At 49.4% G+C, this 71,642-nt stretch overlaps 2 protein-coding genes and 3 pseudogenes across 2 annotated transcripts; all 5 read right to left on the bottom strand.

Moving 5' to 3' along the window:
- Positions 1-8,972: 8,972 nt before the first annotated feature.
- Positions 8,973-9,818, bottom strand: LOC136539879 (phylloplanin-like; annotated as a pseudogene).
- A 22,977-nt stretch (positions 9,819-32,795) lies between these two features.
- LOC136537167 (uncharacterized) lies at positions 32,796-33,098 on the bottom strand. Its single transcript, XM_066529223.1, has one exon. The coding sequence runs from the start codon at positions 33,096-33,098 to the stop codon at positions 32,796-32,798; it is 303 nt and encodes a 100-aa protein (XP_066385320.1).
- Positions 33,099-37,358: 4,260 nt separating this feature from the next.
- Positions 37,359-38,744, bottom strand: LOC136539878 (uncharacterized; annotated as a pseudogene).
- A 7,980-nt stretch (positions 38,745-46,724) lies between these two features.
- LOC136537166 (uncharacterized) lies at positions 46,725-47,878 on the bottom strand (annotated as a pseudogene).
- A 1,781-nt stretch (positions 47,879-49,659) lies between these two features.
- LOC136539877 (dormancy-associated protein homolog 3-like) lies at positions 49,660-52,142 on the bottom strand. The gene is made up of 3 exons (XM_066531870.1): positions 51,926-52,142; positions 51,630-51,824; positions 49,660-50,263 (listed from the first exon to the last, which is right to left on the bottom strand). The coding sequence occupies exons 1-3, from the start codon at positions 52,035-52,037 to the stop codon at positions 50,172-50,174; spliced, it is 399 nt and encodes a 132-aa protein (XP_066387967.1). The 5' UTR covers positions 52,038-52,142; the 3' UTR covers positions 49,660-50,171.
- Positions 52,143-71,642: the final 19,500 nt, after the last annotated feature.

The following is a 71,642-nucleotide window of genomic DNA, read 5'->3' as shown; positions in this document are numbered from 1 at the left end:
ATTCCACTTTTGTGTGACAACGAGAGTGCCATTAAGTTGGCAAACAACCCCGTAAATCACTCTCGAACAAAGCACATAGACATCCAGCATCATTTTTTTGAGAGACCACGAAGCCAAAGGAGATATCGCCATTCACCATGTGAGCACCGAAAAACAATTAGCCAATATCTTCACAAAGCCTCTAGATGAGTCAAGATTTTGTGCTTTGAGTGAACTAAATATCATTGATTCTCGTAACGTGGCTTGATCCCTTGCACACACATTTTGTTTGATCTAGTTAGGAGAAAAGGATTAAGAAAACATTGTGTGCAAATTTTAAAATCTATTTTTGCCCCACATTGTAGAGTGAGTGCAGGTTAAGGTGTTTTTCTGTTTCCCTACGTCGGAAGTCCCGACATTTGTCGGAAGTCCCGATAGCCAGAAGTCCCAGCTCATGCTAGAACTCCCAACCGTCGGAAGTCCCGACGTACGCTGAGAGTTCTGACGTAGATCTGACCACGCCGCGTCGGTTGCTCGGCTCCTTTATAACCGGCCCGATCATCTTTTTTACTATGGTTCTTTTCCTCCTGTCTCCCACGCGCCGCCTTCCGCTTCTCCTCGCGCCGCCGCCCTACCTCCTCCTCCTCGCACCGTCGCCTTTGCTTCTCCCTGCTGCCCTCCCTCCTCCCCATGCCACCGGATGCCTCTCCATTCTTCTTTATTCCACCGCCGAAGGCATTGTCGGCACTCCCGTCCTCCTCGCCCCTTCCACCGCCCGTGCCCTCATTCTTCTTCAGATCGTGGTGGCCTTGTGATTGGTGTGGTGGAGAACCCATTGGTGGTGGAGATTGTGCCCGTGGATTTGTTCATCGTCGACTGTGATTCATTTCTCTTCATCTCTTCCATTCTCATTTCAAGGTACTACCTTGGTGTTCTAACCCTAAATCCAATATACCTTATGTTTTGCCTCTATTCTTTCTTCCTCTATCTTCCTTGTTTGATTGAGTGTCGCGATTTGAAGCCCCATGAATGGGATGGTAACCGTGTGCGCCGGAAGTCCTGGTGACCGTCGGCAGTTCCGACCGTGGAAACTCCCAACGTAAGCCGGAACTCCTGGCTGTCGGAAGTCCTGACTATGGCTAGGACTACCGACCCTTTGGTGACCACTTCATTCATGTTTCTTCACTTCTCGATGTTCGTTTGCCTCTCACTACTTCATTTCTTAGTTCCACTTCATGTTCTTCGCAGTCATGGATGGTGGTAGCAGTCCCTCACGTCATAGGGAAAAGCGTTCCAAGAAGACTCAAGATCGTGCCGCTGTCCCCAAGCCACCTGGCCGCACCAAGGCGTCGTATCAGCATGGTGGTGCTGCTGGTTCCCGTGCTGCCCGTCGCCATGATGATCAAGGGTCATCGGCAGCCACTCCTCCTGCCCCTGCCCCTGTTGGGGATGCGTCGATGGTTGATGAAGAAGAGGAAGCGCTTGACCATGTCGGACGCACCATTACTACTCCACCAATTCGCACCTCGACTCACAGTCCAGCGGGTGTGTCTCAGCTTGTTCCATTCACCGGTGTGTCACCGATCATGTGGGAGCCCACCATGGCTCCCAATCCTACTGGTGGCTGGACTCCTCCTCTTCTAGTGGATTATTGTCACCGGGTTAAGGACATTAGGTACAATCGGAATAGGAACCTTTATGCTGAGGATGAGAAGGACCTACGACTTGAGTATCGTTTCTAGCATTCCTTTCATTATGACTTTTATGATTCCATTCTTTATCGGAAGTTCTTGAAGAAGAGGGAGCCACCGGTCCTGCAGATGAAGTGCATTGATGCGTACTCTCTTGGCAAGTACAAAGAACCCGAGTTGGAGCAGATGGTTTGGGATATCAACTCAATGGGGATGTCTTACCTATTAGAGTTTAGGAAGCATTGGAACAATGAGCTAATCTGTCAGTTTTATGCTTCTTATCATCATGAGAGAGACCCCACCAGTGCTGTTGACATTATTCATTAGACAACTGAAGGCAAGCATTATAAAGTGGACTTCATCACTTTCTATCGCCTTCTTGGTTTGAGTCATAGCGACCGCATTGCTACTGAGTTGACTGAGTATGAGGATCTCGATATGGAGGAGTACCAACACATGTATCTTGATGGACACAGGGCTGATGGACAGACGATGTTTCTAAAGCCCTACTATTATGTTCTGAACAACATCTTGCGACAGATCTTGTATCCGAAGGTCGGTGACTCCACCTACCTTCATGATGATTCACAGAAGGTGCTTCAGCACTTTGGCGATGAGTTTCAGAAGTTTTCCATTAGCCGCTATATTTGGAACAAGATACATGATGCTACTGAGGATCCGATAAAGCATCTTCCCTATGCATCGTACATTATGCATGTCATTGAGCAAGTATCTAGAATCCATTTTCCCTATGACACTCAGCAAAAGCTCCTCAAGATATCCAACAAAACCTCCATCATTGCTGCTAGAGAACTAAAGGAAAAAGCTGAGGTAGCCAAAGCTAGAGGGAAAGGTGCCTCGGGTTCTCGCTCTCGCCGTGGTGCTTCAACTACGGCTGCTGCTGCTCGCTCTTCTAGTGCCAAGCCCCTCTCCTCGTCCTCCTCTGGAAAGAAGCCCAACAAGTTTAAGTTCTTAATGACATACATGTTTGGACAGTGTTGTGCTAGTGCTCAACATGAGCACAATATGCAAGAGAGGCTATATCGGTTGGAGCAGCAAGCAGGCATTGTATCCTCTCCTCCACTGCCGTTTGTGCCTCCCCGTGATCCGTTGGCTTTGTATGATGAGGCTTGTGCGGCGTACGAAGATGATGCAACTTCTCGCCCTCATGGCAAAGGGAAGGCGACTGAAGAAGATGAGGAGTACATAGAGGAGGAGAATGATGATGAAGACGATGATGGTGCCGACGACGGTGAACAAGATGAGGATGATGACTACGACGATGAGTAGGTGGGTATTCACATGGCCTACCCCTTTTGGCACTTGTTGACAAAGGGGGAGTGTTAGGCTTTGATTTCTCTTTGTAATAAGTTAGTTGGTCTTTATGTTTTAGAACTTTAAAACCCCTTTAGCGTGTACGAACTATGTCGTGTGGTGGCAACCTTGTGATGGACAATTATCTATATGTGTTTGATGGATGTTTGTAGGACAAGTTATGGTCATCTATTTATCTTATTAGCTTATACTTGTCTCTACTTATGATGGTGAATGCATTTTGGATGGCCATGTGTTGCTTCAAATTCCTTTTTGAAATCTTGGCCATCATATTCTCTTTTACTTGTTGTGTGAAATAACATGTCATATTGCATTTCTTTTCATGTCTATATACTTGTTCACACACACTTGTTGCACCCCACGGATTACAAAATTTAGGGGGAGCTTGTCTTGAGGTATGCAGTTCATGTATAAGTGATTCTAGTTGATATTCAAATTCATGCATACATCAAGGGGGAGCTCTTCATAAATTTTGGGGTTCAAAAGCTTTAAATTCTTTTATTCTTATAAAAGCCTAAGGTGGTTGTCATCAATTACCAAAAAGGGGAGATTGAAAGTGCATTTGCCCCCTATGTGGGTTTTGGTGTATTGATGACATCCAAATTAGGGACTAATGTGATCTAAATGAGATATGTCGTAGATATTAGTCCTGTGAAATAATCAAAGAGTTGATAAAGATGAAATGGTATCCCTCAATTCTTAAAGTTGTAAAGGCGGAAGAACTCAAAACAATCTCCAAAGGTTTTAATTTTGATTTTGAGTTTAGGATCCGCCGCACTATAAAGAGGGATGCAAATTTAGTTGGTCTGAGGAAGATAGAGTGCTCAAGCATTAAAATAAAATCAAAAGGGAGACACTCTAGCACTTCATGAACACATAGAATATTTTTCTATGACTATCGATGTCGGAAGTCCCGATGTAAGTCGGAACTCCCGACGGTCGGAAGTCCCGACCTTTGCCGGGAGTCCCGGCACCTTTGCTTCTGGCTGGCTGTCTGTGCTCGTTGGAAGTCTCGACGATCATTGGGAGTTCCGACCGTCGGAAGTCCTGACGTTTGTCGAGAGTTCTGACACTGACTTGTCCCAGCCGGGAGTCCCGGCATCCATGGTGCTGGCTGTTTTATCAACTGTGCACGTCGGAAGTCCCGACATTTGCCGAGAGTTCCGACACTAACTTGCACCCGCGGACTTCTGACCTATTGTGAATAGTGTTTTCTATTAATGTCGGAAGTCCCGAGATCTACGTCGGGACTCCCGACGTAGATCTGAAAGGTTGGATTTTCACTTGGAGTATTTATACTCCTCTCTTCACTTCTAACCGTTACGGTCTCATTCACTGCTGACCCACTTCATGCTCAACAGCTCCCAAGCAACTAAAGCTCCCCTCTCCTTCCCCTTTGCTCCAATCTTTGATTCCCTTAGGTTTTTGAGTGAAAGGAGAGTGGATTAAGTGAGAACATCACTTTGGAAAGCTTGAGCACTTGATTTCTTCGTCAAGCCAGTTGTCTTTGCGTCTATTACTCTTGGGGCTTTGCCCCTAGCCGGCTAGGCATTGCCCAAGAGCTTCCATCTTGTGGAAGAGCCTTGGGAAGTTTGTATCACCCTTTGATTTCTTAGTGGAAAGTTCAAGTGACCTTTGTGGTCGCTTTGAGAGAGAGGCAAGGAGGTGGAAAAGACTCCGACCTTAGTGGTCACCTCAACAACGAGGACGTAGGAGCTCCTTTGTGGGGTTGCCGAACCTCGGGATAAATCCTTATGTCCCACGTGCTTGTTGTTGTTGTGATTGCTTGAGATCACTTGTATGTGTTTCTCTCCTTGTCTCCAAAATCTCCATTTTAGGGTTTGGACTCGATCTACCATTTAGAGGCATTACGGCGTCAAGGGAGTGACCCAACATCTTCACCAAACCACTAGGAAGTGAGGTTGTAAGATTATTTATCCACAAAGTTAAATTTGGCACTGCTTTTGTAGTTCACGTAGGCGTCGGAACTGCTGATGTTTGCGTCAGAACTTCTGATAACGTCAGGAGTTCCGACCCAAACATCAGGACTTCCGACAGTGGCTGATAGATTTGAACTTAGCATTTGCAGTAATTTTTTAGATACGCCTATTCACCTCCCCCCCTCTAGGCATTGTTAGATCCTTTCAGGGGGGTGAATTAGACAACTTAAAACTCTAACTCAAAACTATGGCCTCTTTTTCTATTCTTAGCAAAACCTATGCAAAAGATAAACTATCTAAATGTGCAACTACGGTTTTGCTAGTGTGTTGCTATCTCTACCGCAAAAGGAGTTATGCAAAGAATGTAAATGCGAAAGCTAAAGAGTAAGCTAGAGATATGCAAACTCCCGTTGATGACTCTGGTATTTTTACTGATGTATCGAAAAGCGCACAAGCTTCCCCCTAATCCTCGTTGGAGCCCCTTGCAAGGAATCCCTCGCCAGGGCCAAGCTCCCGGTCGGATAACTCTGTGGATAGCCCCGGGCCTTCCCCACGCGTAAGTAGGTCTCCGGTGTGCCTTCCGGCAAACTTCTCCCGGACCGCTTCCTGCTGTCTTCACTATCATGCTTCCGGCCACACCATAAACGCGGTTGGTGTGATCTCGCAAGACTACAAGCCCCTCCGATGTACAACAATGGTGTGTGCAAGCACCGAGTGATAAGAGATGTGTAAACCTCACTAAACACTAGGCCTAAACCTAAAGCAAGCGCATAAGCGATGGTCTAATCAACCTAAGCACTTCGCAAAGCATCTACGCTAATCACCTAATGAATCACTAAGCACTATGCAAGTGGAGATAACTAAAATGGTGTATCAACAGTTCAACACCCTTGATATGTTTCCTCAGCTCTTCACATCAAATGGCCGGTTGGGGGCGAAACCTAGCTTTCTGCTACTGATCGGACGCTGCTTTCGTCCTGACCGAACGTGTTCGGCCGTCACGACCGTTGGAGCGCGCTTGTTTATCGGACTTTGCGCTGAGTCCGGTCACTGTTGATTAGACGCGTCCGGTCACACTGGCGCCGCTATGGAACCTCTCTAGACTTGATCGGACTCTACAGTTTCTACGTTCGGTCGTCCAGTCCCATTGCGTCTGGTCACGCTGAAAATATTGCCGTGATGATGAACAGTGCCATCGGTGCATCCAGTCACGTGTTTTCTTCAGCGTCCGGTCGTCAGCTGACGCTTGCCGTAGTCTCAGACTGTCGATCGGACATGTTCGGTCGCTATAAGGGCCACGTCCAGTCACCTCTATCGAGCTCATTTCTTCATGATCTTATGTCCGACTTGGTTTCCATCTTCATGCTTGGACTACGCTTGATATCTTGGGTCTTCTCTTGTGCTCCTAGGGTCTTGCTTAGGGTGTTGATCATCGGATCATCATATTGCCTTTGTCCAAGTCACGTCTTGCACCCTATTGAACGACAAAATAAACACTTGCAAATTCATTAGTTCAATTTAGTTGTGTTGGTCATCAAACACCAAAATCTAAAGTAAATGGGCCTAGGGTCCATTTTCCTTACAATTAGTGTTAACTTAGTACGCTTATGACATCTTGTGATCATGCTGTTAATTTGAGCATGTCATTAGCTTATAATAAGTCATGTTGCATAATGCTTTGAAATGATTATTATATATATAGTTATAGGACTTTGATTATGTTTCTTATCACTAGATGCACATGAGGTGTTTAACATAAAAGTAGAACCTGTACTTACTTCTAATCTGCTGGTTGAGTGAAGTGTTTGTATATGTTAAACTTGATGTGCTTTGCTATCGTAACAAGGTAGGTTTGTATAATGTTTAGTTAGATATCTTGTTTCTAGTGCTTAAGTCAAATGATGTGATCTTGCCCTTGTCTTGCTTAGCTTTTGTAATATGGTAAGTATTGCTTTCTAGGTAAAGCACGTGATTGTCTTGTAATCAAATAATTAGAATTCTTTGAGAATAATAACCCTAGTTCTTAGCGAAGGAAAGTTGTACTCAAAATAATTAACTTTGTTTAAGTTCTGCTATGCACTTGTGTCTTTCATCATGCATCATGACATGTATTCCATCATGTTAAGCAAGCATCATTTATTACGTGTAGTGCACGAGAGTGAGAAGGTTCGTGTTGATCAAGTTTCGGAGAAGGTTCATCCACCAGTGGTGTTGATGCCAAGCTAATCTCACCCCTGTGATCCTCTGTGCAATCTAACCTTCTCTGCAACGCAGGCAAGCCTCCGAGCATACAACCCTTCTCTAGTATTTACAAATCCTTATTACATATTAAGTCTTGTGAGATGTGCATTAAGTATTAGGAGTTGGTCGAATACCGTTGTTGCATGATTACCTTGATACACAGGTATACTTAGTTCTACCCTATTAGAATGAATAGGTTGTTACCTCCAAAGCTTAGTAATGCTTAGACTTCGATAGAAGTCTAATGATGGTTTCATCATTCGAGAGAAACAGGTTTACCTTGCTCTTCTCAACTCTGTTATGGGTTGTGAAATACCATGGTTATGATAATATTAAATTAAGACCGGGCGGCTAGCTTGCATCGAGAATAGAGTCTCCATGTAGTGCTCCGCCTGTGTCGATTAAGGACCGATCGTTGTTGGCCCTTGGATCAAGATTTTTGCAAGTACTGGCCACATACTCTGGTAAGCCTAATACCTCGGCTATTCCATTATGAGAAAGGACAACCGCGCACTAAGAGTGGAGAGATGACGAGAGTAGCGTGTACCCACCCTACGTAAACATCAGGGATGGCGTACGGCGGTGGATTCTATGCTCTCGGGTGGTGCGAATCCGTTCTTATTTTGGAGGATCCGAGTGAGGGTTGATATATGTAAGTCTAGGACTTGCATATGTCGTGTGGTAAGGAAACCTCAGCTGACCCTAATCGATTCGAATCGTCGTTTGCTCTACGATAACAGGAGACTTGATCCTCGCATCATCATCGCAGATTAATCAAGGGAAACATGGTTACTTATGGTTATGAGATAAGATGAGATGAGATGAGTAAAGAAGTGATTGATTTAGAACAGGTGCAAACTAGATACCGATAAAGATTTAATACGAAGCTAAAATATTGAAAGTAAGGATCCACTCATAGTAAGCTTTTCTGTAAAAGTTATTCTTGCTTCAAACTTTCTTTTAAGCCTACATACCCTTGGAGTCTTTTCTTTAGTCGGGTAAGACTTGTTGAGTACCCTCAAATACTCAGGGTTTGTTAACCCATGTTGTAGGTTCTGACTCGTGTTGCTAATCGAGGTCATATCGGTGGGTTCGACATGATCTAGTTGTCTCTTCTACCTTAGATGCTTCATCTAAGTTGCTTCTGTAGACCTACTCACCTTTTGGAACTTAGATTAAGTTTTTACATGAACATGTTTTGTAAACTAATTTTATAAGTATTTCGCACTCCGATGTAAGATATTTTTGTACCAAATATTGTAATATTGTGGTAACTCCATGTTGATCCTGAATGAGTTGTAAAATGTGGATGATTCGGGGTTCCCCGAGGACACCCGACAGACTACCGGAGTTATCTGGCTCTCGTCTGCAGCAGTCAGAGGTCTTTAGGACAATGACAGGTGCACGTGAGCCATATAATTTGGGTGGTTCTGCCACAATTTATTTATGCAAATATCATTGCATTTATTTTTTTCAAAGAGCTTCAAGGCAAAAACGGGTAAACACGCGATTGAGACGCAACTAACGCGTATAACACAAGTTCATGAAGTTTGGAACCAAATCATCATCAGAATAAAACCACGGCGCTTGATGGTGAGCAGACTATTACTAATTGTTCCATTTCCATCACATAATATCCTTACCCATGCTCATTTATTTTCAGGTACACGGCACTGTATTTTGTGTAACTGCGTGGTCCGTCGCCAGAATACATGGAAGTTTTTACTCGTTCGTTACTTTTTGGTCTTTTTAGATACTGATGACTGATGCATTGCAATTGCAACGGTCAGTTCATGCGGAACGAGAAGCCGGCCGGGGCGAGGCGGAAGACGCCACCGAGTATCCCGGCGAGAGAGCCCTGCAGGTAGGAGGCCAGTGCCCCCCGCCGCTGGCAGGCTCGCGCTGCACTTGGCCAGCGGCGTGTCGACCACCAGCTGGCAGGAGCCCACGAGCGCCGCCAGCGCGTTGGTCAGGTCCGCCTCGATCGCGAACGACCCGTTGCGGCTCGTCGTCCCACCCGCACCACGTTGCCGCCGCACCGCAGCTCCACGCTGACGTCTGCAGGCATCGCAGAGGGGTTTGCAGGCACGAACATGACGTTACGTGACGTGATGTTGTAAACGTTTGAGTAGTATCGTTATTAAATATACATCAGTTGCACGTGCAGAGGTAAGGGTGTGTTTAGTTACTCCGGAATCCAAACTTGGCACTATAAAAAAGAAGATTTTCCATCACGTCAAATTTGCGGTACATGCATAGAGTACTAAATGTTGACGAAATCAAAAACTAATTACACAGTTTGGTTGTACTTTGCGAGACGAACGTTTTGAGCCTAATTAGTCAACGATTGGACAATTATTACCAAATATAAACGAAATGCTACAGTGCGCTACATGAATTTCGACGGCGCCAAGTTTGGGCAACTAAACGAGGGCTAAGTATGCCGGAGAAGTTGTCGCATGCACGCACCTAGGAATGCCGGAGAAGTGGCGGTGTCGATCAGCGTGCCGGTGTTGCACGGCACGACACCGGTGACGACGAGCTTGCCAAGCATGGTCTGCGCAGAGGCGGTCGAGCACGCCGCGGTGGCCACTGCAACGGCGAGGAGAATGGACGCTTTGTTGGTTGCCATTGGCGGAATCGGAGAGTTACGTTTGGAGTGGTGTATGTACTGCACCTCGAGGAATTTTTTTTATTTTTAACATTTTTTTGTAAACTAATTTTAAATCTAACATTTTTTTTCAAAACTAACATTTTTAGTCGTGCCTATTGTCATGGCGCGGCATGATGGCGTAGCAGAAGGATGACGTGGCGATGATCAGGGCTGCTGACCGGTGATGTGGAAGGGTCTGTCGCGCCACCGATCTTGGCGCGGCAGTACCTGGACGCAGACAGAAGATCGACTGTTGTCGGTGAGGATCGGCAGCGACGCATCCATGGACCCTGGCTTCCTCGACCCCTCATCGGTGGGCTCCGACCAGGTGCTCTAGTCCGACATGAGGTCGCGCAGCACAGTCGACTACTGCGCGTCTAACAAGGGTGCCTTCTTCGGCGATTTCGTGGCGGCGATGACCAAGCTCGGGAGGATCGGGGTCAAGACGTCGGCCACCTACGTCGAGATACACCGGGACTGTCGGTTCCCGAACTAGTTGCTACTTAATCTCGTCGTTAGTGTTGCCGCGACGCATTGAAACGAATATGAAGCAAATAAACGAAGTCCATGCGCAAGTTGACAAGCTGCCACGTAACATTTTCATTGGTTTGACATAAGTTCGACATAACATAACCAACTAAGCCTGTAAGTTTCGGACGTCAATATTCGTTCGATCTAACAAACTAAGACCCAGAAGTGTAAGGATCCCTCGAACGTGCTAACGAATCTACAGGATTAAAAATAGTGTCAGGTCACGTATGGAGTGTGGAAGCTCATTGTCGGTGTTTCGGACCGGGGGTCCTCAACCGACTAGTAAATTTGTATTGCGTGTTCCCAATCCCGGATGGTGATGCAAAGAGACACAAGGTTTATACTGGTTCAGGCAATCAGTGTCCTACGTCCAGTCTGAGAGATCGATCTTGTATTCCTTGCACCGAAGTGCTTGTAGTAGGGGGTTACAAGCTGGGTGTGAGAGAGGGAGCTAGTCCTAGGTCTCGGCGTGGAGCGGTGCGGGCTGCTTGAGACGTTGCTCATAGGTAGCGAGAGTGTGCGTGAATTGAGTGAGTGTGTTTGCTTGTGTCTAGGTCTGATCGCCCGTGTCCCCCCTCGAAACGGCCCTGGTCCCTCCCTTTTATAGTTGAAGGGGGGACGAGGGTAATACATTCGCTAGCTACACGGCGTCATGCAGACGGAGGCGGCGTGTCCGAGCCCTGTAGCCTGTTCCTGTGGTGGCGTGGCCGACGGTGTGGTCCGTCCTTGAAGTACTAGGGCGACGCGTCGGTCACATCCGATCCTGTGCATCATGGAAGCTCCAGTGCTATCTCGAAGCGCGGCAGTCGGCGTGTTGGTCATCGTGTGTTGACTACGCGGGAAGCCGAGGCTCAGTTGGTGCCGAGGCCGAGCCATCGTGGGAGGCTCGGCAGACGTGATTCCCGGAGTTGCCGAGACCCTAAAGTGGATTGCCGAGGCTTGGAGGGAGTAGTTGGTGACATACACTGATTCCGAGGCTATGGTGTCCCGGACTTGACCCCCCATGCCGTGTTGTCTCTGGGGTGGGGGTTAGGTGGCACAGTGTAGTGCAGGCGCTGATCATAGGCATAGCACTAGAGCACAGTGGCCGGTAATCCCCGTCGTGCCCGGTCCAGGACGGTATGGCGTAGACGTGACTTCCTGTCTTGTCGACTGCTCTGCAGTGTCGAGCCGTTGTTCGGCTGATATTGCGGGAGTGGTTGGCGCATTAATGGGACACGACGCGCTGTCGGGGAGACTGGCCGAGGCGGAAGCGATGGGTCGTTGCCGAGCCGGCTTCGAGCGAGATGGGGAATCAACATCTCGTCCGAGGCTCCTCGCGCGGGGCCTCGGGCGAGACGGAGAATCGGTTCCCTGTCGAGGCTCCCACGCGAGGCCTCGCGCGAGGCGGAGATTTGTCCGGCCGCCGAGGCCTCCCATACGAGGCCAGGAGCGAGGCGGAGAGCCGGTGGGTTCGGACGAGGCCGGGATTTAACAAACGGCTTATCCTTTGGCTTTGTTTTTTATGGTGTTTAAGTGATTTCTTTCATTATACGCTCGGGGTACCCCGTTCTATGGTACCCAACAGTAGCCCCAGAGCCTCAGGGAGAGTGTGAACGCTCTTCTTGAGGTTTTGACGAGGCTTGACTTGCGGTAGCTTCTGGTAGAATAGCATTTCGTACTTCGAGGTTTCGGTGGGTGCGCGCGAGCGCACCCGCCGGGTGTAGCCCCCGAGGCCCTAGGGGAGTGAGTTCATTCCTCCAGGGTCTTTTTCTCACGTTGACCGAGGGATGTTATCGTATTTGCTAAGCCCACAACTACGAGTTTGGGTCGTGGGGTCTCGGCAAGATCGTAGGAAGAACCCCCGTGCCGCTTTACAGAGCGAGAGGGCAATCAGGAGTCCTCCTGATGTTTTTGTGCGACCCTCATGCTTCCTTTTCATTCGGAAGGAGGGGTGGAATATGCCAAGCTACCCTCGATGGGCGCGAGCGGTGGCATTTCCGGTGAGCTGTTATCGGGTGAGTCCGAGTGGAGGCCCATGCCCCGTTCGCTAGGGGTCAGCTAGAGGTCTAGAGACGCACTCCAAGAGTACCTGAGGGTTTCTCTAGTGGGTGCCGAGGCCGTTCGCTGGGCCCCGGCGGCTCGGTGCCTCCCTATGGTGGGATCCCATTCGGAGACCTCCCTGCCGGTCTCGAACACGACTTAGGATGCCTCAAGCGTTTTGCTTGCTAAGGCCTTGGTCCCGTACGGGCTCGCCCATAGTCGTCCCTGACTCTGTTGCCCTAGGCCGGCTGTCGGAACCCTTAAGGGCCCAGCCTTCGAACCCCTGGACCGCAACGGGCTCAATGCCCTTTGTCGCGTTTTCTCGAATTTTCAAGTGCGGGCTTGGGTCACTTGTCTTTGTCTTGGGTGTAGGAGGAGCCCTCGAGCCTCCGCACGGAGCGAGAGGGCGGTCAGGGTTCCCCCCGACTTTTTTGTTCGACCCTCGCACATCCTTTTCATTCGGACGGAGAGGTTTTTTTGCCGAGCCCACTCGTGTGCGAGCCAGGGTCGCTTGGTCTCGGCAAAATTGCAGGGAGAGCCCCTGAGCCTCTGCACGGAGCAAGAGGGCGATCAGGAGTTCCCCTGGCTTTTTGTACGCCCCTCGCACGTGAGGGTTTGTTTGCCGAGCCCCCCTCGGGTGCGAGCCTGGGTCGCGGGGTCTCGGCATATCTGTAGGAAGAGCTCCCTAGCCTCTACACGGAGCGAGAGGGCCATCGGGAGTTCCCCTGACTTTTTGAATCGACCCTCACGCGTCCTTTTCATTCGGAAGGAGGGGTTGTTTTGCCGAGCCCCCTCGAACGCGAGCCTAGGTCGCTGGGTCTCGGCAAGGTTGCAGGAGGAGCCCCCTAGCCTCTGCACGGAGCAAGAGGGCCGTCAGGGGTTCCCCTGGCTTTTTGTACGACCCTCGCGCTTCCTTTTCGTTCGGAAGGAGGGGTGGAATATGGCAAGCTACCCTCGATGGGCGCGAGCGGTGGCATTTCCGATGAGCTGTTATCGGGTGAGTCCAAGTGGAGGTCCGTGCCCCGTTCGCTAGGGGTCAGCTAGTGGTCCAGAGACGCACTCCAAAAGTACCAGAGGGTTTCTCTAGTGGGTGCCGAGGCCGTTCGCTGGGCCTCGGTGGCTCGGTGCCTCCCTACGGTGGGATCCCATTCGGAGACCTCCCTACCGGTCTCGGAAACAACTTAGGGCGTCCCAAGCGTTTCGCTTGCTTAGGCCTCGGCCCCATGTAGGCTCGCCCGCGGTCATCCCTGACTCTATTGCCCTAGGGCGGCTGTCGAAACCCTTAGGGGCCCAGCCTCCGAACCCCTGGACCGTAATGGGCTCGGCATCCAGTTCCTTCATCTGAAAGGAATAGGGTGGGGGGAATGTCTCCCCCATCGGCTCGACAATGGCTGGCGCGCCTTTTGAGGCGATTTTCTAGGGAGACGGAACGACGCCTGCTGCTGCAGCGATCAAGCGCGACGTGGTGTCAGCGGATGGGACGTAATTGTTCCCGCGATTAATGAGGAAAAGGTGGGCACGTGGGCGGTAAAATCAGATCAGGATTAACCGCGCCGGATTTGAGGGAAACTTCCCCAATTTCGTCGCCTATCTATTTCACCTTCATCCTGCATAAATACGCAACGAGCCTCGCCCCTCCCCTCCTTACCTTGCCCGCAATAGCTTTGCCGTCTTTTAGCCGTCGCTAGAGCAGAGAGCCCCGGGAGGAAGAAGGGAGAGAGGCAAGGCGGAGAGAGAGAGAGAGAGAGACTCACCGCCGTAGTCGAACCCTCCATCGCACTCATGGCCGGCGACATTGTTGTCATCGAGGTGGATCCTTGGGGTCCATCCGACGTCATCATGGAGATGCTTCAGTCGCTCGTCGACGGCGGGCTCCTTCGCCCGGTTACCGACCCTAACAGGCCGGAGTGGATCGCTCCGTCGAGCGAGCTAGAGCCGAGGCCTCGCGACAGTTACGTCGTGAGCTTCGTGTCTTTTCACAAGCGCGGCCTCGGCCTTCCGGCGAACCAGTTCATGCGGCTGCTCCCGCACTACTACGGAGTGGAGCTCCACAACTTCAACCCCAATTCCATCGTGCAAGCGGCCATCTTCATCGTTGTCTGCGAGGGGTATCTAGGGATTGCTCCCCATTGGGAGTTGTGGCTCCACCTCTTCCGGGCGGGGCATACCACCAAGCCGACGGGTACGTCGAGCACGAGGAAGGCGGTGAGGGCTGGTGGCTGCACTCTCCAAGTGCGCCAGGACCGTCAGCACCTCTACATCTTGGCCCAGCTTTCGTCATCCAATCGCCGATGGTATACGAGCTGGTTCTATCTTCGCAACGACGATGGTGGACTTCCCCCGTACACCGGGCGGATCGTGGGTGTCGACGAAATATGGTCGGCAGTCCACCGAGGGGTAGACGGTGCGTGTAATCAGGAACCAGATGGTGACACAAGGCGCAGAGACAGCGATTTAGACAGGTTTGGGCCGTCTGATCGACGTAATACCCTACGTCCTGTGTCTTTGGTGTATTGTATTGAGATGTATACAGATTAACCTGTCCTCTAGGGGACCCTTGTCTCTCCTTATATACTCCGAAGAGACAAGGTTACAAGTAAAGTATCCAATTTGGTACTATTACAATATCTAGTACAACTTGTAATCTTGATGTGCACGCCTTGATCTTATGGGCCAGGCCACCTCGGATGGTGCGGCCCATGTACCATCTTGTGGTACCCGGGGGTATATCCCCCACAGTGGGGAGCTGCCCGGAGAGGTGGAAGTATGGCGTCCCGAGGGAGGATCAGCCCAAGCTGCAGCCGCTCCTAGAGGGGCTGGAGAGGCTACGGGGTCGTGGCCTTACTGCGGCCGTGGTCGTGGCCGCCTTGCACCGCCGGAGGGTGCTACCACTGATGGCTCGACGGTGGCGCTTGTTCGAGATGAGGCCAGATGAGCCAAACGAGGGCATCCGGATGTCTTCCTCCGCCCTTTCCAACGAGGAAATTCTTCGCCGGGTGGGGGAGACGGTGGAGGCGAAGCTGAGGGGCAGTAACCTGACCCCCTTCGTGATGCGCCCGTCGTGGGGGTTCCTCTCGCTGGTAAGTCACGTGCCACCGCAACCCCCGGGGTGTCCCCGTTTCTCATTGTTTCTTGTTCCCTTATCCGTGTTTGCCATTTCTGCAGGGGATGAGGGACGTGCAAGCCTCCCCTCCACCCATTCCTGAGGACGCAAGGCAGCGGGCAGCTAACCGGGCGCACGCCGAGGCACAGAAAAGGTGAAAGGACGCTAAGGTGGCAAAGCGCACGAAGTTCCTTTCGCGCGAGGAACTGGATAAGCGCCGTCGGCAGCAAAGGAAGGACGGTCTCCCGTTGGAGGAGTCCCCGTCGCTGTCGCTATCGACGGATGCCTCGGATGGAGATGACGAGGGCGAGATAGGGCGGGGTCCCTTGGACCATCTCCCTGACGTTGAGGAGACGGTGCCTGAGGTGTCGGTAGGCAGCCCGGCGCTCCCAGGAGGAGGAGGAGCCGCCCCGGGGTCGACAATTGCCCGCCTCGGGGCCGAGGCCAACACGCCCGAGGAGCGGGCGTTGGGCAAGCGTGCCGTTAGCCCGATGGGCTCGGCGACAGCGGTGGAGCGGGTTGTGGCGGGGGCGATGCAACTGCCCCTGCAGAGGACCGAGGAGGCGCTGGGGTCCGTCGAGGACCAACCGGCGCCAATGAACATGGAGGACATGCCTCTGCCGCCGCCACCGCCTTTGCAGGCGTATTTTTGGTGGAGCCGTAGCGCTTTTCGTTCGTTCTTTTATCTCGTGCTGACCCTGTAAATGTTTTGTCCTTAGCCGAAAGCGACCTACGGAGGTGCCTACCTTGGCGCCCCTCAAAGCGCTCAAGGTGAACCCCGGCTCCACCGTCCACTGGGTGGCGGAGGCGCAAGCCGCCCTACAACGTGGCACGGTGTCGGCGAGGGCCGACCCGAAGGAGCCAGCCACCCAAGAAGGGGCTGCCGAGGCAGCCCCGACACAGGTGGGGGAGGGAGCGCCTCCGCCCCGCGATGGCGAGGCCCGTGGGTTGGATGGGGCCGAGGTTCCCTTGGCTGTCGAGGCCACCGAGATCGAGGTCCCCGGGGTTTCACAGGCCGAGGCAACAGAGGCCGGGCGCCTAGGACCACCGAGGGCGCAGCGGTGGTGGCTGGAGCTCCCACGACCACCGAGGCCACGATAGCGGAGGCCAGAGCCCCCGGGACCATCGAGGCCACGATGGCGGAGGTCGGAGCCCCCAGGACTACCGAGGCCACGATGGCGGAGGCCAGAGCCCCCGGGACTACCGAGGCCGACGTGATTGTGGCGAGGCTGTCGGCCCAAGAAGTGGAGATGAAGGCGGTGGAGGCTTCGGTGGCACCCTTGGGCCAAGGCCCGTCGTCGTCGCAGGAGGGCGCCCGGAAGGTGGAGGTCCATTCGATCTCCTCTGATGATACCTCCCAAGCACAGGAGGTGGTTGACGCCGAGGTGGCCGGCGTCGTGGAGCAGCCAATTCCGACCCCGGGCGAGGGAAGCTCGGCCCTCGTGCGGGTACGACCCGAGTCCCGCGGGTGGGATCACCCACGTGTCCTGTGGCAGAGCCAGGATGGCCCTGAGGGGGAGCCTCTATTCCCCCTTGAGGACGTGGCCAAGGGCGGGCGCTGGGACACCTTTGAGCAATACCGCCAGTTGGCGGAGCGGTCACTATGGATGGCGCTGTCCGTGGTGGCTGATGATCTGCCCAGAGTCGCCTAGGTTCGTGCTTTCTTTTCTCATGAGGTGTTGCCTTTTTCTAAGTTTTCTTATAGTGAATGACCCCTATTCTGCTTACCCAAGAGCTCGAGACCCGGTCCCTCGGGAAGTCGGTCTTTCTCTGGTGGGAGAGGGACGTCTGGGACCAGCTCCAGCGGTAGAAGGGCCTACTTGCCTACGCCAACGAACTTCTGGTGGCGCGGAGCGCGGAGGTAGAGGACCTCCGCCTTCGCTATGCCAATGCAAAGGTCGAGGCGGCCACGGCCCAGGAGCAGGTCACCCCACTGGCGGCGCGGGTCAAGGAGTTGGAGGAGGAGCTAACCCGCGTGGCAGGTGAGCAGGACGCCTTTAGGTCCTGGGCTAGAGAGGCTACGGCCTCGGGCAATGTCCTTGCTAGGCAGCTAGGGGCAGAGCAGAGTGCGCACCAGCTAACGAAAGGCTCCTTGGATGAGGCCCTTACGGTGGCCGAGGCCTCGCGAACCGAGGTTGTGGTCTGGAGGGGAAAGGCCGAGGGTGAGTCCTATTCCCCTCATTTTATTCGCTTTTTCTTATGTTCACTCCCTAACTCCTTGGTGTAACGTAGAGCTGGGGAGAGAAGCTTCTAGGGCGGCCGAGGCTTCTCGGGTCGAGGCCCAGCGCCTGAAGGAGATGGCCGAGGCGTCTCGGGTCGAGGCCCAGCGTTGGAAGGAGAAGGCTGAGGCTTCTCAGGTTGAGGCCCGACGCTGGGGGCAGAAGGCTGAGGGTGAGTCCCATAGACTTCCACCCCTGTTCTGGCTTGTAGTCCTTTGCGCTCATCCTCATTTCGTTGCGTTTGGTGCAGAGCTAGAGAAGGAGGTTACCCAGGCAGCCGAGGCCTCCGCTGCAGTGCAGGCGGTGCTTGAAACCGAGATCGGGGAGCACGATGCGCTGAAGAGCACCGCCCGTACCGCCTGCGAGGCCCTAGAAGTCAAGGGGGTCTAGTCAGGAAGCTCTCTCGGGAGCCGCCTGATTGCGTTGAGCGGTCAAGTGGGCGAGCGACTCCGAGGGGTGCTACATATGGGCGTCAAGCGCGCGCTGGCCGTTATCGCTTCGCACTACATTGGCGTTGACCTCCAGGCCATCAGCGATGGCTATGTCCTGCCCGACGATGATGAGGAGGCCGACAAGGCGGTCGCGAAGCTAATAGAAGCGGCGAAGGGCCTCGGCACGGCGCTAGCCAAGCTATTCAAAGAGGAGGTGGTCCCTCCCCCGCCGTCTGCCGATGCTGGAGGCCCTGAGCCTTGACCTGGGCCCAAGAGGCCATGTAAATAGAATATGGATTAACTTTGTATTATAACGCTTGTGGCCGTCGAGGCCTCTTTTTAATGTACTCGTGTTTCTTAATCGTTTTTCTTGTATTTCCGAGCCCCTGCCCTCTGTTGTGTCTGATCAGATTTCTTTTGCAAAAAACCTCCTTGGAGACTAAGCCGCCCCTTGGGCGAAAGGTGGTGAGGGAGTGCCATAGCCCGGGGGCGTAGGCCATCTCACGACTCTACTGGCCTTCTGTCCTTGGAACAGACTTTTCGGTCCTTGGGTTTTTTACAACCGATTCGTCAGAGCGTGCTAGAGAGTTTGGCGTAGGAATTTTTTCAAAAAATGACTTAAAAAATGGTGCGTGGGACTTAGGGGGAGTCCTCCATCTAGCCCCCGAGGGAGGCTCGGTTCTGCAGAGGCAGAGCCAAGTCTCCCATATAGTGTTATCGTATTGCCGAGACCCGCGATGGGCTCGGGGGGGTTTCTCAAAAAATCAGAACAACTAAAGAACGCTTCTCAATTGTATTCCGAGAAACAATATATACAATGCTTGGAAATTTAAAGGTAAAAGCGACATAGATGTTCTATGTTCCAAGCGTTGGTGAAGATTTCACCCCTCTCGTTGGCTAGCTTGTAGGTCCCGGGCTTCAGCACTTGGGCGATGATGTACGGTCCTTCCCATGGTGGGGTCAGCTTGTGGTGGCCCTTGTTGCTCTGTGTTAGCCTCAACACCAGGTCGCCTACCTTCAAGTCTCGGCTTTGAATGCGTCGGGCCTGATAGCGCCGTAGGGCTTGCTGGTATTTGGCCGAGTGCAGCAGCGCGACGTCTCGGGCTTCCTCCAGTTGGTCGAGGGTGTCCTTGCGGGTGGTGCGGTTGCTTTGCTTGTTGTTGGCCTGTAGCCTCGGGGAACCATATTCCAAGTCGGTGGGGAGGATGGCCTCGGCTCCATAGACCAGGAAGAAAGGTGTGAACCCCGTGGCTCAGCTTGGAGTGTTCCTCAGGCTCCAGATGATCGATGGGAGTTCGGTGAGCCATTTCTTGCCAAACTTCTTCAACCAGTTGTAAATTCTTGGCTTGAGGCCTTGTAGGATCATGCTGTTGGCACGTTCTACTTGGCCGTTGGTCCTTGGGTGTCCTATGGCTGACCAGGCCACACGGATGTGGTGGTCGTCGCAGAACGTCAAGAATTTTTTACCGGTGAACTGTGTCCCATTGTCGGTGATGATGGTGTTAGGGACCCCGAACCTATAGATAATGTCAGTGAAGAATAGCACTGCTTGCTCGGATTTGATTTGATTGATCGGACGAGCCTCGATCCATTTAGAGAACTTATCGATTGCTACCAGTAGATGGGTGTAGCCCCCGGGGGCCCTCTGCAGAGGCCCGACCATGTCGAGCCCCCACACGGCAAACGGCCACGTAATGGGGATGGTTTGGAGGGCCAGGGCCGGGAGGTGCATCTGCCGGGCATAGTACTGGCATCCATCGTAGGAGCGTACTAACTTGGTGGCGTCGGCAACCGCCGTCGGCCAGTAGAACCCTTGGCGGAAGGCGTTTCTGATGAGCGTCCGAGGCACCGCATGGTGCCCGCAGGCCCCTACGTGCAAGTCCCAAAGTAGGGCTTGACCTGCCTCAGTGGTGATGCATCATTGGAGGACACCGGAGGGACTTCGCATGTACAATTCGCCATTGTAGAGGGCGTAAGTTTTGGCTTGCCGCGCAAGCCATCGGGCTTTGGTCCTGTCACTAGGAAGCTCTCCCTAAGCGAGCCAATCAAGGAATAGGACTCGCCAGTCCGTGTCCTGGTCGGTCTGGGGAGGCTCTGCGTCGACTTCCATGACCTCGGGCTCGGCCGAAGGAGTCTCGGCGGCAAAGGGGGCGTCGAGCCCCACCGTGGGTTCGACCGGTGGGCCCTCCTCTGCTGCCGAGGCGTAGTTAATGGAAGGTTTGTGGAGGTCCCTGGCAAAGACGTTCGGGGGGGCTGGAGCCCGTGCCGAGGCCATCTTTGCCAGTTCATCGGCGGCCTCGTTGTACTTCCACGTGATGTGGTTGAGTTCGAGACCGTCGAACTTGTCTTCTAGGCGACGTACCAACTTGCAGTATGCCTCCATTTTGGGGTCGAGGCAGTTCGACTCCTTCATGACTTGATCGACGACGAGCTGCGAGTCGCCCCGGACATCGAGACGCCGTACCCCAAGTTCGATGGCGACTTGCAAGCCATTGACGAGGGCCTCGTACTCGGCCGCGTTGTTGGAGGCGGCGAAGTGGAGCCGCACCATGTAGCACATGTGTACTTCGAGGGGCGAGATGAAGAGCAGACCCGCGCCTGCCTCGGTCTTCATCAGAGACCCGTCGAAGTACATGGTCTAGCACTTTGTCTGAATTTGAGCAGGTGGCAGTTGGGTGTCGGTCCACTCAGCCAAAAAATTGGCCAAGACCTGAGACTTAATCGCTTTCCGAGGCGCAAAAGTCAAGGCTTCCCCTATAAGCTCAACGGCCCACTTGGCTATCCTGCCCAAGGCCTCCCAGTTATGGACTATCTCTCCCAAGGGGAAAGACGATACCACGGTCATGGGTGGGACTCGAAGTAGTGACGCAGCTTGCGCCGGGCTAGGACTATGGCGTAAACCAGCTTCTGGATGTGGGGGTAGCGCGTTTTGGTCTCGGAGAGCACTTCGCTGATGAAGTAAACAGGTCGTTGGGTGGGTAGAGCGTGCCCTTCTTCCTACCTCTACTACTACGACAACGCTGACCACTTGGGTCGTTGCGGCAACGTAGAGTAAGAGGGCCTCGTCCCTGGCCGGCGGTACCAGGACGGGAGGATTGGTGAGCAGTGCTTTGAGCCTGTCGAGGGCTTCTTTGGCCTCAGGGGTCTAAGAAAAGCATTTGGATTTTCTCAAGAGGCGGTACAGAGGCAAGCCTTTTTCGTCGAGGCGCGAGATGAAGCGGCTCAGGGCCTGTGGGGGTATTAACCCCTATACCCTTACGGCTAAGCTTGGGCTGGCCCGGATCGATGGGTTCAGTCCACCCGAAAGACGACGTGCGGCCCAGTTAACCTGATCGGAGTCCCACACAAGGAATCAAGACGGATTTGGCGACCACGCAGGATCCTGGTCGGTTAGAATAGGAATCCTTATCCGGCCACATATGGCAATTGTAACTGACTAGGATTAGTTTCCAGATCTGTAACCCTGCCCCCCGGACTATATAAGGCGGGCAGGGGACCCCTCTAAAAAACATCTCTCGTTGACATACAACAATACAAATCAGACGCAGGACGTAGGTATTACGCCTTCTTGGCGGCCGAACCTAGATAAAACCTCGTGTCCATCTTGCGTCACCGTCTTGTTTGGGGCTTGCGCATCTGTCTGCTGATAATCTACTACCTTGGACATACCCCTAGGTAGACTGCCGACCATATTTCGTCGACAGTGGCGCACCAGGTAGGGGGTGTGCATACTGCTCTCCAAGCAAACAAGATGGTCATCATCTCCGGCTCCATGGCTACGCCCAACGGCCTCACGTTCACCGTCGGCCAGATCACTTGGACCACCGGCCCTGACGTCTCCATCTCCATGACCGCAGAGGAGGCGTGGATTCAACCCGCGCCGACGACTACTTCACCTACATCGGCTATGGCTCCGACCACGGTGAACACGGCTCCGACCACGGTGAACACGGCTCCGACCACGACGAACACGGCTCCGACCACGATGGATCTGGCTCCAACCACAGTACATCTGGCTCCGACCATGCCTACAGCCACACCGACAACCCATCATCCGCTTCCCTGCTACAGAGGAAAGCAGATCGACGACACCGACCTGCTCGACTCCATCGATCGGGTCGGCATCAAACTCGCTGAAACCCTAGCTCTGGTAAGTATGATTCAAAGCCAACCTAATGAGCAGGTAACAGCTCCCCACAACAGATCTATCCGACCAGCTCGGGCCAGTAGTCCTGCACGGCTTGGAACAGATCTTGTGGTCGTATCTACTCCTAAGGGGCGCTCCGCTCGTCGCCAGCCAGCCTTCGCAACGGGTCTCCGACTCTACGAGTACAAAGTCCCGACGGAGAACCACCAGGTCTAGCCCTACGGCCTGCGAAACGCTGCCTCCAGCTACGCGTACAACCTACGATGCCGCTCGGATCTATGTCCTATACACCAATCTCGGCCGAAGCCATGCAACATCATCAACATGGTCCGAATTGAAGATTATCAAGAAGGATCCGTCCACATAGTCCGAGAGGGTGACTCCAGCTCCTCATCCGGCATCGCATCCAACGCATCTGTCCACACCGAGCTTCAGCGTCACGAAGATGAAGGCGTCAAATACGATCTGGATCTACCAGACCACGCCCCGGTTTTCCCCTAATTTCCGTCTTTCCCGCCAAGACGAGGGGATTTGATCCATGTTGTCAGCAACGACGAGCCGCCATCAGTTGGCGAAACAGAACAAGAAAAGACTACACGCGAAGCACGCAATATTGACCGGTTTAATCGCTGGCAAATCGAAGCTGAAGCAGATCAGGAGGCACGACGCATAGGGCTCCGACCACGTGACCTCAACAATGCTTTCGACAGGGTAGGGGACAAACAAGTCTTCAAGACCCCAAGCGCCAACGTAGCCGTTGCCATGGCGACAATGCAGCGGTTGCCCAACACTCCCGAGACCCAAGCAGTCCGTGATGACATATAAGCTTATCTGACAGCTGCTATGGCTCAGACCGCAGAGATGAATCAAGCCCGGGCTCCATCCGTTTCTGTCGAATCAAGCCACAGCCGCCAATACTCAAGTCGCTCACAGCCACTCAACCAACGTGGCTCGCGCAATAACGACCCATCGGACAACCGTCAAGGCAGAAACGGTGGTCATGATGGTGGTCGGGACGACAACCACCGCCGGGAGGATAACCGCCACGACGTTCGAGGCGACAACCACCCAGATAACCGCGACAATCGCCGTGATAACCACGGTCGCAGGGCTAATCCAGATGGCAATCGAGATCGCCGCGATGGCAATAACGATCTCCGCCATTACCTCGTCGGACGTGATCTGCGCGCTCGCATCAACCAGAGAGCCAACGATCGTGCATCCCATGAAAGCTATCGCCGTATGGAATATGACACTGCCCATGGCCCGTCGGGTTTGAAGCAGTTCACTCCACACCTTCGCCAAGTCATATGGCCCAAGAATTTCAAACTCGAGAAACTTCAGAAGTACGACGGCAAGGAAAACCCCGAATTATGGGTCATGCTCTACGAAACTACGTGCCGCTCAGCCATGGCTGACGAGCACGTCATGTCTAACTACTTCCCAGTCGCTGTTGGTCATGCAGGTCACCAATGGCTGGTTAGCTTGCCAGCGAATTATTTTGACTCTTGGCAGGAGCTCAGGCAGGCCTTCATCGACAATTTCATCGCTACTTGTGAACAACCCGGCAACAAGTACGACCTGCAACGGATCCGAGATCAGAAGGATGAACCACTGCGCGAGTACGTTCGGCGTTTCTCGGAGATGCGCATCAAGGTCCCATCAATCTCCAACAACGAAGCAATCGAGGCTTTCGTCACTGGCCTCCGGTTCCACGACGCCCTAAGAGACAAGCTCCTCCGGAAGAGACCCGAATCAGTAACAGCGCTTTTGGCCACCGCTAAGAAATACGCGGACGCTGACGACGCTAAAAAGATAATCGTTGAAGAAGCAGCAAGGGTTCCACGCTCCGACCACCCTCCACACCGCGACGATTACCGCGGCAATCGTGGTCGGAACGACAATTTTCACCGCCGCAACCAGCGCAACGACTCCTGCGACCATCGTGATCAACGTAATCAGCGGCGCAACCGCCGTGACGATTATAGGAGCAAGCGCGCTCGGGAAGACGACGGCGAGGTCAATACCGTGAAAAAGGGCGGCGGACGTCGTAACTACGAGGACGACTACGCCAAAGCATTGAAGGGGCCTTGCCAGCTCCATCCTAAGTCGAACCACACCATGGAGAATTGCCGCGTCCTCAAGACTATCTACACGCGTCAACAGGCTCTGGATATGTCCGACAAGCCTAACGACGCGGGGGAACAGCGCAACGAGGACAACGACGACGACGATGCAGACCCTCGTCATAAATACGTCAAGCCGACTGATCGCGTGCACACCATCATCGGCGGCAAGGTGTCCATTGAGACCAAACGAGAACACAAGCTGCTCGCCCACGCTTGCTTGAACGTGGCAAACACCGACAACCTTCTCACCGATCCGCGGCTTCCTCCGTGGTCTCACCGTGAAATCTACTTCAGCAGGAAGGACCAATGGGCCGCCATACCCGAGCCAGGGCGTTTTCCCCTGGTCCTCGATCCTTGTATCAACAAGGTTCAATTCGATAGGGTACTGATAGACGGCGGCAGCTCCATTGATATACTGTTCAAGAACAGCCTGCCCGCTCTAAAAATAGCCCAGGCGGACCTGAAGCCGTACGAGGCACAGTTCTGGGGCGTTCTCCCCGGACAGAGCTCCACACCTCTCGGGCAGATCACGCTACCTGTGCAATTTGGGACTCCGGACCACTTTCGCACCGACTACGTCAACTTCGTGGTCGCTGATTTCGACGGCACCTACCATGCTATTCTTGGTCGACCATCGCTCACCAAGTTCATGGCCATACCTCATTACAGGTATCTGGTGCTCAAGATGCCTACTGAGAAAGGAGTTTTAACCCTCAGGGGCAACGTATACGCAGCTTATACCTGCGAGGACGACAGCTTCAAAATAGCAGAGGCCCACGACCTCTCTATTCGCATGGCCGAGACCATGCTCGACGCTAAGAAGACCTCGGCCGATCACCTGGAGATCCCAGAGCTCGAGGCTCCGCGCAAGAACATCAGGTCCAAGGAGCACAAGACGATCCAGTTGGTCGAGGGCGATCCCAGCAAAACGGCCCTCATCAGGGCCGACCTGGATCCCAAATAGGAAGACGCGCTCGTCAGGTTCTTGAGGGGCAACGTGGATGTGTTTGCATGGAAACCTTCCGACATGCCCGGTGTACCTCGGAACTTGATTGAGCACTCCTTAAATGTCAACAGCAAGGCCAAACCAATCAAGTAGAAGCTACGACGGTTCGCTCGCGACAAAAGGAGGCGATTAGGGTAGAAGTTACACGGCTTTTGGCAGCCGGATTTATCAAAGAAGTGTATCATCCGGAATGCTTAGCCAACCCGGTTCTTGTATGCAAAAAGAATAATGAATGGAGAATGTGCGTTGATTACACTGATCTCAACAAACACTGCCCTAAGGACCCCTTTGGCTTACCTCGCATAGACGAGGTCGTAGATTCAACCGCCGGTTGCGAGCTGCTTTCCTTTCTCGATTGCTACTCTGGTTATCACCAGATCGCTCTCAAAAAGGACGACCAGATCAAGACATCTTTCATCACGCCTTTCGGCGCCTACTGCTACACGACTATGTCGTTCGGGCTCAAAAACGCCGGTGCTACCTACCAACGCGCTATACAGGCCTGCCTCAACGACGAGATAAAAGACGGCCTCGTCGAGGCTTACGTCGACGATGTAGTTGTCAAAACCAAGGAAGCACATACCCTTGTTGACAATCTAGAACGCACCTTCACAGCCCTTAATGCGTTCCAATGGAAATTAAACCCAAAGAAGTGCATCTTTGGTGTCCCTTCTGGCATATTGCTCGGCAACGTCGTTAGTTACGATGGCATACGCCCTAACCCGGAGAAAGTCAAAGCTGTCTTAGACATGAAGCCCCCAAAAAAGGTGAAGGATGTCCAGAAGCTTACCGGCTGCATGGCTGCTCTAAGCCGTTTCATATCAAGATTAGGAGAAAAAGGACTACCGTTTTTCAAACTGCTCAAAGCGTCCGAGAAGTTTGAGTGGTCGGAGGAAGCAGACGCTGCCTTCACGCAGCTGAAACAATACCTCACATCACCTCCGGTACTTACTGCTCCCAGAGAAGACGAAACTCTCCTACTTTACATTGCGGCAACCGATCGGGTGGTTTCCACTACAATGGTGGTCGAGCGCGATGAGCCGGGCCACGCCTACAAGGTACAGCGGCCAATTTATTTCATTAGTGAGGTACTCAACGAATCCAAGACTAGGTACCCACAGATTCAGAAACTGCTCTACGCCATACTGATAACATCCCGAAAGTTGAGACATTACTTCGATGGATATCATGTGGTGGTCATGACCGAGTATCCTTTGGGGGACATCATTCGCAATAAGGATGCGAATGGGCGCATCGTCAAATGGGCAATGGAGCTATGCCCCTTTTCCTTGGAATTTGCAAGCCGTACTACAATCAAGTCTCAGGCACTCGTCGATTTCATCGTCGAGTGGACAGACTTAAGCACGCCTGCCTCTCTGGGATTCGACGAATATTGGACGATGTACTTCGACGGTTCTCTCAACATTGACGGTGTGGGAGCAGGAGTTCTTTTCGTGTCACCATCCAAGGAGCAGCTCCGGTACGTCCTCAGGATTTATTTCCCAGCATCTAATAATGCCGCCGAGTATGAAGCATGCCTGCATGGTCTACGCATTGCGGTTGAGCTTGGAGTTAAACGTCTCTATGTCTACGGAGATTTGGCTCTGGTCATCAACCAACTCAACAAGGACTGGGACACGACCAGTGAAAAGATGGACGCATATTGCAAATCGATAAGAAAGCTGGAAGGCAGGTTCTATGGCATCGAGTACATACACGTGGTCCAGGACAAGAACCAGGCAGCGGATGCATTGTCAAAGTTAGGATCATCCCGAGCCAAAATCCCACATGGCGTATTCGTCCAAGACCTGCTCACGCCCTCCATTGAAGATGAAGATTCAACGACCGACAAAGTTTTAGACCAGCAATTAGTGGCTACGGTTCTGGCGCCGAGCACAACCGAGCCGCTTCTGACCACTCATGAGAAGGACTAGAGAACACCTTTCATCAAGTACTTAACAGATGGTAGCGGTTATATCGATCGAACAGAAAATGAGCGCCTGATGCGTCGTAGTAAACAGTATATGCTCGTCGATGGCAAGTTATGGCGCAAAAACGCTAAGGAGGAAATCCTGATGAAGTGTATAACCCAGGAGGTAGGCGAGCATCTCCTAGACCAAATCCACTCTGGCTCCTGCGGCAACCACGCGGCCTCAAGAACACTGGTCGGTAAGGCTTTCCGAGCAGGGTTCTATTGGCCGTCAGCAGTGGCTGACGCAGAGAAGCTAGTCCGCCGCTGTGAGGGTTGTCAGTTCTTCTCCAAGAGAATCCATGTACCAGCACATGAGATCCAGACGATTCCAGCCTCTTGGCCCTTTGCATGCTGGGGACTGGACATGATCGGGCCTTTCAAACCAGCTCCTGGGAAATTTACATGCGTCTTCGTGCTAATTGATAAGTTTTCTAAGTGGATAGAATACATGCCTCTGGTACAGGCATCCTCAGAGAAAGCTGTCACATTCCTCGACCAGGTCATCCACTGTTTCAGCATGCCCAACAGCATCATTACTGATCTGGGTACTCAGTTCACCAGGAACGCTTTTTAGGACTTCTGCGATGAAAGGAGCATAGTTGTAAAATATGTCTCGGTGGCGCATCCTAGAGCTAATGGACAAGTCGAGCGGGCAAATGGCATGATCTTGGATGCATTGAAGAAGAGGATGTACAGAGAAAACGATAAAGCTCCTGGAAGATGGCTCAAGGAGTAACCAGCCATGGTCTGGGGCCTCCGAACTCAGCCCAGTCGTAACACCGGCGTCTCACCATATTTTATGGTTTACGGCGCTGAGGCAGTCCTCCCACCAGATATAGCTTTCAGATCAGCATGGGTAGAGAACTTCGATGAAGGCAAGGTCAATGAAGTACGGGAGCTAGAAGTCAACAGCGCAGAAGAGAAAAGGCTTGACTCTTGCGTACGCATGGCCAAATACCTTGCTGTTTTGCGCAGGTACTACAACAAGAACGTTAAAGAGCATTTCTTCGTGGTCGGGGACTTAGTCCTGAAGTGGAAGACGAACCAGGCTAGTGTCCACAAACTCGCAACCCCATGGGAGGGACCCTTCATGATCAAGGAAGTCACACGTCCAACGTCTTACAGGTTAGCTCATCTGGATGGCACGGACGTACTGAACTCATGCCACATCGACAAGCTTAGACGTTTCTATGCTTAACTACTGAGATATGTACTCTACTTGTATTTTTGATTTACTTTACTAAAGCAACTATGATTTCTCCGACCACTCTAATGTGTCACTCCGAATTTTATGGTTATTCTAACTTAAGCCAGTACAAGCCGACCACCACTCCTACGGTTTTTGGAGCAGGCCCTGTCTCCGGTTCCTCCCAACACGTGCACGGGATCCGCTCTCTACGTTGCGGGTGATCGGCAGGTCCCCCCTGGTTTGACTTGTCTGCGTCCACGTGTGCACAGGTCATAGTACCTCACACTCCGACCACATGCCAGACTAGGGCCGCACAAACTTTTCAGGATGACGTGTCGAGCAAAACGGTACAACTAAACAGAACGTTAACACGTTCCCACTTAGTTACACCAACAAAAAATTTCAAGCTTAAAGTACGTTTTGTATAAAACAAACAAGCTTATAATAATATACAGTTACGTTATTACAAGCTTGCCTGAAAAGGCTCAAGTTTACAATAACACAACTATGTCCTCCTTCTACAGCTCTAAGCCTATTACATTGGCTGGTCGGGGCGCATGGCATTTACTGCTCGCCGCCTCTGATACCCTACTCGAGTCTCGGGGACTCTTGAGCTAGTCAAGCTGAAGGGGATGGCCCCGCCGGTGCCTGGCTGGTCGAGACCGCAGGCTTCGTTGGTTGGCTTGCAGCTGATGGCATTTCCAGCTGGCTTGTCGATGGCATACCCTACACAGGTGCTGTCCCACCTCCGCACAGGTTAATATCGCCAATTATCTTTGACGACAAATCTAGCTGGGCCGTCCGAAGCTCTTCGGCCTTGTCTGGGTCTATCTCCTTCGGGTACCCAGCCTCCAAGCGTTTGAGATCGATCAGGGGGTAGTGAGCATGCACCATGCTTAGCACATGGGCACCCGTGTACTCACCCGCCTCCTTTACGAAGTCTTGGAACCATCCCCATGCTTGCTTGCATCTCTCGACTAGTCCGAGCTGGGGCGTCCTTAGCTCTTCCTCTGTGAGCGCCGGGTCGATAAGGTCGAGGACGGGCATAATGCCAGTTGCCATTTCTTGGCACCGCTTGTTCCACATGTCCCGCTCCTCGGTGGCCTTAAGGCATTGTGCTTTAGACGGGGTGCACTGAAGGAAAGGGTGCACTGGAATCCCAAAACCCCGTTTGAAGAAATCTTCGAAAACCACGATCTCACCTGGTTGTGGATCGGGGAAGCTTTCTCCTTCTGGTGCGCGCCATCCAGCGAGGGCTTTGTTGTGGAGCACTCCCATGGCGACGAGGTCTTCGATGGTTTGCTCGTTGCTCCGAGACTTCCACCACTCCTTCGCCATGATTCCGCCTTTCTTCTGGGCGTCTCTCCTCGCCATTACTCTGTCCTTTCTAGGGGGGTGGATGTGGTGGCAAGGGGATTTGGCGATGTTTATCGGAGGAATAGGGTTTGGCAAGAGGAAGACGAAGGTGCCGGCGGCGAATGACGATGGGGAACGGTGATAGTAACTTGCCAGATCTATATTATAAATAACAAAGAGTACCGTCGTTTCGTCCGCTCGAGTTTCTTGGGAGACGTGCGCACGCGCGACGGACGGATGTTCACACCACCTCGAGATCTGCGCCAATAAACGCGCTCCTTCGTTAACAGTGTACGCGCCTCTTCGTTGATGGTATAAGAGGGCCCACACTGACACACCTCAATACAGGTGTCAACCGACTGTTTGCTAGAAAAAAAAGGGGGGAAGACAGAATGATGTACTATACCTATTTGCTTTTTTGACCAGGCGTGTCAGATTGGACTTGGCAGAGAATAGAGAAAAATAAGTATACCAAATAATAGTACAAGCAGCGCAAGTGATCGTGGATTTGCCCTGGCCACTACTGTGCTCAGGAACTGCCCAGACCACTACTGTGCTCGGGGATTGCCCAGACCACTACTGTGCTTGGACACTGCCCAGACCACTTTTGTGTTCAGGGACTGCTCCGACCACGGCCGTGCCCGGGGACTGCTCCAACTATTACCATATTCAGGAACTGCTGTGACCACCGCTGTGCTCGAGTACTCTCCCGACCACTTCTTATAGTTTTGCTCTCCTCGGCTACATGTGATTTGTACTCACATACAGTTGAGAGACATTTATTTGGATCTTGCTACAAGGTTCATACTTCGCCTTCCAGCAAGCTCGGGACTACGGAGACCCAGGCACCACGTGCCTGCGTCACCTACTACCAGGCTCGGGGACTAAGTGGGCACACTTCACCTTGCGGTGAATGTGTTTGTTTAAATTGACCCATGTGCTTTGAATGATTATAAGGATTATTAATATGCTCGGGGACTGCCCCGACCACTGCTTGAATAATGGTTCTCCTTGGCTACATGTGATTCGTACTCACATACAGTTAAGAGACATTTCTTTAGACCTTGCTACAAGGCTCATACTTTGCCTTCCAGCAAGCTCGGGGACTACGTCGGTACGATGCACCTGCCGGTGCATCATGTTTTGCCTGTACGGCAATTCGGTTTTCAACTAAACTATGAATTCTTTTTAGATCCTGGCACCACGTGCCTACGTCACCTACTACCAGGCTCGGGGACTAAGTGGGCACACTTCACCTTGCGGTGAATGTGTTTGTTTTTCGACCCATACGCTTCTGATGATCAAGGACGTCATGCTTCAAGACCACTTACATTTCTTTTCAGAAATACAAGTGGGCACACTTCTCGGGACAGAAATCTTTTTCTTTTTTCTTAAGAGCACCATACATTCTTCGGACAACCTACTTCTCCGGTGATGACGGTGGTCGGAGGCGTCAAGGATTCAAGCCTCGCTTGTCGGAGAAGGTTAAAATGGCGTGTCGCAGCATAATACATGATGCTCGGGGACTAGCTGTGGGGGTATTAACCCCTATACCCTTACGGCTAAGCTTGGGCTGGCCCGGATCGATGGATTCAGTCCACCCGAAAGATGACGTGCGGCCCAGTTAACCTGATCGGAGTCCCGCACAAGGAATCAAGACGGATTTGGCGACCAAGCAGGATCCTGGTCGGTTAGAATAGGAATCCTTATCCGGCCACATATGGCAGTTGTAACTGACTAGGATTAGTTTCCAGATCTGTAACCCTGCCCCCCGGACTATATAAGGCGGGCAGGGGACCCCTCTAAAAAACATCTCTCATTGACATACAGCAATACAAATCAGACGCAGGACGTAGGTATTACGCCTTCTTGGCGGTCGAACCTGGATAAAACCTCGTGTCCGTCTTACGTCACCGTCTTGTTTGGGGCTTGCGCATCTGTCTGCCGATAATCTACTACCTTGGGCATACCCCTAGGTAGACTGCCGACCATATTTTGTCGACAGGGCCGCAAGGCATCCCATGACCCTCTGCACTCCCTTGAGGTCTCGGATTGGTCCCATGCTGGTTACGGCCGATATCTTCTCTGGGTTGGCCTCGATGCCATGTTCTGAGACTATGAACCCTAAGAGCATGCCTCGGGGAACCCTGAACACACACTTCTCGGGGTTGAGCTTGATGCCCTTCTCTCTGAGGCATTTGAAGGCTATATCTAGGTCATCGACGAGATCCCTGGCCTTTCTGGACTTGACCACGATGTCGTCCACATAGGCCTTGATGGCTCGCCCAATGTGCTCGCCAAAGACCTGGGTCATGCACTGCTGGTATGTGGCTCCTGCGTTTCTGAGGTCGAAAGGCATAGTCACGTAGCAGTACATGCCGAACGGTGTGATAAAAGAAGTCGCGAGCTGGTCGGACTTTTTCATCTTGATTTGATGGTAACCGGAGTACGCATCAAGGAAAGACAGAGTCTCGCATCCCGCAGTGGAGTCAACGATTTGATCGATTTAGGGTAATGAGAAGGGGACTTTTGGACAGGCTTTATTCAAACCGGTGTAATCTACACACATCCTCCACTTCCCACTTTTCTTCTTGACCAACATAGGGTTAGCTAACCACTCTGGATGGGATACCTCCTTGATGAATCCGGCCGCCAAGAGCTTCTGCAACTCCTCGCCAATGGTCCTACGTTTTTCCTCATCGAATCGGCGTAGGCGCTGCTTCACCGGCCTAGAGCCAGCCTAGATGTCCAAGGCGTGCTCGGCGACCTCCCTTGGTATGCCCGGCATGTCCGAGGGACTCCACGCGAACATATCGGCATTAGCGCGGAGAAAGTCAATGAGCACGGCTTCCTATTTGATGTCGAGCGTGGCGCTGATCCTCAGCGTCCGGTCATCGAGACACGCAGGGTCGACTGGGACGAGTTTGACGGCCTCCGCGGGCTCGAAAGTCCCGGCTCGACGCTTAGGCTCGGGCAGGTGGCTGCCGAGTCGGTCAAGGTTGACGATGAGGGTCTCGGCCTCCACGAGAGCCTTGGCGTACTCGATGCACTCGACGTCGTAGTCGTATGCATGTTCGTACGTCGACTCAATTGTGATGACGCCGTTGGGACCCGGCATCTTGAGCTTGAGGTAGGTGTAGTTGGGGACCGCCATGAACTTGGCGTAGCACAGCCGCCCCAGGACGGCATGGTAGGTTCCTTTGAACCCAACCACCTCGAAGGTAAGGACCTCCTTGCGGTAGTTGGAGGAGGTGCCGAAGCAAACGGGAAGGTCGATGCGCCCGAGGGGTCACGTGCAATTCCCCGGCACGATGCCGTGGAAAGGCGCGGCGTCACCTCGGAGCCATGATCGGTCGATCTCCAGGAGCTCTAGGGTGTTGGCATAGAGGATGTTGAGGCTGCTGCCTCCGTCCATCAACACCTTGGTGAGTCGGGTGCTGCCGATGATTGGGTCGACAACAAGTGGGTACTGCCCGGGATTCGGGACATGGTCGGGGTGGTCATCCCGATCAAAGGTGATTGCTTCTCGAGACCAGTCGAGGTATCGGGGAGTGGCCACCTTAACCAAGAAGACCTCTCGGTGTTCCCTCTTTTGCTGGTGCGCCGTAAGGCACGCCGAGGGTCCGCCAAAGATCATGAAGGCGTTGTGCACCTCGGGGAACCCTTCGTCCTTGTTGTCGTCCCGGTCGCCGGCGCCCTTCTTCTTGGCATCGTCGTCAGGGAGCCCGAGCTTGGCGTAATAACGTCGGAGCATGGTGCAATCCTCGAGGGCGTGCCTCACTGGGCCCTGGTGATAAGGGTAGGGCTTCTTTAGTATGTCGTCAAAGAGCCCGGGGCCCCTAGGGCCTCGGGGATTCTTGCGCTCCGTGGTCGCGACTAGATCAGCCTCGAGCATCTCCTGCTTCCCCTGGCGACCCTTTTTCTTTTTCCTAGGGAGGCGGGGAGCCGAGGTCTCGGTGGCCTCGTCCCTCCGCTTCCCTTTGGCATCATTGTCGGGGAAGATGGCTCCAATAGCCTCTTCGCCCGAGGCGAAGTTGGTGGCAATGTCGAGGAGCGCGGCATGTTTCGGCCTAACTCTCAGACCAAGTCTCGGCAGGTGGTGCCGGAGAGGAAAGCCTGGACAATTTCTGAGTCGCCGACGCTAGGCAACTCGGTGCACTGTTTGGAGAAGCGCCGGATGAAGTCTTGGAGAGACTCGTCCGGTTTCTGGCGACAGCTCTTAAGGTCCCAGGAGTTTTCAGGGCGCACGTATGTGCCCTGGAAGTTCTCGATGAAGATCCTAACCAAGTCGCGCCAGTCATGGATCTGTGAGGGAGGAAGGTGTTCGAGCTAGGCTCGTGCTAAGTCTGACAAGAGCAAGGGGAGGTTACGGATGATGAGCAGGTCATCGTCCACGCCGCCTAGCTAACAAGCCAGGCGGTAATCGATAAGCCAGAACTTGGGGTTGGTCTCGCCGCTATACTTTGTGAGGTTGGCCGGTTGGCGAAACAGGGCTAGAAACTGAGCGCTGCGGATGGCCCTACTAAAGACTCGGGGGCCGGGCGGTTCGGGAGAGGGTTTGCGGTCCTCCTCACTGTCGTAGCGGCCGCCCCGATGCGGATGGTAGCCTTGGGCGGGCCCCTCACTATCGTGGCGCCGTTGTCGGCTGACCACCTCGTGGTCACCCTGCGCCTCACGTCGGTTGTCGAGGCGGTCGTGGGCCGAGGGGACCTTGTTGATTCTCAACGCCCGAGCGGGCTCGGGACGAACCGAGGCCTCCCTATCCTGCCGATGCGGTGCCGAGGGGAGGTCCGAGGCGACTCTGCGCCGCCGGGAGGTGGAACTCTCGGCCTGCTGCACCGCGGCGGTCTCGAGGAGATCCTAGAGCTCGCCGTGAACCCGTTGCCCTTCCGTGGTACAGGGCCCGGGCATCGCGCGCACTAGCATCGTCGCAGCCGTGACATTCTAGCTAGCGCGATTGAAGATTGGGGGACAATCGTCCCCTTCGTCATCATTGATGCGGTGGTGCACGTCACGAGCCCATCGGCGGGCTCCTCCGCCGTCACCGCGGCCCTGCTGCTCCTGCTCGAGAGTGTTTCGGAGCTATTGCAGAAGGAGTCGATCTTGCTCGACCTTGGCCTGAAGCTCACGGAGCTGCTCTAGGTCCGGGCGTCGAAGTTGTCCGAAGGCAAGGTTCTCGTTCCGCGCTGCCGGTGGGACAATGCGTGAGGGCGTGGCATCGCCCGTTCCCTGATGAAGCGGAGTACGGTTGCATGCCCCCTCATCCTCATCGCCCGTGCTTGGCATCCCAAGTTCGACGTGGAAACACTCACGAGTGGGATCGTAAGTACCTTCATCGTCAGAGTCAGAGTAGCCAAAGCAATAGTCACTCGCGGCCAGGAAGCGGCGCATGGCTTCAGGGTCACGAAGCCCGGAGAAATCCGCTTCGGCCCACGCCTCGTCCTCCTCCGAGGAGTCAGCGTGGGAGTGAGTCGAATGTCGCGGTACCGAAGTCGAGGGCGAAGCATTGGTGGTGTCCTGAGGGCTCCGCGTGAATGGAAGCGTAGGCATAAGCATAGGAGGCGGCGGCATTTCTCAACCCGAAGGGGTACGGAGATGGTGCCATTGCCGGATTCCGCTTTGCCGGCAGCCGGCTCCTCAGGAGGTGGCGGAGCAGAGCTCGGTGACGGGGCGTTGCCGCACGCCACCGGTGTCTCTCCCTTGTCTAGGCTCAGGCCAGACAGGTCCCCAACCAGGGACCTTGTGCCAACAACTGGGCACGGGATACCAGCGGAGCGCGGCGTGTCATCCTGGGTTCACGTGGTGTCGGCGTGGCCCCACTCGCGTCGTGCCTGGCGAGCGCGATGAGAGCGGCTGCCCGGGCGCCGCCTGCGCCTGGGCTGTGGGTGCGTGACGTAGTCGTCGGCAGGCGGAGCTCGAGGTGTGAGGAGTACCATGTCGTACTCGTGCCCTAGAGACATGAACTCTAGGCTCCCAAACCAGACCACCGTGCCGAGACGCAGTGGTTGTACGGGGTCTGCCATCCGGAACTTGTTGGGATGACGAAGCTGACATGCAGAGGCCCCTACCTGGTGTGCCAACTGTCGGTGTTTCGAACTGGGGGGTCCTCAACCGACTAGTAAATTTGTACTGCGTGTTCCCAATCCCGGATGGTGATACAAAGAGACACAAGGTTTATACTGGTTCAGGCAATCGATGCCCTACGTCCAGTCTGAGAGATCGATCTTGTATTCCTTGCACCGAAGTGCTTGTAGTAGGGGGTTACAAGCTGGGTGTGAGAGAGGGAGCTAGTCCCAAGTCTCGGCGTGGAGCGATGCGGGCTGCTTGAGTCGTTGCTCTCAGCCAGCGAGAGAGTGTGCATGAATTGAGTGAGTGTGTTTGCTCGTGTCTAGGTCTGATCGCCCGTGTCCCCCCTCGAAACGGCCCTGGTCCCTTCCTTTTATAGTTGAAGGGGGGACGAGGGTAATACATTCGCTAGCTACACGGCATCGTGCGGACGGAGGCGGCGTGTCCAAGCCCTGTAGCCTGTTCCTGTGGCTGCGTGGCCGATGGTGTGGTCCATCCTTGAAGTACTGGGGCGACGCGCCGGTCACATCTGATCCTGTGCGTCATGGAAGCTCTAGTGCTATCTCGAAGCGGGTGCGGCAGTCGACGTGTTGGTCATCGTGTGTTGACTACGCGGGAAGCCGAGGCTCAGTTGGTGCCGAGGCCGAGCCATCGTGGGAGGCTCGGCAGACGTGAATCCCGGAGTTGCCGAGACCCTGAAGTGGATTGCCGAGGCTTGGAGGGAGTAGTTGGTGACATACACTGATTTCGAGGCTATGGTGTCCCGGACTTGACCCCCCATGCCGCGTTGTCTCTGGGGCGGGGGTTAGGTGGCACAGTGTAGTGCAGGCGTTGATCGTGGGCACAGCACCAGAGCACAGTGGCCGGTAATCCCCGTCGTGCCCGGTCCAGGACGGTATGGCGTAGACGTGACTTCCCGTCTTGTCGACTGCTCCGCAGTGTCGAGCCATCGTCCGGCTGATATTACGGGAGTGGTTGGCGCATTAACGGGACACGACGCGCTGTCGGGGAGACTGGCCGAGGCGGAAGCGACGGGTCGTTGCCGAGCCGGCTTCGAGCGAGACGGGGAATCGACATCTCGTCCGAGGCTCCTCGCGCGGGGCCTCGGGCGAGACGGAGAATCGATTCCCTGTCGAGGCTCCCACGCGAGGCCTCGCGCGAGGCGGAGATTTGTCCGGCCACCGAGGCCTCCCGTACGAGGCCAGGAGCGAGGCGGAGAGCCGGTGGGTTCGGACGAGGACGGGATTTAACAAACGGCTTATCCTTTGGCTTTGTTTTTTATGGTGTTTAAGTGATTTCTTTCATTATACGCTCGGGGTACCCCGTTCTATGGTACCCGACACTCATGTTAGAAATGACTTTCAGTTTCCTCTCATGTTAGATAACTCACTGGCTCAGCCTAAATTTAAAGTCATTTTAAGATCAGATCACCTGTCCTGGACATGTATACTAGATGAAGAAATTAACTGAGTTCTTCTGCATATCTAGCAAATTTAAAGGATTATCCATGAGAAAACATCATAGTGTTAACACAGTTTTATACATATTCCTTTTCTATAAAGTCTTAATTCATCAATAATATTTTCATGTCACTAGCTAGGATGCTTATCATAAATATTGGCTAATACAAAACTAAGCAAAGGTGTACCTGGTGTGTAGAAGCTCATGTAGGGAACAATGTTGTAGATGCCCATGCGCTCACCTATCTTTGTAATCCGACCAGACTTCAGATCAATAGCAAATCGGAAACCACCTGTTCCCACGAAAACGGCAGCAACACCATCCACGAAACAATTCACAGCGAGCACGTCCATCAGGATACCTAACGGCCTGAGCAGTGTCTGTAGATCAATTACTCGGCTTTGTGCCCATCCTGCATATTTCTCAGAACCAGCCTCCCTCGACCACAAGTAGAGTTTGGACTCATGCACGCCAGTAAATCCCAGCCTACCATCCACCATCTTCACTAGAGCAATGCACATATAGTTTGTACGTGGCAGACGAATCAGAGATGTTTCCTGTGTTTCCATATCATGTTCCAGAATTTTCTTACTCCTCCGACAGTAATCAGAGATAAAGTAGAGTGTATTGCTCACAAGGACGCTAGGGGAGAAACGGACCCAGGCACGGCGGAGCTTAGTAGAGGTCGGTTCGCTCCACGCACCAGTCTCTGATGAGTAGACACAGGCGAAGGCCTCCCTGGGGGCAGTGCACATGAAGACCACGAGGAAGGAGCCTCCGCTGTGGCAGTCGATGTGATCGCAGATGCCATCTGCCGCAGCACAGAGCACCGCAGCGGTCCAGCTACACGGTAGCCGGAAAAAAAAGTTGATCCGGCAACTTGGGCAGCGGCCACTGCTCGTCCGTGATGGGATCCCAGACAAGGAGGTCACCCGCCGACCGCATCGGGAGGTCGTTCCCCCAGGGCGGCAAACTGTGGAGGACGACGCGGCCGCGGCGGGAGTCGGCTGCACACCAATTGCTGCGCATGGCGTGGGGGACTGGGACGGAGGAGGTAGGAACGAAGGAGGATACCAACCCCCGGGTGTAGAAGACGCCCAGCATCGGGGGCGCGCGGTGGAGCTCGCGGAACCGGCGGCGGAAGACAAGGGAGGCGCGAACGAGAAGCTCCGGTTCTTCGGGAGGGAAGCGGAGGATGATCTCGTCGACGAGATCGTCCATCAGCACCGGCAGCGACATCCCGCTCCGCTCGCTCTGATCGGACCCCGGCGGCGGTAGGGTTTGGTGATTTTGGTCGGTTGGCAACGGCGAGCCGCTAGCCTGGTTGGGTTCAACCAGCTCGAGAGGTGAGGCCTTCAGGCAGGAGGCAGCCAGAGCCGACATGGAGCTGTACTGTACACTTGTGAGATTTTGTTTTTGAATTTTTTTCTCCTTTTATTCTCGCCCTCCATGGCCGCGGCTGAGGACCTGGAGCATAGTAACCAGGAGCTCAGTAGCAGTTCAGCAATTGGCAGAGGAAGATGTAGAGGAAAAAGGAGCGAGGAGTGACCGTGTGAGGACTAGACCCAGACCTGCTTGCGGACTCACGGACGGAGAGGCGCTGGTCGCGTCCGCCTGACTCGTCGCCGCGGTCGCGTGCTGGCCCTGCAGTCACTGTGCACTGTGGCATCTATACGTCAGCATCAGGAGACAAGACAACGCCAAACTTTTCACCGTTTCGGATCCCTTTTGGTGTCGCATCGCATCTCAGCCCTGTTTAGTTGCACCCAAAACATTAAATTTTTTAAGATTTTTCGTTACATCAAATTTTTGAACGCATGCATGAAGCATTAAATATAAATAAAAAATAAAATTAATTACACAGTTTAGACGAAATCCACGAGACGAATCTTTTAAGCCTAATTAGACTATGATTGGACACTAATTGCTAAATAACAACGAAAACGCTACAGTAACGTTTTGCCAAAAATTTTGACATCCAAACGGTGCCCTAGCCGAAGCATGAAGGCCAACAGAACAAGACCAGTAGCGAAATCACACATCCTGCGAGTTAAGGAGGGGGAAGAAATACCCCACTAATGCCACCTACAATCACAACTAGATACTTGCTTCTTGTTTAGAAGGCCTTGCGCCATTGATTCTTTTCATGCAGTCAAAAACTGTCTCTTGGTCCCTCACCTGAAGTGCTGCAGAAACACATTTTTTATTAAAATAAATATCAGAAGAATTTGGAAATCATATGCTCTTATTGAAAAAATTTCACTCACTAGCCACAAGGACCAGTGAGTTGCTCCTAATGATTAACCAAAGAGCACTGACTTGTTACATCAGCCCCGGCCCACCAGTTAATAATCACACTTGTACAAACTAAGTGAATGAATGGAAACTCAAGAGAAACGCCAATTTTGTTCAGCAGGTATATCATCATCAGTTATCGATATTTTTTATCTTGTTACGTGATAGTGAAAGGTCACAGCCAAGAAATTTCACGGGGTTAAAGATAAGAACAGGGATTATATATATATATATATATATATATATAGCACATCGAGGGAGTGATCCTTTTGTTCCTCTCCAGCTGGATTGCTTTCTCAGTCAGACTAAATTTAGATCACTTCTCAAGACCCCAACATTCTTCCCTAACATTTCTAACAAATGAATAAATTTCTATACAGAGCAGCCAATTTTGACAGGACGGTCCATAAAAAGAATAGTGTAGGAGTAACACAGTTTTTAAGATATTCCCCATTCATACACCTTTTATTAGTACTACAGCATACACATATCATCATCTATCTCTATTATAAGGGACCAATCCAAACTATACTAGATCCACCCAAAAAAATATCCCCCTGCTGAGTGGTTCCAACCATATGCACCAAAGAAATTGCACCCAGAAAATCATCTTTATTAAAATCAAGAGCTACAAATCACCCTGAGAGGCTCCAACCCAATCATGTGGCCATGGTTGTTTGTATCAAATCAGGCTTCAACGCGCGACACCGCAAGGCTTCAACGCGCGTCTACCGCAAAACCACCCACGATCGAACCCTCCTATCACCGAAAAAAATGAAAAAAAACAAACGCGCCATGGACGCCGCCAACCAGGCCGCTATTGTCGGCCGAGGAACCCTGCTGGCCGCTCACGGCTACTGCTGGCCGACCACATCGACGGCAACGCGTAGATTGCAGGCCTGGATGCGACATCGCCGAGGATGACGCCGACGCCGACGGGCTTGAAGGGTCGAGATGGCGACTAGAGGGGGGGTGAATAGTCTTTTCTAAAACTTAATCGCGTCGGCTAACCGATACAAATGCGGAATTAAAACTATCGGTCTAGCCAAGACTATACCCCACTATATATGTTCACTAGCACCTTGCAAAGATAACAATTATGCAACAAAGGTGCCGGGCTAGATAGAGCTCTCCTAACCAATTCTAGAAGCAAGGTCACACAAACCTATGCCACTAGTACTTTAAGCAACAAGGGAGCTCCTACACTTGCTAGTAAGCAAAAGCACAAAGCTAACTAAGCTCACTAGCAATGCTCAATAACAAGGCGACCAATGCCAAATTAGAGAGCGCAATTACTTAGCTACACAAACTAAGTAATGTGACTAACAAGGTTACACAAACCAAATTAGCCACGCAAGGGAGCTACTTCTATGATACACAAGCATGAAGGTAACTAGCAAGCTACACAAGCTAACTAATTACAAAAGCAACAACACAAGCTTAATGTATATGAAAGTAAACGCAAGCTTGTGTAACGGGGATGCAAACCAACGGGAAGAACAAGGTTGACACGATGATTTTTCTCCCAAGGTTCACGTGTTTGTCAACACGCTAGTCCCCGTTGTGTCGACCGCTCACTTGGTGGTTCGGCGGCTAATTAGCATCACCCGCTAAGCCCGCACGTCGAGCGCCGCAAGAACCTACCCCTTGAGTGAGGGTAGCTCAATGACACGCTTTACTAGAGTTGCTCTTTGCAACTCCCGCGGGGCGAGCACAATGCCCCTCACAAGCACTTCTCCGGAGCGCCACACAAGCTTCTTGCGCGCTTCGACGGAGACCACCACCAAGCCATCTAGGAGGTGGCAACCTCTAAGAGTAACAAGCACCACCGGCTTGCAACTCGATCACCTAGTGCCACTCGATGCAACCTCACGATGCAATCGCACTAGAATCGCTCACTCACATAATCGGGTGATCACTATCAAGTATATGTGTGATGGAGGGCTCCTAAGCACTCTTAAGCATGGACACAAAGTCCCCCAAGGTGCTCCACACCAGCCATGGCCGAAGGCCACTTCTATTTATAGCCCCAAGGGCTAAACTAGCCGTTACCCCTTCACTGGGCAACGGTCGGGCCGACCGGACGCTCCGGTCGTGTTGATCGGACGCTGGACCTCAGCGTCCGGTCGCCCACAGACGGCCACGTGTCCCGATTCCAACAGTCACTTGACTTGACCGGACACAGCAGCTTCAACTGATCAGATGCTGGACCCTCAACATCCGGTCATTTCCAGTAAGCTCCTGAGCATGACCGGACGCGTTCGGTCGAACGCGATCGGACACAGCCCCAGCGTCCGGACACTCTCTAGCTACTGCTATACTCCACGTCAGCGCGACCGGACGCAGGCAGGCAGCGTCCGGTGCTTTTGGATCTAGCGTCCGGTCACTTGACCGACACTGGCATCTCCTCCATTCTCTTCACCCTTGCTCAAGTGTGCTAACCACAAGAATTTGCATCCGGCGCAATAGAAAGTAGGCATTCCATTTTCCCGAAAGCACCGAATCTCGCCGAGCAAGCTCGGCGGGAGGGAGAGAGGGACCCAAAACCCATCTCACCCCTACAAACACCACCTCCTTTGTAAATGTGCCAACACCACCAAGTGTACACCACCATGTGTATGTGTGTTAGCATTTTCACAATCATTTCCCAAAGGATGTTAGCCACTCAACTTGCCATGCCACTCGATCCTAGCGACAATGTAAAGTTAGATCACTCGAGTGGCACTAGATGACCGATATGCAAACAAGTTTACCCCTCTTGATAGTACGGCCATCTATCCTAAACCCAGTCATAAACTTCTCTACACACCTATGACCGGTGAAATGAAATGCCCTAGGTTATACCTTTGCCTTACGCATTCCATTCCATCTCCTTCAATGTCGATGCAACACATGCACCAACATGATCAACAATGATATGATCCACTTCATATCATCACATGATCATATTGGTTCATCAATCTTGACTCTACTTGCTCTTCACCATTGCCATCATCCATCGGCGCCAAGTCTTGCTCAAGCTTCACTGCCACGCGGTCCATCACTCCAAAGCCTTCGACTTGCCCTTCACGCTTGCAACCGGTCCATCAAGCCAAGTCTTGTCTTGATCTTCTCCACCTTGATCACATGACTCAATGTCATGTCTCGTGTGCATTTAAGCTCCTTCATCATCACATGTGTGAGCTTTGCAACATCTCCAAGCCATTTTCACCTTCATGGCATATGTTGCTCACACACATGTACCTGTGGACTAATCACCTGTGTATCTCACATAAACACAATTAGTTCACCTAGGTTATCACTCAATTACCAAAACCAAACAAGGACCTTTCAGGGCTGCACCTAGGGCCTGGACGCGGCATCCTCCCGACCATCACGCGCGCGACGGACAGGGGCACTAGTGGCGACCACGACCGGCCGTGGAACCCTGCTGCCTGCCCATGTCTACTGCTGGCCGCCTACGACGCGACGATTTTTGCTCTGGTAGAAAATTTGGTTTCTATTTTCTCGGTGTCCTGTCATCTTGTCAATTTTGATTCTCCTTCCTTGTTTGATCAAAGGGCAGATTGGATCTCGAGATTTTTTTGCTATGGATAACCAACGACAAGTTGGTGTTATTCTGCAACTTCAATTTGATTATTATGCAGCCTGCTGTTGGCATACTCGATGTCTGATTAAGCGTAATGGGAGAAGCTCTAAATGATTAATAGAATTTCTTCTTCTCAAGTTCGGACGGTGGAATGATCCTTATATATTGAAGGTGACATTTACCGTTTTGTGTTTACCTGAAAATAGTTTATCTAGATGTTGTCATTGTTTATATTATTTGTAGCTAATCCACAATTTGGATGCTGGATGCGTGAGGGAAATCAAACCTGTTTATGAGGGGGAAGAAATAAAGCAACTCCTCCTTTTAGTTGGAATAGATGAAAGTAATATTCTAAAATTACAGCCTTCGTTATATTGCTTTTCTGGATTCTTGTTCTAAACTACTACTATATTGTCCTTTTTTAGTGGCAGGGCATGTTAAGTGATACATCAAATACTGAATCACATGTCAATGATTTTGGTCCATCATTTGTTTAGAAAGTTCAGGACTATGGTTTAGGGTGCGGTCGGACCGGCTCTACGTGGTGGCTAGGCTGCCGCCGCTGCGGTCTCCACCAGATCCGCCTTCCAAAGGCCTAGATATGATCCACCCCAAGGTCGCCTGATACGCAGAGCGTCGTCGTCTCCTAGGCTACCTTGCTGCTGCGCACAGCCATGGGTGTGGACGGACCCGCCACGGGTGTGGCTAGACCTGCTCTACATGGTGATCAGCTACATCTGCTGTTACTGGTAACAATATTAATATTGCAGTTGCAAGTATGGCTTTAATCCATTCATATTACTATTGCAGGTGCGCTCATTTAGTGGTCATGGTTGGGTTGCAGTTCCAAATTTTACACTAAATGAGTGCTGAATCAAATCTTTTTGTGTGGTATGTTAACTTCATGGAATATATTTGCAGAAAGAAATTGAAAATGGTTGTGTATCCAATAATGTAGTACAAAGTTTCATTTTTTTTGCATGAATCTTAAAATTACCATTTTATTCTCGAATATGGAAGCATAATCTTTTTGTTATTTTTAAATACATCACTAAATGTCGTCGTATCATTAGCACATGCATTCTACTATGTCAATAATACTGCAGTTATTTTGGCTACCTCGAAAATAAAAGGAAAGATGTGTTTCTGAGGGGGTGTTTTATGTTTGCACGGAGCTTGTCAGGCCACACAAACACACAAGCTTGGTAGAGGTTGTGCACCTTGATACAACAGAGGAACTTATATATAAGATAAAAAAGATCTAAAGATTCTCTACTTGTAGCTGAATGAGGTTGCCACTTGCCCACTTGCATTGTTCTGTTCGCAATTAGCCCCACAAAAAGCACAACGGTAATCTCCCTTCCTCTTCGTGCTAATTGGTGTCCTTTCTAGGGCAATCATGCCAACAAATGGATGATTAGTTATTATAGTAGCATACACGTGCTAATGCTACGGTAAAAGTAAAAAAAACATTTTTTTAACTAAAGTAAATAGTGAGATAGGTTAAGATATGATTCAATTAATCCTGTAGTTCCACTAAGTATGATCTAGGTGCTGGTGGTGGCCTAGGTGTTTCAAATGCCCCAATATATCATGACAAAGACTGAGTATTGTTTTCAGTTTTGTGTCAAGAGTCTTGTTTTGTAATGATATTGTTGAATCCATGATAATAAAGTTCTTTTTGGCAAAGAGGTGGGTGTTTTCGTAGTAATATTGGATCCAGATCTTTTGAAACTAAGTATTGTGCAGGTAGATCATTTTTGGTTGTTTGATTTGCATTACCAAATGTCACCATAGCGTTAGCACGGACAAATATACTAGTATTATTAAGTTACTAGATATATGAAATATTACTAATTCTGAATATTGACAAAACCAAAACTAAGCAAATTGAAACCTGGAGTGTAGAAGCTCATGTAGGGAATGACAGGCCAGGCGACGTTGCCCTCAGGTTTCTTAATCTGGAGGGACTTCAGATCCATAGTGAAGAATGCACAATAAGGGCCCATAAAAATGGCAGCAACACGATCTTCAAAGTAAATTATATCAAACGAAGTGGGCAGGGTACCAATTGGCAAGAGTAATGGTTGGAGATCAATGGCTTGGCATTGTGCCCATCCCGCGTATGCCTTGTGTCGATGTTTCGAACAAACACCAACTAATAAATTTATATTTGTTGCGTGTTAGGCTTGGATGGTGTACTAAATGACACAAGGTTTATACTGGTTCGGGCAGAATGTCCCTACGTTCGGTTTGCTGCTGCTCATGTTATTAGTACCAAAAAAAGTTCGTAGTAGGAGGTACAAACGGTCGAGAGAGGGACATGTCCCAAGTCTCTGATGGAATGGTCGAAAGGATGCCAAGAGCTCGGTTGCTGCTTGGCTGTGTGTTGTGTGTGGAATCAATCCGTCCCTTTAGTGGGGCGTCTTGCCCTCCCTTTTATAGACCAAGGGGGGAGCTGGGGTTATAGATGGGAGAAAGAGAAAAAAACCAAAGGTAGAAAATGTTCTTCGAAGGTGCCGGATCTTCTTTTTCCCTTGAGCCTGCCCTGCTGACATGGCAGACCACGTCAGGGATAGCATGTTTCGCTGATCCTAATTGGGTCGGGCTCTGGCTTCATTTCAGCGAGTGGTCACGTCCCATCCTTCCCTGGCGGACGGTGCGGTGTGTCAGGGCGCCGAGCCATGACTCTGCGGGGAGTAGACAGGGAGATGACCATACGCCATCATTGTAGATGATGTGAATTCTTCCTTGGATTGTAGTGGTTGTCATATGCTTGTGTCAGGATCCATGCCCGAGGGCTGATGGCGGCGCCTACAACACTGTAGGACAAAAGTCGACGCCTACAACACTATTTGGGCTCTGCCATGCCTGGGAGGGCTTAAAGCGCCCGTCCCAATCTTATCCTGATGGTACTTTTCTGCAGACGTGCAAGGTATGGTCCTCGGTACTGCGGTTGACTCGAATGTCTTGTCTTACCTCGTGCTCGTCATCATGGAGGAGCAGGGCGCAGTCGTCGGGCGAGATGGAGTCAGCCCTCAGCCGTCGGGCAAGGCGGAGCCTGCCCTCAGACGTCGGGCGAGGTGGAGTCAGCCCTCAGCCGTCAGGCGAGGCGGAGTCTACCCTCAGACGTCCGGCGAGGCGGAGCCTGCCCTCAGACGTCCGACAAGGCGGGGCCAGCCCTCAGACGCTAGGCGGGGGCGGAGTCTAGCCCTCGGAGGTCGGGCGAGGTGGAGTCTAGCCCTCGAGGGTCGGATGAGGCGGAACCAATCTTCCATCGTTCGGGCAAGAAGTGTAGTAGCGTTCTCGTCTGACCGAAAGCGTTAACGTTTGATGGTTATTAGTTCCACCTCATTGGATACCCCGATATTAGGTCCCCGACACCTTGGTACCGGACACCCTCGACCACAGATAGAGTTTCGACTCATGCACAACAACGAATCCCTAGGCCACCATCCGCCATCGTCGTGAGCGCAATGCACCCATAGGGTTTGTGTGGCAAGCGAATCGTGGATATCTCCTGCGTGCCCAAAACATGTTTCAGGATCCTTTTCCTCCTCCCACCATCATCAGACATGAAGAAGACTGCATTCCCCACAACCGTACTACGCGGTTTTTTTTTTAATTTTAACACTTTTTGTAAACTAATTTTAAATCTAACACTGTTTGTTTTTTATTTCTAAATCTAACACTTTTGATCGCGCCTATTGCCATGGCACGGCGAAACGCTTGTGCCGCGCCACCATGCATGACGCGACACAGGCGTTTCGCCGCGCTATGACAATAGGCGCGGTCAAAAATGTTAGATTTGAAAATAAAAAACAAACCATGTTAGATTTAAAACTAGTTTTAAAAAGTGTTAAAATTAAAAAAAAAAATCCACTGCGCACGGCCGGATGGACGGGGGCACGTCGGAGCCGAGCAGAGGCTGGCCCGCTCCATGCATCAGCCTCCGACGAGTAGACACAGGCGAACACCTCCCTGGAGCTGGTGCACACGAAGACGACGAGGAAGGGGCCACGGTGGCAGTCGAGGTGGTCGCAGCCTCCGCCCGCTGCAGCACAGAGCACAGCAGCGGTCCAGCAACAGCAGAACGGATACGGGTGAGGGTACATGTGGTCCGGCAGCTTGGGAAGACGGTGATGCTCGCCCGTGTTGGGGTCCCAGACGACAAGGTCGTCCCCCGAACAGTTGAACGTGAAATCCCAGGACGACGCGGTGTTGAGGACGACGCGGCCATGGCGCGCGTCGATGGCTCGCCCGTTGACTGGGAGTACAGCGCAGGGCAGAGGGGCGGAGGAGGTGGGGACAAAGCGCGAACCCGATGTGTCGGTGCAGAAAAGTCCCAGCATCGGGGCCGCGCGGTGGTACTCCCGGAACCTGCGGCGGAAGCTGGGGTCCGAGATGAGGCGGAACCAGCGCTTGCAAACGAGTGTAGCGCGGACGAGGCGCTCGGGCTCATGGGGAGGAAACCGGAGGAGGATTTGGTCGATGAGATCGTCCGTCAGCGCCGGCGGCGGCATGATGAACGCTGGCGGCGGCGCGAGGGTTTGGTCGATCGAGATTCAAGGAAGGCGAAGAGGTGATGGCTGACGAGTAACGACGAGACGGGCCGGCCCAATTGCCTGGTGGGGTTCAACCAGCTCTCTTGGTGGGGTCTGCTAAGTGGGGCCGAGGAGGGGTGGGCCTGCTAGGTGGGGCCGCGGAGGCAGTGACAGTCGACTGGATTTACAAGCAAGCCCGCAAATGGTACGTTTGGTTGCAAGTAGACCCAAAGAGCATGGCCAATTATTTTAGGTAGAGTCAGGAACATGAAGATATCCTCTCCGCGTCGCCCTTCGCTTATGCGACCGCATTTTTCTTTCACAACGTTTGAGGCTAAATAGTATTTTTTTCTCACAGCATTTTAGCTAGAACAATGTTTTTTTAGTTAATTTTAGTCAAGTTTCAGCAAGCCGAACGGGCCGTTGGCTCAGCTTGAGCCGGCTTATCCGCCGTAGAAACCATGTTATAAGAGAAAAATACTATTCCATAGCTGATAAGTTCAAACGAACAGGCCGACGATTGCGGAGAATTTACCTGAAGCCAAATGCAAAACGCCATGAAAATATGATTTGCAGGTAGTTACACGGAACAGGAAGATTCAGCAGTTTTTACTTTTTATTTACAACAGCTGAACTCGAGCACCAACGTAACTACTGATCAAATCCTATGCAATTAAAGATTCAGATTAAATACGAAGGTTCTGTGTGGCTGTGGCCGCACTATACAATTGATGTTGATGTTTTAAAGAACATTTACTCTGTCCGTTTAAATTTATAGTTGACTTTAGGTTTATTGTAAGTCAATTTTTTTTAGATTGAACTAAATTGTAATAGTAAAATGAATCAACATCAACAATGTCAAATTAGTTTCAATCAATTCTACATAAAAGATGACTGGATAGTACATACAATAGAATTTGTAGATGTTAATATATTTTTGAAAAGAAACTGATCCGAATTTGAGGAGTGAAAAATACGTCAGGAAGTGAAAAAAAAATCATGTCTGACTCTGTTCCTGCTACTTTCTAGTGCTAGTCATTGAGCGGAGCTGAGGTATATGGCAGACACTCTTCCTTGCTATACATTTAGGGCCCGTTTGGCAGGGCTCCTCTTCGGCTCTATTTCTTCGGAGGAGCTCTGCCAAACAGTCTAGGTGGAGGAGCCTTTTTAAGCACTTTTTCAGTGAAAAATGGAGTCATGGCTCCTCCAAAACAGCTACAGCTCATGTGGAGAAGCCCTCTTAAACACACACTTAATCTAAACTTAGGGCGTATTTGACGGAGCTCCTTTGGGCTTCGGCTTCTTGCTACAGTACCAAAGGAGCCGGAGCCGGAGGGGCTACAAATCGTGACTTCTTCCGGCTCCCAGTTCATTTTGACCGAAGAGAGAAAAACGGCTCATATAAACAGTGCTGCTACAATATAAGATGTTGGAGGAGCTGGAACCCCGAGAAGCCCCGCAAAACAAGCCCTTAATTGGTAATGCTGTTCAAATATCAAGAAATGAATGTCCCCAAATACATTATCAAATGACCATGCAGTGCAGGGTACGAGGTTCATATAACTTCATACGGTACATACCTCCATGCATGTGGCCGCCTTCAGAAAATATATACTAGTCAGCAAAATATATACTAGTCAGCTGCGGCGATCTTCAACGACCACATTGTGAAACTAAGTCAAACAAACAGAAACAGAGCTGAACCATTTTGTAAAGCAGCCACCATTGCACCCATAAGAGAGAGCGTACAATCCACAATCTACAAGACAACCGATCATCTATTCATTTTAGCATTATCCCGCATCACAGTTCAGAGAGTTCAAGCAAACACCTTCAGCTACTAGATACCAGACATTGAGCAAAACTACATGTAGTCCACCTCAAAGGCTCAAACCCAGCTAACATTACAAGCATGACCCATCCTCCACGCACCATCCGTAATGACACAGCAGCAGAGGAAACACACACAACACAGCGAGCGGCAGAGAAAGCTGCAGCGAAGCCACGCGCAGCCCTGACCCCTGAGCCACCCTATGCACATAGCACCTTATTGACACAGCACGGCACCATGAGCTTTCAACATATTATTATACAACATATGCCACATAGTAGATAGGAAACAATACACATAGCGGCATCTACGATATATCACAGTAGAGGCAAACCCGCGACTCATCCCCGTTCCCCTCTTGATGTCTTCTCTCCTCCCTGTCTACCTTAGGTGAAGTAGATGTTTGTCAAGGAGCAAAACAAGTGTGATGGTGCAGCCAGTTCACATTTCGAAGGGAGGAGGGTGGCTGGTCGTCCCCGGTGGGGTTGCCCTCTCATATGCGTCGGATGATGATTTCCTTCTGAAGCGACCACCTAGTAAATTTAGTATTCAAGGTTAAGCAATATCCAACCAACAGAACGAAACAGATGATGCTGATAGCACTCAGAAATATTAAAAGCCCATTAATACATGCAGCTGAACATAAGCTTCGCCTTTGAGGGAAATCAGTTGTATTCTCTTATGGTCCATGTTAGTCACAGTGACAAGTGTGGATAAAAATAGAAGGCCAGACAGAGATTATTATATACTCCGTCCATCCAGGGATATAATGGATTTTCCATTGTACTAAACAAACCATGCTAAGTTTGTCCAAGAGTGTAGAAGAGAACAAAAATATTTACAATATCAAATGAGTTTTAGTAGGCATTAGACACGTTATGAAACGTATTTTGTATAGTTTACCTACTTGATGTGGTAGGTGTTACTATTTTTACAATGGTTTGACTCAGGACAACTAAAAATCATCAGGATTGAGGGAGTATGCACTATAAAATAACAACTTGCTAAACTAAAGCATGGTTACATATTTTTCAGAATTGGAATCAAGACACTGAAATGATTACAACTATCCTTCTTTGTATGATTGATTCTAGACAACCATCAATGTTTAATTGATACATAGGACAATTTACAGAACAACAACAACAACAATTTACAGAAGGTGTTTCAAATTAATTTTCATATCACAACAGCAGCTTCATAGAATAATTTGTATACCAGGGCTTCATGACAGATTAGTAAAAATATCTGACTCAGCTACCTAATTCACTGACTCTGCTGTGAAATGGTGGCTACCCTCTTGACTAGAGGCTCAGTCGTCCACTCTAAGATCATCAACGAAATATCTACTCGTAGCTTAAATTAGGCAAGACCATTGATAGAGACAACTTCTCATGTGTATTGCTAAACAGCTACTACCTTGTACTATGATAAAGCAGGCCCATAAGTGATACATACAGATCAAACGATCTCTATCATTGGATTCATATTACTATTACATAAACAAAAAAAGCAAGTCCATTTTCCTCTTGTTGCCTACCCCACATAACCCCAATGATAGCTACGTTTATCCGATATGATTGCTGCATTTCAAGACACAAATGATAACTTATCAACTAGTTAAATACGATAATATCCAGCTATGAATCCACGATGGAGACCCCAGAGCTAAAAGCACCCACTGCCACTGGGCAGAAATGTCCAAAACGCCCCTTCCCCAGTACGCCCCATCTAGACGCTTCCTAGCTGGGCGACAAAACCGAAAGCCACCCGTCACGACGCTTCCAATGAGGCACGGCACGGGTGCGCTGTCCGGAAATGACATAACTGCCCCTACCCGTACCCGGGAAAAATGGACGCACGCGAAGGGGGCTGCCGAGTCTCTGGCAGGGCACTCACCGGCGCCGGCAAACGGCGAGATGGGCGGGGTAGTCCCTAGTGGCGAGGCCGGCGGCGTGCTTGCGACGCTCCTCGGCGACGACGGGTACCCCGCGGGGCGCTTGATCATGATGCTGCGCGTCACCTTCACCGGCGTCTCCTCGCTGCTCGAAGCCGGCGAGGGCGGCACGAACGCCGCAACGTCCTCGGCCGGATCTACACGGTCGACGAAACCACAAGTCAGATCGAATGGGAACGCCGACTACGATGGGGCATGTTTTTTTTTTTTCAGCAGCGGCGGTCACCAGCTCACTCACCATTGATCTTGACGGCGGCGGGGCGCACGGGCTGCTTGCGGAGGCGGCCGAGGCCGGTGTCCGGGCGCGGGCCCGCGACGGTCTCGTCCCACAGCTTGTCGAGGAGGCCCATCCCTCTCCGTCGTAATCACACAACTGCCGCTGCCAGACCACCGATCTGGTGCACAGTCCGTAGTCCTCTACCCACGAAGCTTCCGGATCTGGGCGAGAAGAAGGTATGAAGCCAAGCAGGTGGCGCTTATTTATAGATCAGTCGGGAGCTCGGCCGTCCAGTTCTCCCTAGACTCGGTTCATGGACCGCAGTACGGATGCGGGTGGGGACGGCGAGAGGTGGCGCAGGGGTGCACGGTGGTCCGTTCACGTCAGTCGTGGCGGGTCGCGGGGCGCGGAGGGCAGGACGTGGCGCGGCCGGGGCGGGTGCGTGGATAAGATCGATGGGGTCGTGCACGTGGGGTGGCCCGCCTGCCGGCCTGTCGCGGGACGCCGGGTGGACGTCTCCTGGCGGGCGTCACGTGACGACCCCACCGGCGCCGGCCCATCCCGTGGGAGCTCAGCCGTATAAATAGTGACGTTTCTGGATGGTTTTGGTGTAACGTACGAGGGTCTTATCTACCAGAAGGGGCTGCCATGTGGGACAAGGATCCTGGTGGGATAGGCTGTGGCCTGTGGCTGCGAGGTGCGTCATGCGTGAGGTTTCTTGTAGGAATATAGTTCTTTTTGGAGTCCGGTAGCCTGCGCCGATAATTGATCAAGGTCCAGCAGCAGTAATTTTGACTTGAGCGACTATGATCAGGCTCCCATGTTCTACCTGTAGTGCAGATACAGATGCGCCCCTCACTTTGAAACTACAACGGGTGTTGACTTTTCTGGATATACTTCGTTCTAAATTATTAGTTATTTTAATTTTTTATAGAGTTAAAACATCTTAAATTTTACTAATTTATACAATAAAATAATATTTATAATACCAAATAAGTATATTAGATTCTTTATTAATTATTTTTTATAGTATATCTATTTTATGTTATAAATCTTTATATTTTATCTATAATTTTGGTCAAACTTAAAGATACTTTGACTCTCTAAAAAAGTTGGAATGACTTATAATTTGAAATGGAGATAGTACTTTAACTTTAAGTCTTTAACTACAATATATATCTGTAGCAAAAGCTATGTATACGTCAAATGACTTATAATTTTGGATTACATAAATTTACTATAAAATTATAATATTTATGTCAATGAAACCCATACATTATCCACTAGCATATATTTAATATTTAATTATACATATTATAGCATGACACGTTATCCACTAACATTTATTTATAATAGTTTATCTTTTCATATAAGTGACTATATATGATTTAATTTCATTTTAGATCGTTCGTAGTTACCATAACAATACATAGGATATGCTTCTAGTGTCTTACTTAAATGAATCAATTTTTATAGTCGTCTTAAGTCATTTAAAAAATTTTGACCAAACTTATAGGAAAGAGCGCCGAAATTTATGGCACCAAGTTAGTATCACTAGAGACACCAATAAATATATTTTCATATACTGTATTCATTTGGTGTCATAAATATTTCTACAATTTTCTATAAATTCTGTCAAATATAAAAAGTTTGACTAAAGACAATTTTAGAATTTGATTTATTCAGAGGTACGATAGTATAAAAAGTAAACCCAACTAACTTTCTATCTCAATTCTCAACATGCAAACCATCCACCTCATCTTCCATTAAATATCTACATCATCTCTCACTAAATGTCATGTACCTCAATAAATAGATTTCTAGTTTTTTAAGAATGAATAGATTCCTTGTTAAAGAATTTGTCTATAAATAAATCAATCTCTAGGAGACTGAATGGTCCATTTATTTTTTTTCCCCTCAAAGTCTCATGGCATTTACAGCACCCGTTTCATCTTCCAATCTAGTGGTGAGTTTCTACGTATAGATATGTGCAGTGAATGTTATAATTAATGCGCTATTGGAACCATCACCGAATAGTGTGCAACTACACTTGTTAATTATCTATTTAATTAGGGGTAGAGGGAGTAGTATTTTCGACAATGAATTTTATGTCTGAAGCTAAATATGTTCAATTGAATGGTTGTTTGAGTTTTCAATTCACTTGTAATAATTAAGCGCTAATAAAACTTGACCAATAGGTGATTATCACAATTAAACCAGTTTTGGTTTTACCTTGCTCAAAGTCTTGCATTGCATGTCTTCTTTACCATGCTTTGTAAGAGCGACACGTGCTCAGTGTTACTGTTTTTACTACCCCTCTAGTCTGTTACGATGAGCTGCTTGGAAAACGAAGATCAGATAGAGCTGCTTGGAAAACGAAGATCAGATAGAGTTTTTTTTTTTTAACCGAGGGTTAAACCCCATTTCCATTTCTGGCATAATGGAAATACAATGTTTTAAGAGTAATATCAGAAGTGAGAACCCAAAAATAGAAGCAAACTAGAGAGCCAACGAAACCTGACGGAGTTTTTATAATCCTACAAAGAGTCCAAAATTGATCCGAGTCACGTATACATATGAAACTTGTGCGAGTATGCGTATAGTTAGTGGTTTTGTTATTAAAATCCCGTGTGACATTGGATAGCTGTTGTATTATCTACGTGACAGTTACACTACGTCCGCTAAAATTGCTTTCAAAATCAGGGAGGCACCAGCGATAGGACATTCAGGGCCAGCATCGCGTCCGAAAGCAGCTCCCATATCCACGCTCAACGAATGCAACTCCCTTCGCCCCACGCCAAATCCTAATCCAGAGATAGCGTCCGCGTGTCTAGAGCTCCGTGCCTGCACCCAACGCCCGCCCGCATCGCATCCTATGCCACGAGCTCACTCGCATCGCACGGCAGCAACCGCGCCCCCACGTCCGCATGTGAACCACAACGGCGCCCCAGGCAGTAGCACCAGGCCTGTCGCGCCTATACTGCGGCCGCACGTGAAACGCGACGGCGCCCCCCACATCAGCACCAGGGACTGCGGTAGGCCGCTGTCCGCTAGCCACCAGCACACATTGCAACATTGAAAGCTCTAGTTTGATTTTGGTGAATTGATGAAACCCTAAGTGCTAACCTAATCTATCAAAGTGATTATGATATAGGTGGCACTACTCCAAGTGATGAAGAAATTGTGAAGATCATGATGATGGTGATGACATGGTGATGACAAGCGCTTGGACTTGAAAAGAAGAAAGAGAAAAACAAAGGGCTCAAGGCAAAGGTATAAATGGTAGAAGCTATGGTGATGACAATCGCTTGGACTCTTTTGAGATGCTTCCTAAAGAATGTGCTAATAAGATGTACTCACGTTTAAATGTTCTTATAGAGGAAGTCAATGGGCTTAGACACTCAAATGCAACCATCTAATGTTGTAAGAAAGATTTTGAGTGTCCTCTCCATTGACAAATATGAACATATTGTGACCGTGCTTCATCAAGGTGATCTTTCCACCGCTACACCGACACAAATCTTGAGAAAGATCAATGCTCATGAGATGTTTATGCATATCATGCCACAAGATGGCTCATCCTCTACCAAGAAGAAAGACAAGGACTTAGCATTCAAAGCTAGCCAAGAGAAGGGCAAAGCAAGACTTGAGTATGAGAGCTCAAGTGATGATGAAGTTGATGATGCAAGTCTTGCTCTCATGGTGAGAAAAACTACCAAGATGCTAAAGAAGCTCAACAAGAGTGGTATCAAGTTCGAAGGCAAGAAGAAGTTCTTCACTAGCTCTAGAAGGAAGCCAATCTCTGAGATAGATTGCTACAATTGTGGAGAACTTGGTCATCTAGCACATCAATGCACCAAGCCCAAGAAAGACAAGTTCAAAAACAAGTACAAGGGCAAGAAAGATGACTCAAGTAATGAAGAAGAAGATGAGAAGAAGAAAAAACAAGCCATACAAAAAGAGAGATGACAAGAAGAAGAAGAGTGGAAAGGCATACATCATTGGTGATTGATTCACGGACATTGATTCATCTAGTGGCTCATCCGATGATGATAGTGACAACAAGAAGGTGGCCGCCATTGTTATTGACTCTTCATCATCTTCACCGCCACCACCGCCATCATTCTCTACACACCTATGCCTTATGGCCAAGGGTGAATGCAAGGTATCAAATGATGATGATAGTAGTGGTGATGAACATGCTAGTAATGATGATAGCGATAGTGATGATAATGAATATGAATCATCTTCTTATGATGATCTTGCTAGATTGCTAAAACAATACACTAAGATCATTATAAAGACTAGAGCTAAGAATAAAAAGCTAGAAGCTAAGAATGATTCACTTTTAGCATAATATGATATGGCGGAAAATGCTAGTATTGAGCTTAGAGAAGCAAATGATGCTATATCATCCAAACTCAAGGAGCTCAAATCTTCTAAGAAAGAGCTTAAAGATAAACATGATAAACTTGAGGGGATGCACAAAAACTCATCACTAGCCATAACAAGCTAACAGAAGAATATAGTACTCTTAAAATTAATCATGATAATCTTGTCATTGCTCAAGAATTTCTATCCAATGAGCCACATGATGCTACTAACGATGTTGTTAAGATTGATACAGCTACATCATGTGATGATTTGATCGTTGAGAGCATTGAGCAAAGTTCTAGTAGCAAGGGCAAGCAAGTGGTTGAGGCCAATGATTATGATGAGTTTGTCAAGCTCAAGAATGACAATGAAAAGCTCAAAAAAGATCTTGAAGAAATCAAAAGCCACAACACTATTGTGCTAGAAACTCTTAATCATGATGGTGATTTGATGCTTGAGAATGAGAAGCTAAAAGAAGAGAACAAGAAGCTCAAGGAAGAGAAAAACAATGATGCTTTAAAGGAAGAGAACAAGAAACTCAAGTTGGAGAAAGAGCATCTCAAGATTAGTTTGAGCAAGTTCACAAGAGGCAAGCATCTTCAAAGTGAGTTACTAATAAACACCGTCATGAAGATGGATAGAAGTGGTATTAGGTACTTAGCAAACCAAGAGAAGAAGGATCAAGCTCAACAATAACACAAATCAAAGCCGAAGCTAAAGAGATGCTTTGAGTGTGGACAAGAAGGTCACTTTGCCCATGAGTGCCAAACTCCACCACCACAACCCTTGCCCAAGCATGCTAGACCTTTTGCCTTCAATGCTCATTACATGCTTAAAAAGGATTCTAGTAGGAAGATGAAAGTCATGTTCTTAGGACCTCCCAACAAGAATAGGCCTAAGAAAATTTGGGTAGCAAAGTCACTTGTTGAGAAGGTGAAGGGCCCTCAACAAGTTTAGGTTCCTAAAGCTTGATCTCTTATGTGTAGGTGAACTACAAGACCGGTGGAAGTCATTGGTTTATTGATAATGGTTGCACACAACATATGACCGGTGATCCTCGTATGTTCACCTCACTAGATGAAGAAGTAGATGGACAAGAAAGAATCACATGTGGAGATAATTCAAAGGATAAGGTTAAAGGATTGGGTAAAGTGGCAATATCAAATGATCATTCTATCTCAAATGTGTTATATGTTGTTTCATTGAGCTTCAACTTGCTATCTGTTGGACAATTATGTGATCTTAGCTTCCAATGCTTGTTCACTGAGAAGGAAGTTGTTGTATCTAAGAAAGATGATGATCAAGTGATATTCAAAGGATTTAGATACAACAACCTATACTTAGTGGATTTCACCTCCGAAGATGCTAACTTGAAAACATGCATATTCACCAAAACAACACTTGGGTGGCTATGGCATAGAAGACTTGCTCATGTTGGGATGAGCTCACTTAAGAAGCTAATGAAGAATGATTTGGTGAGAGGGTTGAAGGATGTGAAGTTTGAGAAGGACATGCTTTGTAGTGCATGTCAAGCTGGCAAGCAAGTTGTAAATACTCATCCAACAAAAGCCTTTCATGTCAACCACAAGAGTGCTAGAACTCTTTCACATGGACTTATTTGGACCAATAACATACAAGAGTTTGGGAGAAAATCTTTATTGTCTTGTGATTATTGATGACTATTCAAAATACACATGGGTATTCTTCCTTTATGATAAATCTGAAGTTGCATCTTGCTTCAAGAAGTTTGCCAAGAAAGCACAAAATGAATTTGAAATGAAGCTAAGAAGATTAGAAGTGACAATGGAAAAGAATCTGACAACATAAACATAGAAGCCTATTGTGATGAAGTTGGGATCAAGCATGAGGTCTCCGCAACATATACTTCTCAACAAAATGGTGTAGTTGAGAGAAAGAACCAGATATTGATCACTCTTGCAAGAATAATGCTAGATGAGTACAACACCCCCAAAGCTCTATGGGCGAAAGTTATCAACACCGCATGCTATGCATCCAACCGCCTATTCCTTCAAAAGTTTCTTGGCAAGATACCTTATGAGTTGCTCAATAGGAAGAAGCCGGACGTCTCCTTTGAAAGCATCTAGGCCCCTAGTTGGGTTTTAGTGATTAATGACAATACAAGATTACTATGACTAACATGTGTTTTGCAGATGCAATTAAGTTAGGTCATGGTAATGGAGATCAATCGGGCAATCAAAGTTGTCATGCCCCTACGATGGAAATCGTTTTGGTTTTCAAAGGATGGACGACAAGGTTAAGGATGACTAGTTCTAAGTATCGATTGGAGTTGGAGAGACACTTAGAGTAGTTTAGTACTTTGTTTTTCGTTTGGCCGTACTATTAAGGGGGGGTATGGACGGGTAGCTTGACCTAGTTGAGTCTAGTGAGTTAGGTGTGGTGCACACTTGTTAAAACTAGCTCTAGGTAGCTCCTATGAATGCCTAAGATCCTTTGGAGCAAACTTCATTCACATAAGTTTGAGAGTTGGAAGTGAATGGAGGGTCAAATGCTGACCGGATGCTGGCCCCGGTGCGACCGGACGCTGGCCATAGGGTCCGGTCAGATCATTTGATCAAGCAGACAGCGTTCGGTGTGACCGGACGCTGGATCGGTTAAGTGACCGGACGCTGAGAAGCAGCGTCCGGTCGACTCCAGTAAGGGTCCAGACTTGAGAATGTGTGACTGAATGTGTCCGGTCAATACTGACCGGACCCTAAGTATCCAGCGTCCGGTTGAGTCCAGTAAGGTTCTAGTAAGGGTTTTATGCGACCGGACGCGTCCAGTCAGTGCTGACCAGACCCTGCCAACATCCGATCGACTCATTACTACTAGTTTGTGGGTTGAACTGACCGGAGCATCTGGTCAACACGATCGGAGCGTCTGGTCACCCCGTAGAAGCTCATAACGGTTCGTTTTTTAGGCTGCCTTATAAATAAAAGCTCCACTCGTGTGTGGAGTAACTTTTGCTCATTCCAATAGCTGAGAAACACGTTTGTGAGTGCCAAGAAGAGCAAGGTCCTAGTGAGGTGTTTGTGATTTGAGAATCCAAGAGTGTAGCCTCACTAGCAAATCAAGAGTAGCAAAGTGTGCATCCATCTTCTCATTAGGCTTTGAGTGGTCAAGTGAGAGTTCGTGCTTGTTACTCTTGGTGATCGCCATCACCTAGACAGCTTGGTGGTGATTGGGAGTTTGGTGATCACCTAGCGGAGTTTGTGGGTGACCCAACTCAAGTTGCGAGCGGTTTTGGGTGATTCGCCGCGATGGAGTGTCGAAGAATCAACCCATAGAGAGCACTTGATCCTTGCGCAGATCAAGGGGGAGCTACACCCTTGCGCGGGTGCTCCAACGAGGACTAGTGGGGAGTAGCGATTCTCCGATACCTCGGCAAAACATCGACGCGTTTCTTTCTCTCTCCATTTAATTTAAGCATTTACTTTGAGTATTTACTTTGAGCAATTCAATACTTGTTTTACATCCATAGAATTGCTTGCTAGAGTAAGTTTGGAACATAGGTTGCAAGTTCATTGTGCATTAGTTTGATAGAAACACTTTTCAAGGCACAAGGGGTTAATTGGGCTATCCGTAGGATTTGTTTATTACAAGAGAATTTAGAATTAGCCCAATTTACCCCCCCTCTTGGGCATCTTGATCCTTTCAATTGGTATCGGAGCCTTGTGCTCATATTTTTAAGCTTAACCTCTTAGAGTAAGATGTCTCACAGAGATGGACCTCCTCCTATCTTCGAGGGGGATGATTTTCCATATTGGAAAATTCGCATAGAGGCTTACCTAGAAGCTCTAGACGTTGGAATACTTAGAGCCGCCTCTCAAGGGTTCCCAACACCTAAGAATGCCGCACAACTTCAAGGCGATGAAGTGAATTATGAAAAATGGAATGCAAAGGCTCGCAACACCATCTTTAGAGGCCTTTGCAAAGATGTGTTCAATCGTGTAAGGAACCACAAAGACGCCCATGCACTATGGTCGGACGTTTGTGCGCTCCATGAGGGAACTAAGAGTGAGTGTGAGAAACACTATTATCTTGTGATTAAAAAGCTAAATTAATTTGAGATGCTTCTTAAAGAATGTGCTAATGAGATGTATTCACGTTTGAATGTTCTTGTAGAGGAAGTCAATGGGCTTGGACTTACTCAAATGTCGCCATCTGATGTTGTGAGAAAGATTTTGAGTGTTCTCCCCATTGACAAATATGGTCATATTGTGACCATGCTACACCAAGGTGATCTTTCCACCGCTACACTGACACAAATCTTGGGAAAGATCAATGCTCATGAGATGTACATGCATATCACCCCACAAGATGGCTCATCCTCTACAAAGAAGAAAGAGATGGACTTAGCATTCAAAGCTAGCCAAGATAAGGACAAAGCAAGACTTGAGTATGAGAGCTCAAGTGATGAAGATGATGAAGAAAGCCTTGCTCTCATGGTGAAGAAGACCACCAAGATGCTAAAAAAACTAAACAAGAGTGGCATCAAGTTTGACGGCAAGAAGAAGAAGTTCTTCACTAGCTCAAGAAGAAAGCCAATCTCCGAGATGGATTGCTACAATTGTGGCGAACTTGGCCATCTAGCTCATCAATGTACAAAGCCCAAGAAAGACAAGTTCAAGAATAAGAACAAGGGCAAGAAAGATGACTCAAGCAATGAAGATGAAGATGAGAAGAAAAAGAACAAGCCATATAAGAAGAGAGATGGCAAAAAGAGGGACTTCTACAAGAAGAAGAAAGGTGGAAAGGCCTACATTGTCAGTGATTGGCTCACGGACATTGATTCATCAAGTGGATCATCTGATGATGATAGTGACAATGAGAAGGTGGCCGCCATTGCCATTGATCTTGCATCCTCACCGCCACCATCGCCATCATCCTCTACACACCTATGCCTTATGGCCAAGGGTGAACGCAAGGTAACTAAGAGTGATGATAGTAGTGATGATGAGCAAGCTAGTGATGATGATAGCGATAGCGATGATGATTCACCTACTTATGATGATCTTGTCAAAATACTAAGAAAATACACTAAGATCATTAGAAAGAGTAGAGCTACAAATGAAAAACTTGATGCTAAAAATGATTCACTCTTAGCTAAGTGTGATACATTAGAAAAGGCTAATGATGAGCTCAAAGAAACAAATGATTCTATATCATCCAAACTCAAGGAGCTCAAATCTTCTAAGAAAGAGCTTAAAGATAAATATGATAAACTTGAGTGGGTGCATAACGAGCTTATCACTAGTTACAACAAGCTAAAATATGAATACACTACTCTTAAGATTAGTTATGATACTCTTGTTATTGCTCAAGAATTTTTACCAAATGAGCCACATGATGCAACTAACCATGTTATCAAGATTGATATAGCTACTTCATGTGATGATTTAATTGATGAAAGCATTGAGCATGGATCTAGTAGCAAAGGCAAGCAAGTGGTTGAGTGCAATGACTATGATGAGTATGTCAAGCTCAAGAGTGACAATAAGAAGCTCATTGAAAGATCTTGAAGAGATGAAAAGTCACAACACCATTGTGCTAGAAACTCTTGATCATGACAAAGAGTTGATCCTTGAGAATGAGAAGCTCAAAGAAGAAAACAAGAAACTCAAGGAAGAGAAGAACAATGATATTCTCAAGGAAGAGAACAAGAAGCTCAAGATAGAGAAAGAGCATCTCAAGGTGGGATTGAGCAAGTTTGCTAGAGGCAAGCATCTCTAAAGTGAGCTACTCATGAATACCGTCATGAAGATGGATAGAAGTGGCATTAGATATATGGCAAGTGTAGAGAAGATGAAGGCCCAAGCTCAACACCAACAATCAAAGCCAAAGCCAAAGCCAAAGAGATGTTTTGAGTGTGGATAAGAAGGCCACTTTGCTCATGAGTGTCAAACTCCACCACCACAGCCCTTGCCCAAGCATGCTAGACCCTTTACTTTCAATGCTCACTACATGCTTAAAAAAGATTCTAGTGGAAAGATGAAAGTCATGTTCTTAGGACCCCCCAACAAGAGTAGGCCTAAGAAGATTTGGGTGGCTAAGTCAGTTGTTGAGAAGGTGAAGGGCCCTCAACAAGTTTGGATCCCTAAAGCTTGAATCTCTTATGTGTAGGTGAACTACAAGACCGGTGGAAGTCATTGGGTTATTGATAGTGGTTGCACTCAACATATGACCGGTGATCCTTGTATGTTCACCTCACTAGATAAAGAGGTAGGTGGACAAGAGAAAATAATATTTGGAGATAATTCAAAGGGCAAGGTTAAAGGATTGGGCAAAGTGGCAATATCAAATGATCATTCCATCTCTAATGTGCTCTATGTTGCTTCATTGAGCTTCAACTTGCTATTCGTTGGGCAATTGTGTGATCTTGGCTTTCAATGTTTATTCACCAAGAAGGAGGTTGTTGTATCCAAGATAGATGAAAATCAAGTGATATTCAATGGATTTAGATACAACAACTTATATCTAGTGGACTTCACCTCTGAAGATGCAAACTTGAAGACTTGCCTATTCACCAAAACAACACTTGGGTGGCTGTGGCATAGAAGACTTGCTCATATTGGGATGAGCTCACTTAAGAAGCTTATGAAGAATAATTTGGTGAGAGAGTTGAAGGATGTGAAGTTTGAGAAGGACAAGCTTTGTAGTGCATGTCAAGCCAGCAAGCAAGTTGCAAACACTCATCCAACCAAAGCTTTCATGTCAACCACAAGAGTGCTAGAACTCCTACACATGGATTTATTTGGACCAACAACATACAAGAGTTTGGGAGGAAATCTCTATTGTCTTGTGATTGTGGATGACTATTCAAGGTATACATGGGTGTTCTTCCTTCATGACAAATCCGAAGTTGCATCTTGTTTCAAGAAGTTTGCCAAGAGAGCTCAAAATGAATTTGAAGTGAAGCTCAAGAAGATAAGAAGTGACAATGGCAAAGAGTTTGACAACACAAACATAGAAGCTTATTGTGATGAAGTTGGAATCAAACATGAAGTCTCCGCAACCTATACTCCTCAACAAAATAGTGTAGTTGAGAGGAAGAGCCGAAGTTTGATCACTCTTGCAAGGACAATGCTAGATGAGTATAACACACTCGAAGCTCTATGGGCGGAAGCAATCAACACCGCATGTTATGCATCCAACCGCCTATTTCTTCAAAAGTTCCTTGTCAAGACACCGTATGAGTTGCTCAATGAGAAGAAGCCGGACGTCTCCTTCTTTAGGGTGTTTGGTTGCAAGTGCTACATCTACAAGAAGCAGCAACACCTAGGGAAGTTTCAAAGACATTGTGATATAGGTTTTCTTGTTGGTTACTCATTGAAGTCCAAAGCATATAGAGTATTTAATCATACTACCGGCTTGGTTGAAGAAACATATGATGTGGAATTTGATGAATCTAACAGCTCCCAAGGAGCACATGAGAATCTTGATGATGTAGGTGATGAACCATTGAGGGAGGCTATGAAGAATATTCTGGTAGAAGACATCAAGCCAAAAGATGATGAAGATGATGTACAAGTCATTAACCAACCTTCTTCATCAAGTGTGCCACAAGATGGTGAAAAAGATGGGATAGTAGAAAATGAAAATACTCATATCTCCCATGAGCAAATGGTGGTACAAGCACAAGATGTTGATGCTCCACAACCTCCTCCTCAAGTGGTCAATAGAAGAAATGCACCTCTCCTACAAGATCATCCACAAGATCTCATCATAGGGAGTCCATCAAAGGGTGTAATGACTCGATCTCAAAAACTTACTTTATTTATTGCTCATCACTCTTTTGTCTCTTGCTATGAGCCTACCAAGGTAGAAGAAGCTCTTAAAGATCCGGATTGGATCAATGCCATGCATGAAGAGTTGAACAACTTCACTCGTAATAAAGTTTGGACTCTTGAAGAGCGACCAAAAGGTGCAAGAGTCATTGGAATGAAGTGGGTGTTCCACAACAAGCGAGATGATCAAGGTGTTGTTGTGAGAAATAAGGCAAGACTAGTTGCAAAGGGGTTCTCTCAAGTTGAAGGCTTGGATTTTGGAGAGACCTTTGCACCGGTTGCAAGATTAGAAGTCATTCGTATCCTACTTGCATATGCATCACATCATGAAATGAAACTATATCAAATGGATGTGAAAAGTGCATTTTTAAATGGCTTTATTAATGAACTAGTCTATGTTGATCAACCTCCTAGGTTTGAAGACCCTAGATATCCTAATCATGTTTATAGGTTGTCCAAGGCACTATATGGGCTTAAGCAAGCCAAGAGCATGATATGAGAGCCTTCGAGACTTCCTTATTGAGAAGGGCTTTATTATTGGGAAGGTCGACACTACACTATTCACCAAGAAGCTTGATGGGCATATCTTCATTTTTCAAGTATATGTTGATGATATCATCTTTGGATCATCAAATGAAGACTCATGCAAAGAATTTGGTGAATTGATGTCAAAGGAGTTCGAGATGTCCATGATTGGTGAGCTTACATTCTTTCTTGGTTTTTAAGTCAAGCAAATGAAAGAAGGCATCTTCATCTCTCAAGAGAAATACACTAAAGATCTTCTCAAGAGATTCAAGATGGATGAATGTAAGCCAATCAAGACCCCAATGCCTACTAATGGACATCTCAACCTAGATGAGGGAGGTAACCCGATTGATCAAACTCTCTACCATTCTATGATTGGTAGCTTGTTATATTTAACCGCATCTAGGCCCGACATCATGTTTAGTGTGTGTATGTGTGCTAGATTTCAAGCTAGTCCTAAGGAATCACATTTAATTGTCGTAAAAAGAATCCTTAAGTATCTTAAGCATACACCAAGCATTGGCCTTTGGTATCCCAAAGGAGCTTTATTTGAATTAATTGGCTATTCCGATTCGGATTACGCCGGATGCAAAGTTGATAGAAAGAGCATATCCGGAGGGTGCCATTTGCTTGGTAGATCACTTGTGTCTTGGTCCTCCAAGAAACAAAATAGTGTGGCTTTGTCCACCGCCGAAGCAGAATACATTGTCGCGGGTGCTTGTTGTGCACAAATACTATACATGAAACAAACTTTGCTAGACTATGGAGTAGTTCTAGAGAAAGTACCTCTTTTGTGCGACAATGAAAGTGCGGTAAAACTTGCAAATAATCCGGTTCAACACTCTCGCACCAAGCATATAGATATCCGCCATCACTTTCTAAGAGATCATGTGGCTAAAAATAATATATCACTAGAAGGTGTAAGATCCAAAGATTAATTAGCGGATATCTTCACTAAACCGCTAGATGAGGCTACTTTTTGTAGATTGCAGAATGAGCTCAATGTACTTGATTTTAGTAACTTCACTAAATATTGAGCTTGTGTTGTCCCTTGCATTCATTGTAATATACAACATGCTTAATTTGTGACAATGCATATAGGGCTTGTCTAACATGGTTAAGATAACCGCCGAAAAGCGTGTGAAGAAGCTTAACCTTAGATCAAACCTAACAAGCAACTAGATTTACTTACAAGTATTGCATATGCATGAATGTTGTTTTGTCGTTTTGTTCCTTTTGCCCTCTTGTTGCATATTTTCTTAAAAAGAATTATAGCCTAAGGCAAAATATTTTGAAAAAATATGAGGTTTTGAGAGAGGTCACTCACATCAGTCCCAATTAGTGTTTATTTGGATCTTATTCAAGTTGAGACTTGATTAGGAACAGGCAGCACGAAGGAAGTTTGAAGATTTGCTAGAAAAAGTGCACTGGACGCTGCTGTCCAGCGTTCGATCAGTTCATAGGAGGTGAACTGCTGCCAAAGGAGTGACCGGACGCTGCGTCTGTGTGTCCGGTCAGGAGGGGATCCAGCATCCAGTCGATCGAAGGAAGAATAAGTTGTACTAACCGGACCCTGCCTGCGTCCGGTCATGGACCACCAGACGCGTTCAGTCCCGATTCCAGAGGAATTGGACCTCCCTGGAATCAACCGGATGCTGGGTGGTAGCATCCGGTCGCTACCACCGGAGCGTCCAGTCAGTGGATCTCGCGCGACTTCAAGTCTCTTTTCCGTTTCCTTCTCTGTCACGTTCGGGACCCTCATTTAACCGCACCTTCGGGCTCTTTTCTCCGTGACCTAGCCCTAGCCCTAGCCCTTGCCACTGCCTCCTATGCCTCCACAGCTCACCAACCACGCGCCGCCATAGCTCGCCACCCCGCCGCGCCACAGCTCCGCCTGAGCCTCCCCACGATGCCACAACCCCCGTGCCGTTACTCCTTGCGCTCGCCTCGCTGGTCACCACACCGTCGCTGAGGAACCCTCTGCCGAGCCTCACCACCCTTACCCTCTCGCGTGTCTGCGATGCCGGAATCAAGACCAAGGGGTTCTCAAGACCTTTGATCCAACCCTTACCCTACCTCCTTGATTGGTAAGGCCAGTCATTTTCAATCTTAATCTGTTCAATTGTGACCTAGATCAAATTGCAGTGCACTGATTCCTCATTGCATTCAGGGCTTTTGACCTAACCCTAGCCGGTTCCGAGGATCCCCCGCGTGACATCTCATCTTTTCTCGAATCGCTGTTCGTCAGGTAGAAAGCCATTCGATTCAAGTTCGTATCTACATTGCTTTCTCTATTAGGGTTTCGCATATATTAGACATATTGTATTTATTTGTATATCCATCTATTCTATCGTGCAGTGAGTCGGTGCCGTTGTGGTTCTTGTGGCAGTTGGCAGTCAACTCGGAGCCAAGCTCGTGAGTAAGGATCGAGGCCAAGCCTCAAGAGTGTTAGTTTGTCTATTGATCTTCATCAGCGTCAGTTCATCATCTTGTTAGTTTAGATGGCTCGCACCAAGAACATTGGTGGTGGTCCAGGTGATGATGATCGGAGGCCCCTGCCTCGCCAGCCAGCAGGATTGAAGGGCAAGTCAACCAAGCAGGTGACATCCAAGAAGCGGAAGTACCCCGACACAGAGACAGTGAGAGCAACAACTGTTGTAGAGGCTGCAGAGCGTGCCGAGAGAGGTGGTGCCCGCAGCGGAGTTGTCAATGCAGATCAGCCAGTTTCACTAGTAGTGAGAGCAGCGCTTGAGGAGGTTGAGCGTCGTCATGGTAGTCCAGCTAGGACTGCCATGTTTGTAGGATGACGGGTTGCCATTGAGGAAGGCCCATCAACAGAGCAGGAGCTAGTTTAGCAGACTTAGGAGGGCAAGCAGGCACAACAGACCTAGGAGGCCGAGGGGATAGAGCCAGCACCCTAGCTTCGCCACTCTGGACGGACCCATGTACCAGTTTTGCCAAGGCCACCGACACAGCGGAGGGGATCACGTCCACCACCTAGACCACAGGGTCCATCTCTAGTGGTGCATCTCGATTTGAGGGCCGCCACGGCCAGACAGGTTCAGCAGCTGCGATTTGTAGAGTTTGAGGTTTGGTTTCCTCCGAGGAGGGATGAGAGAGCAGCTGAGGATTTCTACACACCATTGCAGGAAGATTTCTACAATGCTTATCTTAATAGTGGGGCAGTGTTCAGATCTTAGAGGGTCTGTCAGATAGAGTCTATTGTGGCAGCAACCGGAGAGCACATTCGGCCTTACTTATCATATTTGCTAGGATTGACAGATTTGATTGGATGGATGGGGATATATGTACCATCTTGGGTCCGGCAGTTTTATGCTTCACTCTTTATCGATCCACATCATAGATTTATTCACTTTGCTTTCAGAGGCAAAGACTACAGAGTGACAAGTGGTAGGGCCAGAGAGATACTGAGGCTACAAGAGTAGCCTATCAAGATGCATGAGGTTTGTTATGGATAGCAGGAGCCTCCCAGGTGTCCTCATAGAGGGTTGGTGCCCCCTATAGATTTAGTGCGACATTGCTTCAAGGAGCCCTTTGGTGAGGGGTCAAGCAGGAACCCCAGTGACTTGACTCCTACAGCGAGAGTGCTAGAGGCCATTGTTAGGAGGACACTGCTTCCCAAGTTGGGATACAGGGAGGGCCTAACTCGCTTACAGCTCTAGCTTCTCAATGCCCTGATGCAACAGACAGTATTTGATATCTGGGACCTCCTTCTTTTAGAGATGGAGGATACAATAGCTGAGGGATTCAAGGGTCGCAGGCAACTTCCCTATGCTTACTGGATCATGTTTCTCATCCACAGAGTAGTGCTTGATAAGCCCCCAGGTATGATGGATGAGTATACAGGTGCCACCATAGAGTTCCCAACTTACAACCTATCACAGAGGATCAGGCACAGCACTCCTCAGGCACCTAGACAGCCTAGCTGTCGTCCCAATGTACTAGAGTCCGCAGCTCAGCAGGATGAGATTATTAGAGGGATTGCAGCCACTGAGGAGGAGGAGCTAGAGGCACAACAGGAGGTGAGGGAGTATAGTGACAACTCAAACAATGACTACCAGCCTATTCCTCAGATGCCTCCACGTAGACATGATGCCGAGGCTAGTAGCTCCAGTTCTACTCCACCTGCTCCACAGACAGACCCCGCTCTCATTGCTATTCTTGAGCGGATGCAGCAGACACAGGATAGATAGGCACAGGAGACAGCTGCTACTTTTGCCCAATTTTAGACTTGACAGGACGAGTTTTAGAGGCAGCAGTAGGCCATGTAGCAATAGATACTCTTGCAGTAGCAGCTTATGGGTTTCATGCAGCATGTAGTGATAGCTCTTGGGGCCCCACAGCCATAGTCTTCGCCCCAGCTTGCTCCGCTTGCCACCACTTTGATGACTCCAGCAGTACAGCTCAGTGGGCTCTAGAGTCAGGGACAGCCTCCAACTCAGTTTGCTTCACCTCTTGTACAGGTGTCCTAGTGGTTAGCCTCACTCGTAGTAGCCCCGCAGTTCACTCCACTTCAGACGGGCTTCACACCAGAGCAGTCTTCCTCGCTCTTCGTGCCGACACATTAGTCTCTAGGAGTCTTGGAGCATCCTTCAGCGAGTTGACCGACATGCCTACTCTGCCTCATATGCATACCACCGGTCCATCCACAGCAGCTCTAGTCGCAGTGACTACTCAGAGGCTCCCCTCATCTATCACCTCGTCAGATCCTACGACAGACATACTAGCAGCTTCACAGGCAGCACCAGCCCCAGCTCAGACCTAGACCGCTTCAGCGACACTTCTTGCCACAAAGGGTCAGTCAATTCAGAGCTTAGGGTCAGATGATGATGGTGCCCAGTTCCAGCTTGCCCCACGTTCTTCAGCACCTGGCTCGTCCGCTGCAGCCCCACCGACCGACCCCTAGGTTTTGGTGTTTGACGCCAAAGGGGGAGAGGGTTCGAGTATGTAGACTTAGGGGGAGCGTCATTTAGGGGGAGCTAGTTATATAGTATTAGCTTATTATATACATTTGGAGTTTTATTTGTGTGATACACTATTACTTTTACATTCGTGTGTTTACTTTCACGCATATTATTCTATCTATGTGATAGTGCTATCTATGTGATTGTGATATATGACATGTGTGCTTTCTACTATGCATTATTTAAATGTCATATCACTTGTGTTATGCTCATTTGCCTTTGCTTCCGCATTTATACTCTGATGCAAATGAGCTTTGTTAATCGTACTCATGCTTAATTCACATCCTTTGAGTATATTAGGTTGGCTTGGGTCATATAAGCTTGACTAACACTTTTGTTCTTATCGACAAAAGCTTATATGAAACAAGCCCGTCAAAAACCTCACTCTTTCACATACTCGAGGAGGTATTGTCATCAATCACCAAAAAGGGGGAGATTGAAAGCATCTAGGCCCCTAGTTGGGTTTCAGTGATTAATGACAATACAAGATTACTATGACTAACGTGTGTTTTGCAGATGCAATTAAGTTAGGTCATGGTCATGGAGATCAATCGGGCAATCAAAGTTGTCATGCCCCTACGATGGAAATCATTTCAGTTTTCAAAGGATGGATGACAAGGTTACGGATGACTAGTTCTAAGTGTCGATTGGAGTTGGAGAGACACTTAGAGTAGTTTAGTACTTTGTTTTTCCTTTGGCCGTACTATTAAGGGGGGTATGGACAGGTAGCTTGACCTAGTTGAGTCTAATGAGTTAGGTGTGGTGCACACTTGTTAAAACTAGCTCTAGGTAGCTCCTATGAATGCCTAAGATCCTTTGGAGCAAACTTCATTCACATAAGTTTGAGAGTTGGAAGTGAATGGAGGGTCAAATGCTGACCGGACACTGACCCCGGTACGACCGGACGCTGGCTGCAGGGTCCGGTCAGGTCATTTGATTAAGCAGACAACGTTCGGTGTGACCGGATGCTGGATCGATTAAGTGACCGGATGCTGAGAAGCAGCGTCCAGTCAACTCCAGTAAGGGTCCAGACTTGAGAATGTGTGACTGGACGTGTCCGGTCAATACTGACTAGACCCTAAGTATCCAGCGTCTGGTCGAGTCCAGTAAGGTTCTAATAAGGGTTTTATGCGACCAGACGCGTCTAGTCAGTGCTGATCAGACCCTGCCAGCGTCCGATCGACTCATTACTACTGGTTCATGGGTTGAACTGACCGGAGCGTCCGGTCAACATGATCAAAGCATCCGGTCACCCCGTAGAAGCTCATAACGGTTTGTTTTTCAGGCTGCCTTATAAATAGAAGCTCCACTCATGTGTGGAGTAACTTTTGCTCATTCTAACAGCTGAGAAACACGTTTGTGAGTGCCAAGAAGAGCAAGGTCCTAGTGAGGTGTTTGTGATTTGAGAATCCAAGAGTGTAGCCTCACTAGCAGATCAAGAGTAGCAAAGTGTGCATCCATCTTCTCATTAGGCTTTGAGTGGTCAAGTGAGAGTTCAAGCTTGTTACTCTTGGTGATCGCCATCACCTAGACGGCTTAGTGGTGATTGGGAGTTTGGTGATCACCCGGCGGAGCTTATGGATGACCCAACTCAAGTTGTGAGCAGTTTTGGGTGATTCGCCTTGATGGAGTGTCGAAGAATCAACCCATAGAGAGCACTTGATCCTTGCGCGGATCAAGGGGGAGCTATACCCTTGCGCGGGTGCTCCAACGAGGACTAGTGGGGAGTGGCGACTCTCTGATACCTCGGCAAAACATTGCCGTGTTTCTTTCTCTATCCATTTAATTTGAGCATTTACTTTGAGTATTTACTTTGAGCAATTCAATACTTGTTTTACATCCATAGAATTGCTTGCTAGAGTAAGTTTGGAACATAGATTACAAATTCGTTGTGCATTAGTTTGATAGAAACACTTTTCAAGGCACAAGGGGTTAATTGGGCTATCTGTAGGATTTGTTTATTGCAAGAGAATTTAGAATTAGCCCAATTCACCCCCCTCTTAGGCATCTTGATCCTTTCATCCTTCTTTAGGGTGTTTGGTTGCA

This window comes from Miscanthus floridulus, chromosome 2, assembly GCF_019320115.1.
Source record: "Miscanthus floridulus cultivar M001 chromosome 2, ASM1932011v1, whole genome shotgun sequence".
NCBI classification, from domain to species: Eukaryota; Viridiplantae; Streptophyta; class Magnoliopsida; order Poales; family Poaceae; genus Miscanthus; species Miscanthus floridulus.
Note: the sequence above shows the minus strand (reverse complement) of the source record. Positions and strands in the feature narration are given on the sequence as shown.

Bases quoted from the DNA above. Each gene is read 5' to 3' on its own strand.
- LOC136537167 (XM_066529223.1), bottom strand. From the start codon at position 33,098: ATGGCGGTCCCCAACTACACCTACCTCAAGCTCAAGATGCCGGGTCCC.
- LOC136539877 (XM_066531870.1), bottom strand. From the start codon at position 52,037: ATGGGCCTCCTCGACAAGCTGTGGGACGAGACCGTCGCGGGCCCGCGC. The intron at 51,825-51,925 runs GTGAGTGAGCTG...TCGACCGTGTAG, and splicing joins CGCCGCCGTCAAGATCAATG to ATCCGGCCGAGGACGTTGCG. The intron at 50,264-51,629 runs GTGAGTGCCCTG...TAAATTTACTAG, and splicing joins CTCGCCGTTTGCCGGCGCCG to GTGGTCGCTTCAGAAGGAAA.